The sequence below is a fragment of the Dermacentor andersoni genome, chromosome 10, assembly GCF_023375885.2.
Source record: "Dermacentor andersoni chromosome 10, qqDerAnde1_hic_scaffold, whole genome shotgun sequence".
Taxonomy (NCBI): Eukaryota; Metazoa; Arthropoda; class Arachnida; order Ixodida; family Ixodidae; genus Dermacentor; species Dermacentor andersoni.
The window spans coordinates 105,444,032-105,506,046 of NC_092823.1; the positions used below are offsets into that span (position 1 = coordinate 105,444,032).

At 43.6% G+C, this 62,015-nt stretch overlaps 2 protein-coding genes across 6 annotated transcripts; both read right to left on the reverse strand.

The window, feature by feature from the left end:
- Positions 1–2,617: 2,617 nt before the first annotated feature.
- LOC126544578 (uncharacterized) lies at positions 2,618–29,877 on the reverse strand. 3 transcript variants are annotated; one of them, XM_055077744.2, is made up of 9 exons: positions 29,773–29,839; positions 27,461–27,621; positions 23,811–24,024; positions 20,040–20,129; positions 17,664–17,729; positions 14,415–14,540; positions 10,299–10,435; positions 4,959–5,034; positions 2,618–3,042 (listed from the first exon to the last, which is right to left on the reverse strand). In XM_055077744.2, exons 2-9 carry the CDS (start codon positions 27,466–27,468, stop codon positions 2,953–2,955), a joined length of 807 nt encoding a protein of 268 aa, XP_054933719.1. In that variant the 5' UTR covers positions 27,469–27,621; positions 29,773–29,839; the 3' UTR covers positions 2,618–2,952. The 3 variants fall into 3 exon arrangements, with proteins under 3 accessions (XP_054933719.1, XP_054933718.1, XP_054933720.1); XM_055077743.1 differs by lacking the exon at positions 27,461–27,621 and having other exon boundaries at positions 29,773–29,877; XM_055077745.1 differs by lacking the exons at positions 17,664–17,729; positions 20,040–20,129; positions 27,461–27,621 and having other exon boundaries at positions 29,773–29,877.
- A 6,918-nt stretch (positions 29,878–36,795) lies between these two features.
- Positions 36,796–59,093, reverse strand: LOC129387930 (uncharacterized). 3 transcript variants are annotated; one of them, XM_055077740.2, is made up of 9 exons: positions 59,047–59,086; positions 56,186–56,399; positions 53,943–54,032; positions 49,753–49,818; positions 46,163–46,297; positions 44,880–44,996; positions 41,802–41,935; positions 39,980–40,058; positions 36,796–37,161 (listed from the first exon to the last, which is right to left on the reverse strand). In XM_055077740.2, the coding sequence occupies exons 1-9, from the start codon at positions 59,064–59,066 to the stop codon at positions 37,087–37,089; spliced, it is 930 nt and encodes a 309-aa protein (XP_054933715.1). In that variant the 5' UTR covers positions 59,067–59,086; the 3' UTR covers positions 36,796–37,086. The 3 variants fall into 3 exon arrangements, with proteins under 3 accessions (XP_054933715.1, XP_054933717.1, XP_054933716.1); XM_055077742.2 differs by lacking the exon at positions 59,047–59,086 and adding an exon at positions 58,923–58,987; XM_055077741.2 differs by lacking the exon at positions 39,980–40,058 and having other exon boundaries at positions 59,047–59,093.
- Between the last annotated feature and the right edge of the window lie 2,922 nt (positions 59,094–62,015).

Below are 62,015 nucleotides of genomic sequence, written 5' to 3' on the forward strand. Positions count from 1 at the left end.
TTGTGGCCAAGTACTGCACCAGGGTGGCCAATTCTGCTCTGGTTAGGGAGTGTGCTATCGGTTCTGGTCACCGGGATCAAGTCACACACCAGGCCTGTTTATGCAATTCATCATCACAAGGATATTTCTTTAATCCGGTGGAAAATTGCGTGGCACCGGGATTCGAACCACGGTTCTCTTGCACGCGAGGCGGATGATCTACCTCTACGCCACCGCTGCACCCCTGACATCGGTAGTAAAGGATGACAAATAGCTGAGGCTTGGCACGGCAAGGCTAGAGGTGCTTGGTGCTAAGCGTGCGTGAAGTCGCGGCTAGACAGGCCGAACTGCGGCCGTGATAAGGTATTGCCCATTTCGCTCTGAAAGTTTTGCCCATTTCGCCGCGTAACATCCTCCTTCGTGACAAATGCGGCATGCGGTTCCTGCTCGTTTCTGGCACTGTATTTCGTTTGTATACTTAGACGCGTCCGATGTAGAGACTCACGAATTATCTTGGAAATGATGCGCCAGTCAAAATAATCGGCCGAGAATATCGCCATTGAATACAACTTACCTTCGGTTTCCGTGCGCCATCGCGGCGTGTAGTCAGCCAGAGAAAGGGTTTGTCAAGCAGATCTTGATGGGTAAGTGTGCTGTTGACGCGCAGCTTGTGCAGCATTGTGTGTGCAGCACTGTGTAGCAGTTTAAATATTTTGTGCGCATTTGGCTGGTTCGCGTCGCACTTTCCTGTTGCGCCGTGGTGCGCCCTCTGCCTCTGAAAGCTGGAACAGGAAACATGCGTTCGACCTTGGTCGTGTCAGCGTTGTGCGCTGCACAGCTATCGCTCGTGTTGGAGCACGTATTCGAGCCCCCCATGGCCACACAACGCATCGGCGTTTTTACAACAGCTCAAACCATGAGCACAACAGGGAAAACGCACCCCGACAGAGACGTCAGTACATTCGCAAATGATGAGTGAGCTTTGCACCTGGCTTCCTACGCGCAGCGGGGCGCAAATTGGACATCAACAGTCGCGTACGGTACTTCAATAATCGCCATTTCCGCATCGCTGCCGTTTTGTTGCCAGGTGCACGCATCGTCATCATTGGCGCTATTTAATAGCTGCTAATAACAAAATTAGGCAAATACCAGCCCTGCGACTTTGCCAAGGTTACTCTGAGAGTATATGCCAGGCGTTTATAGAAAATTTCGCCCAAGTGAAATTTCGTTGCTGTTGGCCTTTAAAAGGGGTGTAAGATTTCTCTTCGTGGTGCAGGAGAAAGCGGCAGCCAAGAATGCTTCTTCGACCGAGGCTAGATTCTCGAAGTTGTGGGATGTGTGGATGGAACTCTCATCGCAATCGTGCGCCCTAAAGAGCTAAGTCGTGGCTAAACGAAATCCTATTACAGCTTCGGCCTAAAGGCTGAGAACCGCTTCCATTGCTTAACTTATGGCGCACAAGCGATATGAAAATGTAAAACAGCGCCGATAAAATTAAACCACTAGCTCTCCCCGCCGGAAGCTCATGGTTATGACTGGACATTAAATGTGAGTGTGTTTTATACAAGCGAATATTTCTTTTTACTAAACTAGCAGCACCTTTCACTTACGTTGTCGTTCCTAAAGTACAAACAAAAATCCTGACGTGCCCTTACGGCTGAACGCCACTCGTTCATTGGTCTCCCCCGCGCCACGACGTTCCACTATTTCTCCCAGTGACGTAACCCAGACGTAACAGCCAGGCGGAACCGGTTCCAAGGCACACCGTTACAGAATACGACCCCTGATCGTAATTGTTGTGCTTCCGCCGTAGTCCTATCATATCCTCTGCAAACCACAACAGTGGTTGTTCTCACACCATATTTACTATCGTCGTCGTCGTGGCTGCCGTACAATCGTCATCACGCTACACCATTGTTTGTGTCGTCTTGCCGGCATAGTCATCCCATGGTTGCTGTCAAGCCCCAATCATTCTTATTGTAGTCGTAAACACCGTGTGTCGTAGCGTTAAGCGTCTGGCACTGCACACGATTGCCTTTTTTACCGTGTTTCGAAATCTGCGTGCACAGGCCGTTGCAGAATGCGCTACTGCTTTAGCGCCACAACTGTTCGCACTTACCTGCAAAGGACCACACTAACCAGCCAACATCACTGGACCTGGCGAAGCCAAGTACATGGTGTTAGATGCATAGCCCAGAAAAAATGCTTGTATCGCAACTCCCTGTGTGTCTTGGTAATTAGGTTTCTGGTAACGAGCGACCAACGCCACAACCTCGTACCAACAGCAGCGTCGTAACGCAGCCTAGCCAGCGGAGGAGGCCGTTTTTAGTGGGACGTGTTGCCATTTGGCAATGGCAAGTTGACGTCATCTTGAAGTACTTGTTTCCGGCTTCTAAGTTCGGCACTGCCGTGTTAAACATGGGAGCGCCTGCATTTTTCGTAACATGCTTGGCCATTCAATTTGGCTCAACGCTTCCGTTTGCAATTGGTGAAGACATGCCATTTTCATAGCATCTTTGCGGGATAAATGAGGAAAAATGCTATTCGAGAGGAAACGTAGCCTTTCATTTACTCTTGGATTATTGGAAAACAGTTGGCCATAAAAAGCCCATCAGAAATAAAACAAAAAGAAAAAAAATTTGTCAAAGAAATGTTTATTTACCTGTAGCGAAAAACAAAATACAATTGAATAATTCCCAGCAAGCTCTCTTTCTCGTTTCCCCAAACTGAACGACGGCCTTGTCTACATTCTTTGCATCCCAACATCTGCATACAGTCGCTGTTTTCAGGCATAGAGCCCTCGACGTCGTGTTCCGTTCCAGAACGCCAGATGCTGCTGAACTACCACAACGCGCAACGGATAGAAATCCTTCTGCACGTTTGTATTCTTTGCCTGAAGGCTACAACATGTGTAAAATATTAAAATATGCGCGACCACCTTCCTACGAAGTTAACAGAAACTTCAACCACCAATTACTGGTTCCGTTTCATTGCCTCTTCTTGCAATCGTTGCAGGACCCTTTTCAATGGCATTTCAAGTTTCCTGATTCTTTCTTCTAATTTCTGAAAAAAAAAGGTTTACATTAGTTATGGCTTTCGCACAAATCAATATTTGTTTGATCCTATAACCACCGCATACGTTTACATGCCTAGCCTCAGACATATATTATGCTGTCTTTAATTGTGAGGCATCGCCGTACTGACATTAGGTACAAACATTTACTTATTCAAAGGCAATTAAGGCATGCGAAACTATAACCTATTTTGTAGCTTTTGAATGTTCTCTTTCGGATTGGAAAATATGCAATAAATGCATGCGCAACTTCGCAAACCTTCACGTCAAAACACAAATACATCAAGAAATTGCTTGGAATATTGAGCAACAGTTTTCAGTCTGTCGCTTTCTGAAAGCTACGGCAATGTAGATCTGTCACTGATGCAAATGGTCCATTTTTCACTACGTGCTAAATATATAATGTTTCTAAAAGAAGAAGATTAGTTCACGCGACGATAATTGATTGCGCACTATACACACCGAACTATTACGTAGGTCCATCGCGCATTTGAAATTTGGCGAAGATTTAGGGAAGCCGTTGGTTAGGCAGTATAAAACTAAATGCCGTGCTTACAATTGTGTTTATTTTTATTTTACGCCAAATGTAATCCCGTGCAATGCCTTGGTTCATGCTCCGAACCAGCCACAATTTTGATCTGATGCAATTCATGCACTACACAACGCACGAGCAACGCTGAAACGCAAGCACCAAATCAGGCGCACGAGCTGTTTGCGCCACGCACCACGTCTTCGATACAGCGATGTCCAGAAGATGAGCGCGATGTGTAATGCTCGCCGTGCGCTTGATTCTCATATGATATGTGTGCGCACAGATATATGGCACATATGTGAATAGAGTTTAGCATTGATACCCCTTGTGTCATAGTGGCAGGTAACTTATTCGGAGTACTGGGGTACAGCCAGTCACAGCTACGTAGTGGCATCTATCCAGTCGCTTAAGAATCAGGTGGACCAAGCGTAAGAACTTCTTGGAAATCTAATAAGCGATTCAATAGCCTGCGCTATTCGATTAGGAGGTCTGTGGAATGTGGAGGCACCTACAGGCTGACAATATATTGCAGCTAAGTCTCATGTTGCAACTTATTAGTTTATTAGGATAACAAGAGGTGCGCTCGCTGTCGCTAATTTGTCAGATAACTCCCCCTGCGCTATGTGCATAATTATGTACGCGAGGATAGTGCATCAAAAACAAAAACATCGATTGTAATTGCATTATTTAAGATACATTGCGAACATCTTGAAACACTTCTAATTCAACCTGTGCAGCAAGTTTGGTCAATACGTGTTAAGTGCTTTATTAAATCCACTTGGAAGACAGACGGCTGCACATTTATCCCTCGGCGTCAATTTGGATCGATGTAGCATGCTCACTTCTGTTATTGTTCCAACAACGTTTTCACGTCACGCTTATCTTTCAAGTTACTGGATAGGTGTTTTCCATGTATGCTAGAAATGAAATGGGTATTGCCCTATATCACGATCCTATAGGGAGTTCTCGCACGAAGGCCACATTCTGTAAACATGACAAAACGCACTGAATATATGAAAATTACTCATTCCTTCTCAAGCTCTAACGGTTTCAATATTCGGAAAGCACCAGTAACTGCATTTCAAATGGAAATAATTATTCGGTGCTCAAAGGGTTAAGATTACTTGCTACGTGCACAACTTACTCGGGAAGTTTTGCTACGTGCTATGTAAGTGGTGCTATGTGCACTGCTTACCAACGAACCAAACATGTGAAAAGAGACACAAGTTTGCTCTAAATGTGCACCATCACCTGTGTTGCAGAGCCCCTATTTGGACGATGTAATTAGGTTATGGCATGTTGCTAATAATCGACCTGTAGCGGACTCACATGCGCAAATTCACAGCAGATTTGAGGTCGACAAGTGGCACTCACATTTATGGCTTCCTTGAGTTCGTTAACTTCTTCTCTTTTCTGGCGTATTTCACTGCCGTCATAAACTCTCTGGGAACTTTTCAAAAAAAAATAAAAAAATACACAAGTCACACACTTTTACTCAGATGAGCTGCCTAGAGGAAAGTGACAAAAAAAACCTCAAAAACTATAAAGCTCTCAACCGACGAGCACGAGTGCTCGCCTGCATGCTTCAAAAATAGCCTCATTTACTCAGCTCCTAGGAGTTCAGTAAAGTCAGGTAGAAGCAGCTGCCTGATATCTTAAAATTTCATTGACTGCACTGAACATCAACGTGCTGGGAGAGCTGAATAATGAATAGAACAAAACAATTATGAATTCCGCCTAAAATACCAGACACTTGAAATCGTGAACATCTTACACACTTATCAGACCAATATGCGTCTGTGGGTTATATAATTTCAATTAAATCTTTGACTTGGTGTTTTATATATTATTGAAGTTTTGGCAACTATGACGTATAAAAGGCTCACGAACACTGTAAAGTGCCTTGAACGCGTGCTAACTTATACCACATTAAGATCATAAAATCCCCATTACTTGTGATACGTGAAAATTCATAGCCCCAGGAATAACACTGTTACATCTTAATAGGAAACATTGGTTGCGCTTTCTAGGCAATCACATGTAAGAAGACAGGACAGGCGATGATGCGCCTGCGCTGGTATGGTCTGATATATAAGTGTTTTTTCTGGAATAAAATTCAGTTAGTTTGCGCCTGTCCTGTCTTCTTACATATGATTGTCTAGAAAGCGCACCCAATGTTTCCTATTAGAATGAACCAACTTGCCCAACAACGCATCCTGCTAAACAGTTACATTTTTGATGTGCATACATGTAATAATCCCAGCGTCTGTATTTCCAGTTTTCCCCCTCTTACCTGGCATCAAGAAACGATGTACAATTTGCTGCGGCATCCCCGTGCTTATGTGAATTTGTCTTTCCCTTTACAAGCGCTACGATGCGCAAGTACTTGTTAACGTGTAAACCTTTAATTCACATTTAAGGCAGCATTAGCTGGTCTCTTTAATAAAGACATCTGACATATTTATCCTCCAGAGTATTTTCCTTAGATCCTGTATTACCACGCACCACCTCCTTTGCCAATGTTCAGCAGTGGAGATCCTGTAAAGCATGACGGATGATTTTTATCCCTGTGCCCGCCCAGTATCCCTGATAGAAATGAAAACAATCGAAAGTTGACTGAAAACGAAAAGCTCCCACAGTCAGCGTCTTGTTGGGACCTCTGTCGTAGTTAATGTTGAACTGGACATCTATAGAGCAGCAATAGAAACAAGTGAAGCAACCTTACTGTTGCATAAGTAAGCGAGTTGAAGAAAGATCATCGTAAACAATTTCGGTGCAGAATTGCACGACAGAGAAAAGAAAGAAGTACATACTTATAACTGAAAGTCACTATCAATACACGCACCCACATTCACAGAGATAAATCGAGCATGAACTGCAAACGCTTCACTAAATGTAGTCACATGCGTTGCATATAAAGAAACTTCATATCCTTGAAAAATCACGAGCAGCTATCATGAGTAAAAACACGGTAAAGAAGAGTACTCACAGAATCCACTAAGCATCAGTTTAAAATAAAGATATCATGCAGCAATACCACAATAATCATGCCTGTGTAAAAATACAAACCACGTCGAACACTGAAGCCCATTTTCACAAACCAACCATTTAGTGAACTTTTGCCCTCCTTTCCTGTTCGATGCCTTAAAGCGTTTAATAAACAACCCTTATACTTCAACTTTGAGTAGAATTCTGGGTCATGCGAAAGCCACAATTTGATTATTAGGCACGCCATTGTGGGGAACTCCGGATTAATTTTGACCACAGCGCATATTTAACGTGCCCCCATTGCACGGGGCACGGGCGTTTGTGCATTTCGCTCAGCTCGAAATGCGGCCGCGGCGGCTGGGATTCGGTCCTGCGACCTCGTGCTTAGCAGTGCAACATCATATCCGCTAAGCCACCGCGGCGGGGCTCAGTTCAACGTTTCCTTAACCTTATCGTCTCAAAAAGGAAACGCTTTTTTTTTTTTTGAGGTAGACCGTGAGATACGTTAAGGTGCCACGTATCCTGTGCAAGAAGGCTGACCATGGCAGAGCGCGTCGATTTTCGGCACCAAAATGCAAAAACCCGGCGTTCGCGAAGCGCACCGCTACCTGAAAGTCATGCGGTCTGCTCTCAGGAACCGTCAGTATCCCACAGAGGTAAACAACGATGGGAAAGTTTCTCGGCAGATTCAGCTTCTTTTTTTTTTTTGAAATCGAGCTGTCCCCCCTCTTCTCCCCAAGTGGCCACTCACTCCGAGCCCATACGATTGCGATTCTCTCGTGCTGCTACTTATGGTTGCCTCAGAACAAGGCTCGCACCCACGAGGGGGATCGACCACACCGGACGCTGCTTTTTCAGCTCCTTGCCCAGAAGGCAAAGGGAGGGCCTAACTGTCAGCAACAGAGAGGAGAAACGACACGTCTGCATTTCTTACAAGGGGAGTACGGGGTGGAGGGGGAGGCATGAGCTAGACACTCCTATGAGTACTGCTGAAAGAGAGTATATTCCAAGTATCATACAAACTTTTCGCGATGCTTGGGTATCTCCTCCCCAGACAAAAACACCGACGGCTTTTTGGGAAGTCGCAAGGCGTAATAAACTGTCAAACGGCAAGAAAAGCAGGCAGCTCACAGAGGACCCGGCGCACAACACGATTACCTGGCAATGAACCATGCCACGGTTCACATTCAAAGCACCACGAACGCACAAACAGTCACAAAAAGAAAAAAAAATAGAAAAACAGACGACGACAAATGTTGCGCCGTGAGGGACGCACGAAACCGCGAACTCGCAGTATATACACTGCTTTTGGACTGCGCGTAGTAATGTGCTTCTAACTTCTTATTTTTATTGGCTGTAGCTACTTCAAAGCCATTTCATTTAAATAAACCATCGATTGCGGCCAAACAAGAAGCTCACAGCCTCGCTCACATGTTCGCCCCTTGTGACAACAAGGTCACCGAGCAAAAGGCTGCCTTTCTGATCTAATAAGGCTAGTTTTCCAAACACACCTTGTCTTTTTATGCAACTTATTTTTCCCTACTCTTATAAAAGGGCGTCTTATGGCGTTAAGGTTTGTTCGGGAAAACGGACTAAGGAGCTCCTCCAAAGTAATACGAGAAGCGCAGCCTTAGTGTTTGTGTTTACTATAGACCAGACTTGCACTGCTTCGAGGGGGCAGCCACCTTCTGACAGGGAATGCGGGGATTTGTGGAAAGAATGAAACAACAGCCGTGGTAATTTTCAGCCTTTTCTTGTTGCATAGTTCTCGCCAGCGCTCGCTCGGCATGGCATTATCGTCAGCAGATCAAACCCGCAGCTCTGCGAAGACTGCGCCAACAAGAGTTGGTGACCAGATTAGACCACAGAGAAACATACCTACGCAAAGAGCGGACACTCGAGCCGTTTCGCGGCCGAACAAGTGAGGGTCTTACCACCCACCAGGTGGAGTAGCGATGTGCGCTTCCACTTTACCTCAAAGGTAGACAGCTTATCATACGTCTACGAGGTTACCTCCATGCACGCATCCCGTTTCCAGAGAGACGTTAGAGACATTTAGCGTGTCCGATATTCCGGCAAGCGCGGGCGGTTTGCTGGTTTAGCGGGGGCGTAAACGTGAGCGGCCAGATTGGTGGCGCCAGCTGGCGGCGCAAAGCCCAACCACAAAAACACAAATCTAATTGCTATATTCTGCTTAGCTGCTGGTGTAAATTTTCGACAGTGGCGTAATCGTGTTCACAATTACGCCGCTGCCGAAATTCGCACGAGTAGCGAAGCAGGATATAGTGGGTTACTGCAGCTCTGTGTTTGTATGCTTGAACTCTACGCTACCAGGCGGCTGCACCGCTCTGGCCGCTCACGTTTACGCCCCCACAAATCCGGCAATCCGCCCAAACCACTCCCGTTTACCGGAATAGCGGACAAGCTAAAAGTCTCTGTTTATGCTGCGCCGGTCATGCGCCGCTGGTTACGCCCAGCCCACCACGCTTTTCCACGCGTTGCCTCGTTCGTGCGGCAAGGTGCTTCCTTTCCTCTGTAGAGATGGTTTTGCTGACTCTTGCGTTAAGGAAATTGCTACCAAAACGTTTCTTATGCTCGGTGAGCGTATTTTCGACGTCTAGCATAGAATCTGAGCTGTGGCACTCATTCACCTCGCAGCCAATTGATTGTTTTTGCACCCATGTTTTCAGGAAGAGCTTTGCATTCCTTCCAACGCGTAGTTTTCCAAAAGTCACTCGTAAGGCCTTTGGTTTAAAGCACAGGGCTCGTTATATGTGACTCACCCGTACGAGCACACAAGCGTTTCATTTACCGCGGTTCCAGCAGTGTAATGGACATTTGGGATCGTTAGTGAAGGATGTTTACCTCCCTGTACGCTGCATGCACCTGGCCTGGTTCGCAAGTGTCACTTTAAGCTCAAGCGTTGCTTGTCATGGCTGAAACAATCTTCTTGTAGTCTGTGGCTCTATGAAGTGTGTGATCCAATATTTTTCCTGTCCACTTACCCATGTAAAAAAGCAAAAAAAAAAGCTTTTTTTTTCATGGAACCCTAGTTCCTTTTGCGTGCAACTGAGAAAAGGGGCCCAGAAACGGCAAAAGAATTGCAACAAGGCGATCACTGATCTCATTACTTTTCCAATATACATGAGCTGAATCAGCCTTGCTGGTTCTTCGAGATGCTTGGCCGCTTTTCCAGTGAAATGTTTGCGATCAGCGAGTCTATTACGTGCATTTGTACGACATGCTTAAAAATGAAATATTAAAGCTGTTCTGCTCCGCTACAGGCGACGTATTGACGATTTTGCAGCCGAAAGTAAACCGGAATCGCAAGTATTGCTATCAAAACCGACACCAAAACAGAGCTAAACTACGCCTCTAAAGTCTCGGAGGACAAAACGGTCTGACAAGCAGCCCGGAAAGACGCCCGAATGAGAAGCAGCCCGGGATGCAGTAACTCGGCCGCAGGGCCCGACGAGATTGTGTGCCCTTAACCAACATATTTCTCTATGATTATTCATTAAAGTGCGCTTGCTCTAAACGGGCGCGTTAGAGAGATGTCTTGTGCACGCATATACGCAATGCTTCTTGTTCGTAAGGAATCGTTACCACTGGCCGTCCGCATTCGCTAATGAGATGTCAAGCATCACGTGTCAAGCTCACGTGCACCCTTGCCTATACAGTCAGCTTATTTCTTTCCCCGACTGCCGGGGAAAATGTTTTACTCACCTTGCAGACCCGCCTGCCTTCTTTTCTTCCTCCTTTTTGTAGCACTGTTTTATGTGTTCTTCGTAATCGGATTTTTTCATTTCTTCGACGCACTCTGGGCACTCTGTGATCTGTTGCGAGCAGTCATCCACGTGTTCCTGCGACACCAGTACAAATGCATGATATAGGGCCTCTCAGCACTGCTCCTCTGCCGTGGTTCTCCACTGCACTTTCACCTAACGGCGGCTATGTAGCTCTGAACTGTAAGCGAGATTTCTTGGAAGGTCCGCCAATACAGCTTTCTTGCAACTTCAGCAACTTTGCGTTGTAGTTGTTGATAAAAGGGGGTACAAGCACAAAAGTTTTAACCACTTTGTTTCATGATCAGAAACCCTTTTTACTTAGTACCAAACACAATGATACGCGCACGTGCAAGAGAAAATGAGTGTAACGCACCTATACACTGCCATAGGGCCAGGTATATTCTGTCACTATACCGCATTATCGGTAAAACATCGGTAAGCCGACGTTGTTGCAACCACGACTGTGATACTGCTCAAGTAGGCTATCACCTGCACGATTTTCACAGTTCTGGTGCTCTCTGCGGACAAAAAAAAAATACGTCTATTTGATTTTTAACTAGCTTCCCGCATAAGCGGAGGCCGCGGAGTGCCATAGGAACAACGAAAATGGTTACAATAGGTTTACAGACAGGTCACCAATTATCCCGCATCGATATAGGTATTGAAGTGTCCTCTTCCGACATGTCAACGAGGAGCGCAGAAATAGCACACCACATGCAAGATACAGAAGGGAATAAATGGGTACGGTTCGTGGCGTGCGCTCGAGCACAACAGGGCTAACCGATAGGTTTGGGATAACAAACAAATTCGTCGTCTTTCCGTGGGGTAGCCTTCCAAGAGTGAGGACTCCGGAGGCAGACATAACCTCCAACTTTCCACTGATAGACATGGGGAAAACGGCCCATTTCGCGGCATCTTCACAACAGACGCGTAGCTGATTTCGACGACAAACACTGCCTGGAACCACCGTGCCAGTTGGCGCAGAAACGCGAAAAGTGCCACCGACGGACCACATCATCTGAACCTTCAGACGCCATTCTTGAGCGACATCGCGTGTGTTTCAGTGAGCTATAAAAATAGCTCTCTTTCGAAGGCGAATGCGCCTTGCAAGTCGGCCGGGTGGCAGCAAGTGTCCTAAGCGATGAAAATCAGAGTCCGAAAACGGCGAAAGCACCAAGGAAACCAATGCGGTTCGTTAAAGGAATAACCCGCTTGACGGCGAGTACTTGATACGGTGACAATTTTCACGTAGCCTACGTTGTTTTGTCGCTTAAATACCTAGAGAACAGGGCTAGTGACGATTTACTTGTACTGGTACTGCAGATGGCTATACACACGACTATACGACGCGGTGTATGTGTGTGATCGTGTGATCAAATAGTTTCTGTGCAATAGTAGTCTGTTGAACACCTTGAACAAAACCGCTTCTGAGATAAAAATAAGTGGTAGAGACAAAAGTAGTATGAGTGTTCCACTTTTTAAACAGAAATCATCTGCTACCACCGCGCATAAACACCGTTGTTCATTCAGCTTTCACACTTTTTGTCATCCACCGTTGTGCAGTACCAATGATGCGTGTTCGAGCACAAGGAAGGTTTGTCGTCGCGCTACAAAATATATCATGATTATCATTCGACATAAGTGGCGCCACGGAAGTTTTGTGGTCACCTAGCAGTCACAGAAGTGTGCACAGTATGATGGGCAGTAGTGCTACTGTGATCACGGGAGTACCTAAATAGCAACGAAAGGCTTCGTAATGTGCTATCGAAAAGCGAATCGCAAGCGCAGCTGCTCGTGGTGTTGGCTTTTCTGAAGGTGTTGATAATTACCGTTGTGCATAAGTGGAAAACCCTCGCTATGTAATGAACGAGAAGAAAGGAAACTGGGCGGTCGGATTTTCTCAAATCCGACAACTTTGATGCCTTCAGGTAGCATGTCTGGGTTTATTGACCAGTTGCTTTGAACCAAAAAGTCCCCACATTAAGTGACGCCTGCGGCAGATAAGACGTTCTACATCCACTGCCTTGACCGTAAGTGGTGGCGCTGGCTAACACTGCCAGCGTTAGTTCTTGTAGATGGACTTGAGTGCCCGAGAAAGTTGGCGGGAACACATTGCCGCAGTGGCTCACTTAGCAAGTAAGAGCGCCGCACACGTAATGCGATGACGCGGGTTCATATCCCACCTACGCCCAGTTGTTTTATCATCCACTTTCATTTCCATTTATTTATCATCGCTTTAACTTGATTATGAACAACTAATTGCCCCTAAGTTGTCATTCGTGTCATTGTTTCTTGGCTTCCTGTGATTTTACTAATGGAAATCGAGCCCCTCAGTTACCTTTCAACTTGTTCACATATAGTCATTTACTTCAGGGTACGCACCTGCGGTCAAGCCAGCGTTTCCTCCGTGGTGGTTGAGCCGTCCACAAGTACATATAATCATTCCAGGACTACAGAAGAAGACAGATCTACCGGCCCCTGCTCTAAAACAGCTGAGCTTACTTCTTTTGCATGAAAAGTACAGCAACCACGTGCACATCTATACCAATGGATCGACTACGTCGTGCAGTTCTGGTGGTGCGGTGGTTATACGGTTCAAGACATCGCATGTCACAACCTCAACGACGGCACAACTAACGGGCCGGCGTCGAGCACTGGAATTCATTGACTCTGAAAGATCTAGAAAATGGGCTGTGTTCTGTGATTCAAAACCTGCATTACAGTGCACGCAGTCAGTTCTCCGACATGGATGTCATGACCAATTGACATACGAAATCGTGAAACTTTACCATCACGTCCAACAAAAAGGCCACGAGGTCGTTTTTAATGGGTACCTGCCATTGCGCAATCAGTGGCAATGATTCCTTCGATAACGCTGCTCGCACAGCATATGAAGAAGAGCACAGCGTTCCAATTCCGCCTTCCAGGACAGACGCCGCAAGGCAGCTTCGACACCTAGCACGCAGTCTCTCACTCACCGAGTGGAATTCGCAAAACTTACGACTTACATGACTGCATCGACTACACCCATCCCTGTAACTCCGACCTCCACTCGGACTTCCTCGGCGTGAAGCTACGCTTCTCTGTCGCCTTTGGTTAGCAGTTGCTTTCACAAAGGCATACTCTACATTAAGTGGAGTGACTAACAGTGCAGCATGCGAGGTCTGCGGCACCGAAGAAAACATCGACCACCTGCTGTTCCACTGTCCACAATATGCCCCAGAGAGACAAGAACTTGCAAAAGCTTTCCAAAAAGTGGACAATCGGCCACTTTCCGTGCAGGTGCTGCTGGAACACCGCCCTCGTCGCCCATCGGCCCATAAAGCGGGGAAGGCGATTTTGTGCTTCCTAATGACGACGGGCTTGTGCGACCATCTGTGACTGTCAAAGCAATTTCTGTAAGACCGCACGCGTGAGCGAACTCATCGCAATTTCCTTCTTTCCTTCCCTCCTCTCTCTCCCTGTGATCTTTGTTTTCCCCTTTCCCATTCCCCTGATGTAGGGTAGCCAACCGGACGTTATTCCTGTTAACCTATCTGCCTTCTGCTTTTCGCTTTCATCCTGTTCATATATATGTATATATATGTATATATATATATATATATATATATATATGTGTGTTGGGGGGGGGGGATTGGGTGTGGGTGTGTTGGTGTGGGTGGGTGGGTGGGTGGTACGACTGACGTTTATCTGCTCCGAAGCATTGTCACTTATACTTCGCTTCTCGAAATCTCACCATGTGTGTCGAGCGAGCTCCTGAAAAACATTTTGCAATGCGGTGATCGCTGTTTTAATTGTGGATCCGGAACCTCGAAGTGGTGCGATGTAGTTCTAACGCATTCCTCTCTAACTTACCGCTAATTCGCCACCGTAATGTATTGCCCTGCTTTTCACCTTGGGAAATATGTAATCCTTATGCGAGTTACCCATGAAGCAATTATTTATAACAGATGGTACGTCGTTGAATAACTTAATCTTAAAGGGTTTTATTAGGCGTAAGCTCTTCCTTGGCAATAGATCAAAATTTTAAATAAGAAAACAAATTTCTCCTTACTTGAATCTCTTGTTTTTCCCATGGTTTCAAACAGTAAGGACAGGTCTCGAATCCGGGAACAGTGTCGTTTTGCCGATCACCGCCACCTTCGCCCACTGAAGCCAAGGGCGTGCTGTCGTCACAATCCTAGAAGTTAAATTAAATTTTAGATGATTATCGAACGTATAAAAAATGTATCTATGCCGTATGTATCAATCGTGTTATGGTTAAGCTACCAGCCGTTTTTCGTACTGAAAGTTCAAACCCGTGCTGTGACTCACATGTACAGGGTTCTAAGCTAACAGCAGCGAACTACTACTACACACAATTGCAGGGAAGTGCGACGTGTAACATCGCTCCATAAATAATTTTTTGAGCGTGCAGTATTACCAAGTGCGCGTCTTGCAGTCTGAATTATGCCACTGCTGTAAGTGCAGAAAAGAAAACGTATTCAGGTAAATTCGAAGTTGCTCACGTTTCAGCTTTTGAGCACTGTACTTCAGCTGTAGCAAGCGCAAGCTATGTTGGGATAGAAAAAGCAAAAAGATGTTTAAAGGGGCGATGCGATAGCTGTAAGAAAGATAGGCAGCCAGACAATGATGGGATATGTTGCAATTAAGCTTATTTGGTGGGGTCTAGGTGGTTTTGACAGACTCGTTTTGAATATTTGAGACTACTAGAATAGACATCGAAGGAACAATACAGTTCCAACAATGCTTGCCGCTCAGAGAAAGCCCAATGACAGACACGAAAGGCGAAGAAAGGGTGCTTGCTGTAGAAAGACCCCCCGTGGTTGCTCAGTGGCTATGGTGTTAGGCTGCTGAGCACGAGGTCGCGGGATTGAATCCCGGCCACGGCGGCCGCATTTCGATGGGGCGAAATGCGTGAACACCCGTGTACTTAGATTTAGGTACACATTAAAGAACCCCAGGTGGTCGAAATTTCCAGAGTCCTCCACTACGGCGTGCCTCATAATCAGAAAGTGGTTTTGGCACGTAAAACCCAATAATTTTTTGCTATAGAAAGCAACGGTTAGCTGAACGCTGGGCGAGTACGTTAACGGATTAAGCATCAGACCACTCTCAACGATTCGTCGTTTTAACAAGACGACTCGTGCTCGTTCCATTTGCCTGCCTTAATTTTGCGACATCTGATTTCCTCAGATGAATTAATTCATCAGCAAATATGCTTTCACTTTCATGTCAGCATTATTTCGCTACCACTTCTTTAAAGATCATTAGCCTGTTGGTAGAACGGTATACTACTTGCTTGCCGACGCACCACCTCTTCCTCTACACCGCATGCATTTCTATATGAGAGATCTTGTCATTTATATCACAGAACAGCACACAGTGCTCCGTCGTCAAGATCAGCGACAGCAGCTGCACGGAGTGGCTTTTCAGTTTGAACAATTTTGCCACAAACTTCACCCTTTTCGTGTCCTAAATAATTGCGATGCTGGGTTGGATGCTTTCCTTCCTTGAAGAAGAAATATGAGAAATCACAGAAATTACACGAGCAGTATACGTCGATTATCCGTCCCCAACTGTAGGGCAGTGAATTAGATTTAAGCTTGGCTATCCTCTATCATTTGGCTTCTCTGTCTCACACCCTTTCATTCTATATATCTTTGATTTGATGTGGGACTCAATACTACTAATAGGTGGCCTCTATATCCAAGCCAAAGGAAGGCAAACTACGACTACCATCGCCCTCATACTCCCCATGCTGTTTAGCAAAAGTAGTCGCGAACAATCAAAACAATACTGCTGATAAATCTCATCATCATCATCACCAACAGCAGCCTTTTTTATGTCCACTGCAGGATCTCCAATTACCCCTGTCCTGCGCCAACCGATTCCAACTAGCGCCGGCAAATTTACCAATTTCATCACACCACTTAGTCTTGTGCCGTCCTCGACTGCGTTTCCCTTCTCTTGGTACCCATTCTCTAACTCTAATGGTCCGACGGTTACCTAACCGGCACATTACATGACCTGCCCAGCTCCATTTTTTCTCTTGATGTCAATGAGAATATCCTCTATATCCATTTGCTCCCTCATCCAAGCCGCTCTCTTTCTGTCTCTTAACGTTATGCCTAGCAATCTTCGTTCCATCGCTCTATGCGCGGTCCTTAACTTGTTCTCAAGCTTCTTTGACAGTCTCTAAGTCTCTGCTCCATATTTCAGCACTGGTAAAATGCACTGATTGTGCACCTTCCTTTTTAATGATAATGGTAAACTTCCAGTCAGGAGCTGACAATGTTTGCCGTATGCGATACAACCCATTTTTATTCTTCTATTAATTTCCTTCTCATGATCAGGGTTCCCTGTGATTAATTGATCAAGGTAAACGGACTCCATCACAGACTCTAGAGGCTGACTGGTGATCTTGAATTCTTGTTCCCTGGCCCGACTATTCACCATTATCTTTGTCTTCTGTATATTAATATTCAACCCCGCCCTTACACTCTTTCTGTTAAGGTCCTCAATCATTTGTTGTAACTTTTCTGCATTGCTGCCGAATCGAACAATATCATCGGCAAACCGAAGGTTGCTGAGATATTCACCGTCAATCCTTACTTCTAAGCCTTCCCAGTTTAACAGCTTGAATACTTCTTCAAGCACGCAGTGAATAGCAGTGGAGAGATTGTGACTCCCTGTCTGACCCCTTCCTTTATAGGTATCTTCCTGATTTTCTTGTGCAGTATTAAGTAGCTGTGGAATCTCTGTAGATAGTTTCCAGGATATTTGGGTAAGTGGTCTGTACTCCTTGATTACGTAAAGCCCCTATGACAGCTGGTATCTCTACTGAATGAAATACCTTTTCGTAATCTATGAAAGCCATATATAGCAGCTGATTGTACTCTGCATATTTCTCAATTACCTGATTCATGACATGGATGTGATCCATTGTAAGGTATCCCTTTTTGAAACCTGCCTGTTCCCGTGGTTGACTAAAGTCCAGTGTTGCGCTTATTTTATTGGAGATTATTTTGGTAAATATATTATATAATACTGGGAGTAAGCTAATGGGTCAATAATATTTCAATTCTGTAACGGCTCCCTTTTTGTGGATTAGTATAATGTTTGCATTCTTCCAGTTTTCTGGGACCGTTGCATTCGGCAGCTGATAAATATAACCTGCGATTATGCAACTTGTCTGGCCGATCCAGTGTTCTCATTCATTATGTTTCGGCGCGACTGTGTAAAGTCCATTGTCTGAGTCTTACAATAATACTTGAAGACAGCAGCCTATGTGACTACTCACCGAGTTCTCGCTTTGGGGCCATTGCACTTCCATCGGAGGATTGCTGTGCTTTTCCTCGAGGTGCTTCTGAATACACAAACGCACATGTAAATGAACAATGTATGGTCGACTTTATCTGCACCATAATTTCGTTGTTATGGACGTTGTTATGGACGTTGTTATAGCTGTTGTTGTCATTGTTATAATCTTTTTATTCGTACAGCCTCAGTTGAACGTTGAAGGCGTTCAAAAAAATATAAACGTGTGGCTAAATTAACTAAGCATTACGCCTTGTCATGCTAAGCTTACAAGAAGCCGAGAGAGTTTATTTCATTCTGATAGATAGAAACACAAAATAATCAAAACAAAACGCAAGGGCATTCTTATCGAGGCCGTTCGTGAGTTCCCGTCATAAAAGTGTAACCAAATCCCTGTCACCGTCATGCATGGCCTGCGTTTGGCTCGGACAGAAACAGGCATCAGGAAAACGTGAACACAACTGAGTATGCGCTGGCTTCACCTTGAAGCTATGTCACGCTTCAGTTAGTGCTGTCCACTTTGGTATCCATCGCTCAGAAATCCTCAGGTATTCTTGGCTAAACTGCGTATGACTGTGTTTCAGCAGCTGTAGAGGTGCTCATTCCCGCCCTCAAGAAGTGTGCACAGGACGTCCGTGAGTGAAAGAATAATCTCACGTCGCAACAAGCACCTAGAATGTCCGGCAAGAGCGCGAGAACACGTAAATGTAGAGCTCACAGTTCTTTTTTTTTTCTTTTTTGCATTCCTAATCATGCAACAGCATAGCAACGCCACTTTTTCCTCGAAGCAATTCTAAGAAATATCCTAGTTCCTCAGGCCCCTCGGCCAGAAGGTGGTACTACAATGGACTGCACCAAGTTTTCATAGGCAAAGCCTCACGCACGTCTCTGTCTGCGCTGACCACAGCCTAGCCACCGTGCTACACGTGCAACTGTGCCCTCAAATCACCTGACCCACTTTCCTCAATCTTAACCCAAACACAGATGAGGACCAGACAACACGAATAGTCTAGACCCTTAGGTGCATGCCTGACTTTCGTGGGTACTTTCCCGACGCGGGGCATCTTTCCGGTATTATCTGTGGTTAGGAGTTGCCTTCACCGAAGGCTTACACTAAATTAATTGCAATGACCTACATGTCTCCTGCTGCGAGTTCTCATGTCTACATGTCTACATGTCTCCTGTCTACATGTCTTCAGACCTACATGTCTCCTGCTCCAATGATCAATGTCTACTGCTGTGAAGAGTACGTCGAACACTTTTTCGTGCTCCCTCTGTGCATTTGAATGACTAAAACAATCACTCTCCAACGTATTACGCTGACGGAACTATAGGCCATTGCCCATGCGGGTGCTGCTCATATACTTTCCCAACGGCTCGTAGTCCCACATTGCAGTAAAGGATCCTTTCTGTCTCTAGAAGGTGACCGTTCTGTATGGATACCTTTTACTGCCGGGCGCCGTCCCCACTAGTACACGCATTCACCACGTCTTTGCTTCTCTCTGTAATGCTTGTACTCCATTAGTTTATTCACTCCCATAGCTTAGTGTAGCCGATTAAACGATTTTCTGGTTCATACTTCTGCCTTCTCTCTTATTCTTCGGCGCCTCGAAATGTAATGTGTCCTCTATTACGTGCATCCGAAACTTGGGAACGATCCCTAATTTTTCGTAATGTCCATAAAGTAGGATTCTGCATACTATTTTACAAATCATGCATCAAGTTTTTTCAAAACATAAACTGTGCACGCGAAAATATTTGAAAGCTACGTTATTATGTAGAGGCACAGCATTGCGATATGTTAATAATAATAATAATAATAATAATAATAATAAAAGTAATAATAATACCACATGGCGAAAAGAAATTGGGATTATACTTCGTCGGCCCTGTTGTGGCCACGAAGAACGCCATAAGGAGGTCGCTTGCTCAGAACAAGCTTTCTAGATGTTTCTCGAACTGCCCGAACCTGTACAAAGTAGGACGCTGAAAAAGCGACTTGGATCTGAAAACGAATCTGTTACCTGTCAAGCAGCGTTGTGCCAAAGTTGCGGCTTGCGCGCGGCGCCTACAATTAGGTAACCGCCAATCGAGTGCGTGCCTATCCCACGAGAGTTTTGTGTTCAGGGCTGGTTTAAAAAAACCAATGGGCGCTAGCTATTCTTTCTCTCCCTCGTCTCGCATTTTTTAAACCAATTTTATAGTTCAGATGTTGGCAGATATGCATTGGGTCAGCGCAATAATGCCTACCATGCTCTTGGACAAACTATTTAGCGATAAAGGACCAAGTATTTAGGCTTTGAGACAACTCCGCGGCAACGCGATCCTACATTCAATGAGTGTAGCAAATTTTTCATACCTTCATCGCGGAGTAGATTTTGTGCACGCCGCATCTGGGACACGTAAGGATAGCGCCATCTAAATCTGTGTTGTAACGTCGTTCCGAAACCTGAAAGGTACGAAAAATCACCATTACCACCACCGTCATTGTTATCATTATCATCAGGCTACTTTATGTCCCCTGGAGGAAGAAGGCGTTTTCTACCGACCTGCAGGTATATTTACCTTGCGTAGTATTCCGATGCCTGCAACTTCGCTAGCCTCACCACACCACCTGATGCTCTCTCGCCTTCTACTGTGTTTCTTTTCAATTGGCAAACCCCCTTGTTGTTTTAACAAAGACCAGGCTATTTCGTCTACGCATTATTTGAACTAACCAAAGCCGATTTCAGCCTCACCTTGGCAGAACCTACTTGACTACATAGGAAGGAATAAACCTCTAGGCTCGTTTCAGCTGAACCGACATTATTGAGGTTAAATTGTAGTAACGGTAGCAACCACATTTTCATTGGGCCAGTGCTAGGGCTTCTAATCAGGCGGAAAGCCGTTGTGTTGTCGTCCGTGCGCTGCGGGATCATGAAGAGCCAACCGGAGCGCCGCGTGGTGTAGAGCAGGAGAGTAGTAGGTACGTCACACGTTAGGAGAGTAACCACGTGCAGCCAATAACACAGTACCGCGTCGCATGGCTCCACCAATCACAGCGCGCACGCAACGACTGCTGCAGCCAACGAGAAGCCGCGCTCGGCGACTGTTGCGACTGGTGGGAGGAAGCGGCTGGCGTTGTTCTCCTTTTGCAGATAGTTTAGCAGCGTGTCAGTGCAAGTACCATCGCAGTTCATCGGAGGTTGGCCATGGACGAGGCTGCGAGTCTGTCTAATTCGTCAATGCGGAACTATGGCTGAAACGACAATGGGAACGTGCGTGGCTGATGCTGACATTCATCAAGTACTCAAACAGATGGCTCACGGCATTTTTCTTCAACATCACGTACTTCATTAGCCCATTGCGTTGTGCTGCAGCTGACGACATTGCGCACTCGTGCAAGAGTCGTAAAAGCGAGCTTGTTGTAAACTGCGTTTGCTGGATTGCTAAAGTGTATGCGACGTGTGTATCAACTGAGAATGTTGCTGTACATGTGGTGCTCTGCCCAGAAGCTGAGAATAAATGACTCTTGCAAAACGCATGTCGTTGAGGGAACGCCACCGCTTTTGGTAGCATGCCTGACATTACTATTCATTAACTAATGTTACGTTAGTTGCGTAGGGTGCGCCCGTAGAAACGGCGTCGCCTTAAGAGAGGCTGCTCTTTCATGTAGCACTGACATTGTAGCTGAATGAGGGAAGAAGCGCTAAGCAGACAGACTGCGTAAATTTTGTGAACGTGCAAATGAAACTCCTGCACAGAAGGAGCCCTTTCTCGACGTTGATGCAGAGTGTATGAGACAAAACTCCCGAACGGCGACAATGCCACCTATGTTCCAACGTTCAGGCTGTGGGGATCGACTCGGCGGGCGAAGGAGACTGCCGAAGGGTGTGCCTCGCGCTTGGTCAATTACGCCCATTGAAGAGCGGCACACACCTATACTGGCACATACCCAATAACCCAAGTTGGCATCAAAGATGTTCATCGGAGACAAACACAAACCGAGTGCCACGTACCCAGTTCTCCAAGTAGGCGTCATAGAGTTTCTTCGAACAGCGGTGCCAATCCAGTCCCGCGTCCACAGTGACCCATGTCGGCAAGATAGAGGTTCATTTTCCCACATACTCAATGGCCCAAGTTGGTCGAATAATGGGTTTAGCACCCTGTTGCCCCAGCAAAGCAGCCCCATGCTCTAACCAATTGATCACTGACCTCCCAGGGACCCAGGTATAGGCGGAGAAACGGCTAAATACAAACATAGAGACATGCATAGATAGAAAAATAGCTATACATCCCCGCTGAACGTGCGTGAAGCAGCGTAAGAATTCCAACGTATCAAAGAATAAACTCTAAGTACCCCCATTTCGATTCTGTATCTCATTATCAAATAAGCACCCAAAATTCTGTAAACACCTATGAGGACATTTGAAGCGTACAAAGTTGATAGATTGTACACCCCTCTGAAGTAAACCACTAACCGCTGCCGTCTTACGCTACCATTTTCCTTACATAAGATGCAAAGCAATATATCAAATTTTTCCGTTTGCTTTGGCGCAACAAATGGCAGTTACGTAACTGTGATTTTTTTTTCAGCGACCAGGCTTTCTTTATCAACCATCCTGTGGCTCGGTCTGGATCAGTCGGCGCTCTGTCGGTCGGTCGCTGCTCGACTTTTTCCCGAGTAGATTCAACCCCACTCTAATATAAAAGCGCGTCCGCCGACCAAACTCGAGCCTTGGCCCAGGCAGCGCTGCAGGCATGCTCTGACCATTGGGCCACAAATGCACGTGCACTTTTCTCGTGCAAACACCAACTAGCTCTTTCAGATTTCCGCCACATTTTGATCATGAAGAATATTTACCATGCTATGAGCACCTGCTCACAACGGGAGACTGATGAAGGAGCGGGCGGTACATATCGTGCCACCAACTACCCCTTCCAGATGATCGCCGCCTGCTGATGATTATAATAGTTTCCATGATATGGAACATACCCAGAACGCAATACCGGCTAAGATTGGTGTCGGGGTGTTGATTACTCAGATTATTTCCCTACTATGCACGTACCCACAATGGGGGATTGAGCGCGAAGCACATCAGCCTGTTGAGGATGATGATGATCGTTTCCGCAGAATGACCCATGCCTACAACTGGCGATTCGCCACAACGTGACCGGTGCGCTTAAAATACAAAACGGAAGATTGTATGAAAAATGTAAGCCAATATAGGGTTCGCGCGGGCGCTCGAGACCACCTGCGCGCGCCAGTTTCCTTTACTCCGAAGACGAAGCAACAAAATTGCATAATTTATAGCATTTTATTACCCGTTTCATGAAAGCTTCGCGGTTTACATAGATTGCAACGTGTGCGTTCGATCTGCGTAGTTCGTCTTTTTGCTTTTTCTTTTTTGCATTGCAGTTTATACAACATTTTAAAGTGAATTATTCAGTTGTTTTCAAGTAATTATACACAACTCCTTTTTCAATGGTAAAGTCCTCTAAATCAAAGTTCTGCTTCCAGGAGCAGCTAGAATTTAACCTATTCTCTCAGTTGCAACACATTTTATTCGAATCTGGCCAGTGGTTTTGTCATTAAAGCAATTACGCGTTTCACATTAAATATAATAGGGAAAGGAGACATCACTTCTGGCAAAAGGTTCCTAATCTCAACTAAGAAATAAGCTGTATACAGCTGCGGGCTCTCCAATCTGCATGGCAGTCTTCCTGTCTCTTAAGGTTACGCGTATCATGTTTCATTTCATCGCTCGTTATGTAATCCTTAGCTTCTACCTCATCAATCGCGCATTTCAAAAACGCCCAAAACAGTGTTAACATGAACATGAAAAAAGTTCTCGAAAGATTTGACGGTCGTATAGACAGCGATTCAGAACATGGAATGCCATCGGCGTCGCTCTTCTGCCCACCTTATGTACACTCTTTTTCTTTGTCGACTTAAATATGTAAAAATAATTTCTTCTTGTACTGATTTCATCTTTCCCACCAAAGTTATAAAATAATTATTTGATAAACAACAATAGCATTTGAAAAAATTATAATTTTTTGCGTGTCAGAAGTTATTTTTCTTTTATTACCTTATCTCTATTCTACACACCACGGTTTTCACATTGAAAGGCGGGAAACATTCACATACCTTCTCTTTACGTGTACCAGTGCAGTCAAGTTGACAAGTGTACGACGTGATGGTTTCATAGCAATGTTCGCACAACTCGTGCTCGCATTCCAGTTTCCGCAGCATCTCGGGGACAAAGTTGCAATTCACACAACGTCGTATACCATTGGCGGGGATGTTACGTATCCCACATGACTCGATAATATTGTCCTTGATTTTAACTCCCAGATACCACCTGTAAATGAAAACACACAGTTTTCTCTCCACCCTAGACACGTACGAAGAGCAACAGTTACATACTTCTTACTTGATAAATACCAAGTGGTGTTTATTTTAGTGGAAGCTGACTCATTAAAACTCGCCTGTTGCGAATGGCACAATTCTGTTGCATCAGCCAGCTGACTTGAAAATGTTGTCACTTCTCAAACGATTATTCGCAATATCACGTTAAGTAATCGAGAATGAACGAGGAACTTAAGGGTTTCAGAAGCGCTATATTTCCGGTTAGTCACAATCATACAAAGCGGCTGGCAATGAATCTAGAAATATACTTCAGAAGGACGGTCTGTTGGGCTAGTTGGTGTAACATTTTAAATTCCCAAAACAGCGCCAAAAATGCACCTGCAAAGCACACGGCTCGAGTGGCTTTAGAAGCATTCCATATCCACAAAAATTCATCTATCTGTCTGAGCGAGCCATCTTTGCTTTTTCAGGGCGCCAAACGGTACTTCTCAAATTCTGCTATCTAAAGCAGGCAGTAGTTTTGTTCACCTTTTTTAGTTTTTACTTATGTTTATCACCTTCGCATGCGAAAAGGGGGTAAGACATTTGTGCCTGACTCACTTTATAACAGAGGAGCGTGTGTCGATTGGAATAAATAGCTGGTAGGAGCGCTTATCCACGTCTTTCATGTCTTCATGTGTGTGTGTATCTTTTGCGCTTTTTTTGGAATTTACAATGAATCTAGCAAAAGCACACAGGCAACTTGAATTGTTAATTTAACAGGGTCATAGATTGAGCATGTTGGGGATGCATAATCGTAAATGTGCAGCGCGAAGGTTAAGCGTTGCCAGGAATTGCTCAGCTTGATATGAATGTTGAAATAATCCGCGGAAGAAAAAAATGAAGGTGGTAGACGAAGACATTTGCCGCCAAGGGGGCCTAACCCACACCCTTCGCGTCAAGCAAGCCATCCTTTACCAATTAGGCTACCATGGTGGCCATCTTCTCGCCCACTTTCTTCGACCTTGTGTGCAAGTTTACCCCTGGGAGTTTGAGCCAGTGCCACTTATGGTCAAGGTGGTCGATGTGGAACATCCTTTTAACCGCAGGTGTCCCTTGGTACTTACATCTTTATTTACCTGATTATTTCTGTACTGTGCGGCGCTCGCTAAAGATTTGGCGGATCCCATGTACACGTGCGCATCGGCTACAAGCGAAGCTTTCTTTACCTCCATACCGTATTAACATGACGTAATATTTCAGCGGAAACCCGCAAGGTGTAGAGCAGTAATTAATAAAGGGAAAATCAGACATCCACCCGTTCGTAGCGATTGCTACAAAGGAAACCCATACGGGTATTAACGTATTAACCATATGTGTATTAACTTATGTGCATCTCAACACTCTTCGCTGAATGACCGCTGTGGTCCCCTTTTGATCGGTCAACTTATATCTCCACACACGGCTGCTTCTGTCGCTGACTACTTCACTTCTTGCGTTTTGTTCTGCTTTCTATATTTATGGGATTCCTAGTGGCACATACTATTTTTGGGGGATCAGTCAAAAACCTTCATATGCCTAACCATATGCCTAACATATGAGTGGGGTCGAGATTGTTTACGCTTTGACGCTGGCTGCCGGTGCGGTGAAACATGGGATAACATCGCAGAGGTTTCCGTGAGAGCAGTATAGGGACCATGGAAGAGGGCGGTCCGCATATATTGAAAATGTAGAAGGCAGAGCGCCTTTGAAACTGTGGTTGAACGCGAGTGGCTGAAAGGCCGCCGATGACGCTCGACGCCCCTGCAACCGCTATGAGAACCCGCCGCGTTCCGCTAGCGCGTTTGACGCTAGCCTAACCTAACATTAATTTAACGTAACGAGGCCAGGGCAGAAAGACAACAATGCTCACGACGTAACCATTGTGAGCATACGCCGCGCCACCTTAACGCCTTTTACGCCAACCTAGCCTGACCTAACGTCAACCTAATCTAATTTAACCCAACCTAAGCTAACGTTAACCTAACCTAACTTGACGTGGCCGACACGCAAATATAATAATCCGCACGGCGTAACCGCTGTGAGAATACGATGTGCCACCGTAACACCTTTTTACGCAAACCTAACGTAACGTAACCTAACCTAAACCTAAACTAAACCTAAGCTAACCTAACCTACCTAACGCGGACGAGACGCAAAGCCAATAATGCTCACGGCGTGAGATCAGGCAATCGTTCTCCACCGCGGTTGCTAAGGCGCTATGCCTTTATTTAACTCAAAGGGGACCACTCAAATATTCTCCTGCAAGTTGGCGGACGCCCGCATACGAAAAGCCTCCCAAGAGCGACGATACTTCTCCAGGAGTGCAGGCTGGGCCTCTACTAAGGCCCCTATTGCTCCCCGAGAAAATCAGTGATGTTTGTTTTTAAGGTAGAGTGTCGTAAGCCGCGAAAAAAGTTATAATCCGGCATGACTGACTCCGCACCAGCTCCGCAGGGGCAACAAAGTCTGCCCAGCGTACCTAAATTTAGACACATCGATGACCAAATCAGTGCCCGCTGCTTGGTCTGTTTCGCCGCGCCAGCAGCCAGCGTCCGAAAATAAACAAACTCGACCTCACTCCGTAATGCCACCACGCCTATAGGGACAAACGCACAGAATACGCGCAAAAAACTTCTCCGTAGAGCCTAGGCAGAGTGAGATATTGAAGGAGCAAAATCCCCGATTTTCTCTCTCACACCCGCTCTTACCTGCGCCTGCGCAGAAACGTCGAGCACCTCAAGAAATGCCACGCGCCGCTGTACTTAATAGCAATTGTAAAAACCCTACCGGGATACTCGGGGGTGGCAGGGAACCAAGATGCGGACAGGATGGCTCGAGAGTACACTAATTACCAAGCGTCCAGCGTCGACAGCCTCGAGGAGCCCGCGCCTCTACCCGAAGAGTACTCGGCCATTTTAGACAGTTACAGAGACAGCAGGGCGCAATACTCCCCAGAGCACAAATCCCTTAGCAGGGAAGAAGCTGTCGCATGGAGAAAAATACAAACAGGATCGTACTATAACCTTAACGTGCTACGTAAAATGCACCCCACACTATATAAGGACAAACGTCCATGGTGCAATCAGAAACCTACATTATGCCACATAATCTGGGCATGTCAACAAATTGACGTAGTCCCAATCATATCACGCCCAAGTGCGGAGCAATGGCAGGAACTGCTGTCCAGCAATCGCTGCGAAAACCAGCTAGGTCTAGTACGGCGTGCACGATGGACAGCAGAAGCCAGCGGAGCCCTGGACTGAGGGCAGCCGACCATTGCGATAGAGGACGGACGAAGCAGCGGGTGAAGACCTCCGGGAAAGACACAAGAAGGAAGACTCCCCTCCAGAACCCGCTTAAGCCGCAGAAGAATACAATCACTAGAGCTCAATAAAGTTTTCACTCACTCACTCATTCTCAGGGATATTCAGTCGCACATACCCGGTGCACCCTATGTAGTTGTATTATCGGTAAGACAGCATTCAGCAGTTGTCAAAAGCCGCAGCAGCAACAGCAGCAGCCGCAGCAGAAGTGGGAAATTCGAAGAAGGAGGTAAGGAGAGCGTCACCTAAAAAACAGTATGAGGTTTTACTTTCCCAAAACTGCCATCTGATTATGGCGCGTGCCGTAGTGGGGGGGGGGGGGGCGTTCTTTCACGTGCACCTAAATCTACGTACAAATGTCTTTCAGCGAGCATATTTACATCGAGCTCTCATTGAAATGTTCCGCCGCAGCCGCGATCAAAGCCGGGATCTCAAACTCAGCAGTGCTGTGCCATAGCCATAAAGCTACCGTGGCTGGCACGGTTTTGACTAATGAATAATGTTCGAATAAATAGCTTCTTAAGCATTCTCTGTAGGGCACACATCGCCAGTGCTAAATAGTAGCAGAGTGGTAAGGAAGTCGTATTCATATAGTAGCAGAAATCTTGTGCTTTAGAGAAAGATTTAATTCGGGGTTCCTATCCAAATACAAGGAAAGAAGAACTCGTTTTTCCTCGGCAACCAGTTCAGTAAATTCAATGAGGCTTGTTGCATTTAAAAGCAACAGCTAAAATCCAGTGTCTTTTCGTAGAAACTTTTCGATAAAAGTCATCATTTCTTTTTGATAAGAATTTTTGAATATTGATAATCTTCAGAAAACGAAACTATTTAGTTTACAACTATGTAGCTTTGCAATGCGCAACGATATCAATTTTCTGTAAATGTAAATTTCATCCGTTGGTGCATTTAAAGTGATCAAAATTTATGTAATGTAGTATTACACATGGCTGTCAAATAGACCATTAGTTTAAGGAAACTTTTGGGCCCTTGGCCAACAACGGCCTTGCAGAAGAGCGCTTTAAAAGCACTTAAGACTTTTCTTGAGGACAGCGGCATCGCTGGACGTTACTAGTGCTTTCATTGTTTTGTTCATTTCAATGTCACTCTATATATGCATCTGTTTGGGAATTATGTAATGTTGACTGTTCTCTTGTGACTGTATGTGCTAATATATTTAAACGATGTATATACCACCCGCTGACTAGACAATGTGTTATTAGGCGACATTATCGTTTGTACTTTTGAGACTTTCGACTTCATAAGTGTGGAGACATTTGCCATGTATATTGTATGTACCCGCTGACCCGCTGACTAGAAAATGTGTTATTAGGCGACAGTACCGTTTGTACTTTTGAGACTTTCGACTACATAAGTGTGGAGACATTTGCCATGTATATTGTATGTACCATGTGTTCCTTACGTCATAGTCTTCCTGTGGAAGCGTTGCTTTATAAGTCCTGGTGCTTGTGTGAAAAGATTATTTGATATGTAACCGTGAACCCTGAATGATGTATGACGGAACCACCCAAGAGATAAGGAGTAGCCGGCGCCTTAAATTGCGCGCCAACATCTCCTTATATCATATCAATAAAAAAAAAAAAGTATGTGAGTAGGACTTTTGCAAAACCCTTGCAAAAAACGTAACAAATTCACGCAAGCTATACATTATATATCAAGTCTGTCCGCTTTTTACGTTCTAACTGGGGCTGTTTTCAGACCTGCGATATATGTTTTTGGTGAAGAGTGCGTATTTGTAGACATTGTGCCTCCTTATTTTTAAGCGTAACAATATTTGAAAATTCCTTTTAAAATATCAAGACATTAAATCGAATTAAGCATCCGATAGTCACTAGGATTTAACATTATCTCTCAAATGCAACAAACTTACTTTAAAATTGAGCAATTGCTTATTTTTAAAAAGCGTTTCTGCATTTTGCATGTATTGGAACAGGTAGAATCGGAGCGTGTGTCAAACTGAAGCTTCCTCTTCAGAGCAGTGACGAGAATTAGGCCTACGCCCAGGTATACAGTATGAAAACATAATATTAAAGTTGTCATTCAATTGCACCAACAATTAATTTTCACCACAAACTTTCGGAAGTATTTCTTGAAACTACTGCAGAAACAAACATTGCTGCCATGTAAAATTCTTTCACGGTAACCAGTGAATCGCACAGCTTCCTGCACAACAATAGAATAAACAATGGCTATGCCTACCCTGCACAATGACATATTTAAAAAATGCAGAAGGCAAGATAATTCACTAGCCTAGTCAGTGATTATGAACAACCGTCCATAGAGGCACCAAAGAAAGCACCTTGCCGTCGATATGACCGAACTCAATTACAGTTTTACTGACAAGTAAAAACTACACAAGAAGTAATGAATGAACGAACCCGTCGTCTTTTTTGACGAGCGCCATCGCCATGTTGCTGCAGCCCGAAGCAGACGTACGTAGGCGCACTATCGTGTTAGAAGGAACCTCCGACCCGGTGCCGTGTGCATAACGCCGATAGCAGCGTTATGTTATTTTTCTTCCTGTTATCGCTCTTTCCTTCTGTCTTTTTTCTGGAGCCGACGTCTCGCCCCTTCGCGGGATATATTGTGACTCACAGAGGGGGGTCAAATACACTTCTTGCATGAACTGGAGATATTGTGCGGCGCGAAGCAAACCTCCAACAAGCTTCCTATCTCGGAGGTGCAGTACCGGCTCAGTGATGTCGTCCTCTACTATCAGAGGGCGCCACAACACAATCTGTATTGACGTGGTTTCGATGCAACAGGAAGCCATACCCATATTCAAGTAATATAACTTCTTTTTGTCTGTTTACTTAAACAAGGGAAAGATACGCAAAAATATTCACGAAGATAATCAAGAATAAAGCGCAAGCTGAATGCAGAAGTAATTCCATACAGAGCACAATTGGGGCTGCAATAAGTATGAGACGGTGCGATGAAACGGGAAAAGAAATTAATGGTGACAGCGCTAATGTTTACAGATGGCCAGTCTGTGCTTAAAATCAGACATCATGTCGGTGTTGCAATTTAACCACAGGTCGGTTGGCCTTGAGGCACCAGGGTAATATTACAAATGAGGCATTGCAGGATTAAGTGGGTTAATTAGCCTCTGTTAAAATCAGAGAAAAGCAGAGCAAAATTAGTTTTGAAGAAACGCTCAGAAACATCGGTGAAGATAAATGGGCGGCTTAAGTCCTCGGATATATTTATCCCAAAAGCGTCGGCAGAGAAAAGAGACAGAAGTCAAGAAAGTCGGTGACCAGGTACAGGGTATTCGATAATATGTCTAGACAGCCAGCAGTCAATAGAAAAAAAGTCAGAGAAACAGACAGCAAATTCAAAGCAAAAATGGAAACAAAACAGACCATGGAGATCAAAAATAATTGGGAGCAAGAAATTAGCTAGAAATATTTTTACCATAACACAACATGCAGTGTCTTGCTATTTGAGGCTCGACGTGGTTGGCTTACAACATACCGGAGCAAATATTCCCCACTGAATGAGACAGTGCGTGCAGCAGCAAAATCCGGAAATAACTTAGCACACCTTTATGAAATGCGAATGCATTCACCCAGCGAGAGCGTTAGAAAACGTGCACCTTCCAGATGCACTGGGATTTAAAGCGGGTGGAAGGCTTGACCTTTCCGCAATCAATATACACGAGAGACTTTTGGAATATTGGTACAAAACAACAGTGACGAAATTGACAGGAGCGGACCCGTTACAGGTATAGATAACTATATACAAGGCAGATATAGAGGTTTTAAGAAAGAGAGAAAAGATTAAGAAGACAGAGAAAATGCTAGACTTTTTAATGCCTATAGATTACTTGATTAACTCATGCACGCTAGGTTACTTTTGGTCGCTGTCCAGCTTCTAAAAGAATCATAATAAATCATTATCATCATCATCATTATGTTCTGCCGAAAAGTTCAGTGCAGGTATGGTCTAGAATACGTGGCTTAATCGCTCAAGTGAGGAACTGGCATTTACTTGTCAGGAGCAGTGACTCTAAGCAGCAATTTTTCTTCCTTCTTCTCTAATATCAACCAATATTCCAGCTAAAAAATTTCGCACTGTTCAAAATTTTATAATCTTTCTCTTTCTAAGATTTCTAAGATTGCTTCGTCCATTTTTCTAAGTTTGCGAACGAAAATCGCCAGAACTGCTCCAGAGAACGAACTTACTGAAATCGCGCGTCATTTACTTCGCGACTTTACATCAAAGAGAAATCAGTCTAACAGATGAACTTCCGGACGGTCAGAGTGCATGCGCATCTGCGTCTGGGCATCAGGTGTGACGCGTCTGCACGTACATGCCAGGCTTCAGAGAGCGGCTACACTGACGCCAAACTACCTTAAAAAGCGGGCACTAGAACTATCATCTGAGAAGTGCTCCCTGATTGCCTTCACGTGCTAGGCAGGACCCGAAGAACAAACGTACGCGTCCTCCAGTCGGTTCAACTTCAAGAACTGAGAATGTGCCTTGGCCTTCTGAGTTGTGCATCTTCAGCAGCGGTTATGGTAATCGCGTCATCACCCAATCACAACAGATATCGGCGTCGATGCCTTAGACATGTGCACCAGGCATTTCGCCCGGATTCCACCACACCCCATCGCCTCACTTCCTGTTTCTAGGGCGCACTATGCATTAAGCGATATTACTGCTTCGCCTCGTGCAACGCTTCCCTCGAACTTCACGCCTGCAGAAAGACCACTGTTACCATTGTGGTGATAGTGGCTGAGCCTGAGAGTGGCTGATAGTGGCTGATAGTGGCTGAGAGAAAAGTGGCTGAGGCCAACGGCAACAGAACAACCCTGAAGTATTCGCGTTTCATCCTGACAACAAGAACGCTAGAATGTACACGTGGCACGTACACAAAGAGACTTCTGAACACGCCTTATTCAGGAGAATCACGAGATCATGCACAGGGGTGGTTCCGGTGTTCAGTTGAATGAGTGGATGCCACGATGCTTGCAAGTTGGAGGAAGACGCAAAGAAAGCTTCGCTTTAAAATTTCATACCATCAATGACATCGACTTCAACTTCTGCGCTCTTTTGCTTACATTTTGACAACATGTCGGCGAGGTCCCGCCTAATCTTCATGATCCACTGCAGCTTTCTTTTGGGCTCTGTCGGAAAACGGTGAAGTTTCCAACAATTCTTGTAATTGTTCATGCACATAGACACCCATCAGCCAGTCATTTCACTGAAAAAGGGAGAGACCAAGCAGCCGCAGCTTCTTCCTCGCTCTTGTCGCCTTGCGAAGTGAGGTCGCAATGGCGGTGGTCGTCAAGAAAAGTCGGTCGAGGCGGCGAGTACCTCTTCAAGGAATGTCCCCACCCTTCACGGAGCGGCGGCGAGGGAGAGACCATTCAGGCATCCTACGATACGGCGGATGCTAGCGCCAACTGGAGCTGCTGCGAGGAACCGGGTGCGCCGCTTTATGGCCTTTGAAATTTGTGAAGTCGGGTTGTGTTTTGAGTTTCCGCTTAACAGAATTATGTTTTCTCGTATATTCATATTTCAGCCCGACGCTATCATGTCTCTAGGTTGTGTGTCAGTCACACTTTATGATTTTTCTGACACATCTTACATTGAGAAATTCAATTAAATCGTTACCTACTTAGCGCTGCATGGAGGTCCTGCATGGTTGGCTACCCGTGGTTCGAAATTATGTTTGCCGAAACAACGGTCGATGCGGGACGCCGGATGCCGACACCAGATTTTCTGTGACACTGGGGCATTAACGCTGTCGCGTTAACAGTCCACTTCCATAGAGTTGAGAGTGCGTGCGCAGCTGCCCTACCGGGGCCCATGATATTCAGTAGCCCCTCTCGGCTTTCCTGCTTTACTTGTACTCATGGTGCTTATAGCGCAATGCTAAGAAATATGCAATTGTAGATTTTTCCTCTAAAAATTGGGCGAAGAGGAGAGGTACGTCTCCTGAACCCAGCCTGTAATGCTGAACATATTGATCCTCACTTTTCTGCCTCCTTTCTCTAGGACTAAGTCAGTCTCTCATGTACAAAAACAAAAGAGTAAAAATGGGGGCAATGCTGCATCTTCTTTACCATGGTCACCCATCAGCCTGCTGAGGCATGTAACTACCGTTAGCCTTTCAAGCTTCTTTTGAGATCCCTCCGGAACTTTCCTGACCATGGCTGCTGATTGGCTACATGCTGCTGCTTTCTGGCCAAGTAGCTCACACACAGCGTTGGACTATCGCACTTACTGACTTCATAGGTATCCAGGCTGATGACCTTGTTTTATATCGAATCAATCTGTGACAAAACAAATGATACGTAAATATCCTAATTGGAATAAGCATACGTGATAAAGAGAACAACTCCTTCTGTGTGCCTACTTTCTTAACCATTCTACATTTTTAACCAGTTGCATCTATAGCCTACTTCTATTATGCCAACGCCAACTTCTTCGAGATTATCGCGGCGTCTGGATGATGATGATGGTGATGATGATGATGATGATTTCCATACTGGCATGCCATTCATGGCTAGGAGTATAGCATATGCCCCCTTTTCTAACGTTGCAATGGCCGGCAGTCCTTAACCTGATATTAGTTCGTGGAAAGAGGATAATTGCGAGCCTTCTCTCTGTGCGTCCTCGTTTCAATGCACAAAAAACATAGCTCCGCACCACGCTCGAGAAACTGTACAGCCATCTCCTTGCAGAAAGCAGAATCCTTGGACCCTAGACCCAGAGGACGCGTCTGCCCACGCGTTCGTGGAAGGAACCGATTTGCATGAGACTCTGTCATTGCTGTGAGGCCCCTCACCACGTGTTCACAGGCATATGGTTTCCACACCTTTGTTTCCTTCCTTCGTAGTTCTCGACCCTCTCCTTCTGTGAAGGGTGTCCCACAGAGGGGTTATTCTGTTTGACCTCTCAGTCTTTCGTAGCCTATCCCTCTTGCTTCTCCGTCACTCTCGCTCCTTACATATATTAATACTGTGAAAGCGCCTCGCAACATAGTGCACATGTCTTATAAATTTTAATCACTAATTAGTCATTCACGAATATCAAAAACTAATTGACAGAATTTGACACTAATGCGAGTGCAGCAGTATGCCAATGTACACGGAGGAAATGGCCGCCTACTATATTCGTTTAAATAGTCTATACTATCGCGCCTACACTAGCGAACAAATCATGTAGTGGGTATGACTTGCTGCTACCATTGTTGAGTCAAACAGTTAACAGGACTCCCAGAAGAAAACACGCTATAACTAGGCTCTACCGTCATCAGGCGCTTGGTTGGCGCTTGCCGGACAAATATTCTGATACGAACTCCACACACCACCCTTGATGTTTTAACAGGAAGCTTTAGGTCGGAAAATCATATTTACCAACACGATAACAGAGAAGTCTATTTTTTTTTTTCAGCTGCTACTGCACCAAATTTTATCAGGCTTCTTCAATTTAAACGAACTCTTAAAGGGTACTGACTCAACAATGCAAACTTACTTTATTTATTTTGGCCGTTTCTTATTTCACAAACATTGTGCAAAATTGCAAATTCGAAAGAAAAAAAACTTCGCACATACCAAGTTCGGAGCTCTGTTACTTAGTATAAGTAACGATATAACAAATCTATAAACTGTATATATGGATACATAAACGGGCAAAGTCTATTTAATAAGCACTACTTTGAAATATGCCAGTAATTGGTGAGTGGGAGTTTTTGCAAAACCTTTGTCAACGTTGTAACGATTTCACTTAGCAACAAATTCATATATCAAATTTTGTCCGCTAATTTGTTTTATTAGATACGTACCTTTCACGCAGAGTTGCGGAATCTTGAACTCCCTGCTTCAAATTTTTTGGAACTTACCACACTCCTGGGATTTTTCTGAAAACTTTCAAATTCCGAAATAATGTTCATTTTGTAATGTAACTACAGTACAGCTGTTTCTCTCAAATCCAACAAATTTCAGTCAATGGGGTCAAGTGATTGTCTCTTCAAAACATTTCTCCGTTTTCCAGGTATTTTAGTAAGAAAATTGGAGTTGGCTTCGAGCTTAAGCGTGTTTCTAACGAGGGGGTCTCACACAATGATGTGCGCAGATGCGCCTGATTACAGATTGTCACATGTGAGCATAAACCGGGCAAGGTGTGGATTCCTGCAAGCTTTAACATGTTGTCGCATTTTGTTAACATGTTGAGCCCTAAATAGATTGATCCCGTGGCGTTCTAGGTACCTTTATATTGAAGCGCTTTTTTTGACGTAAGCGATGATAAATCTCACCATGGTGGATGTTTCGCTGACCCGGTACCATAATTTGTGAGTTTACCCGTGTAACAGAACATGTCGACAAATAGAACCGTCGGAACTACCATGTTTTCAGCGGTGGCGTGACGCCAAGATGATTCTTCATAAAATTATGAACCTCACTCTGGTACGGGTGTCAACTTTCGCCACGACTGGTGGCCACATAACCATTAGTCAGTGGAGACGTAATGCCCCTTCTATATGATTTTAAAAGAACCTTATAAATAGGTGATATGCCCGCGTTTAAAATAGTATACGGTACACTGGCAAGGAGCCAGGCTTAAATCATAACGAACAATATTTATTTTCAGCCGTTCTGGCGGACTCTGGCCGCGTAGACTCGTGAGCCCGGGCTCCCTCGTGGAAGGAGGCGCTTCTTCTTCTTGGATGCGAGACAGTGATGAGCTTAGTACAACACGCGATAACTTCGATGTCCGATGATATCGTGATTGATTGAAACAATTGCATTGTTATTGAGCATAGTGAGGTTACTGAGCGGACCTTCGCCTATAGTTTGTGGGAGTATGTGGGTTTCAGACGGAAACCCAAATGCTCGTACGGAATTTTTGATGTCGTGTTTTTATGTGGTACATAGGTTTGATCGACTGCATATATATTGTGCTGCCCCTTGCATTCGATTTCGAAAAAAGCCCTGATAAACAAACCCATATATCCCCATATTTTTCCCATACAATAATTCCTTCATATTTATGGGGAAACACACGCTCTTATATGGAAAACATGATGTTCATGTGGCATTTTTCGATACGAGGTTTGTGGAGCATATGAGTATTTAAGATATGAAAAGCGCCATTAGTGGGTCTTTTTTTTTCGTGATTACATGGCCACGGTATAATTCGCGCAAGAAGATTAAAAAAACTTGAATAACTACAACAAGACGTATTGACGTTTAACGTTTGCCAACACACGGCAGGATATTTCATTATACATTCATGGAGTGCCGATAGTTTCTATCATTTTTATATGATCAGGGCTTATCGTTGCTCTTCATGAGAGTAATTTGGGAGTACGGCGCTGAAATATTGTCAGCATAGTGATTAATGATACGCTGTTTTGGATGCTTGCAACAAGAAAAAATGCTACAGGATTCTCATTTCCATTGTTGACTTCCTGTGATTGAACGCATGCTGTTGTAGTAAACGCAAATTGGTTGAAGAAAGCTATTGCATCGGCTGCTTTAAAACAGATTACTTTTATTTCCTCAAGAGGTAACGCAGCTTCTTTGAATGCATCAGATACTATCTTCCGAAATATTTAGACAGATTTTTGCAAAATAATCTAGTGTAGTTATTCACGGTGCACTCTTAGCTAGCCGATCGTCCCCAGACGATGAAAACATTTCTGAAAACTAGAAAAGTAATATTTTCCAGGCAAATTGCTATCGTTCTCGGGAAAGCCTTTCGATAATCTTCAGCAGTGGTGGCTCTATTCGATCCATCGTTTCTTCTAGTGCCTGCAATAAATAAAAACGCTTTTGTCAGCAAATAAACAAATGTACGTTACTCTTATTGACTAATATTCTCTCCTCACAAAACTGCTCCTTCCGTAAGAAATAATGCGACAAATCACAAACCCTCAAACCAGATACGTCGTACGCGATACCTCTTAAACCTTGCCGCCGACAACCCTTTGTTTGTCAGTGATTGTAATTGTTGCTTTCACTATACATTTGCTGCCACCGTTTCATAGTACTTGAAGTCTAAGCGGCAAGTACATTAAAATATGTCAATTTAACGAGCTCAAAAACATCCAGCGTTGCCTCTTTTAAAGCTCTTACGACCAAGCATCGGGTTTTACGTGCCAAAACAGCAGTATGATTAAGAGGCACACCGTGGGGCAGGACCCCGTAGTAATGTTTAGCCACCTGTGGTTTTTCAAGGTGCATATGATTATAAGTACACGAAAGTTTGGTTCTTTTTTTTTACAGTCCTCCCTATCTATATGCGGCCACCTCACCCAGGGGGAGGGAGGGGGGGCACGCCAAGCTCAGCAACGGCCTAGCCATTTCACCTAACCACTTTCAAAATAAGAGGCCTAAATCTGTGTTTTCACCGGCATACTTATGACAATAAAATGATTAAGAAACAAAAGATTAAGCCGAAAACACTCAGCCTCGCTCTGCAGAAAATGTTCTGCAATTATGTGGAGGGCACCACACATATGCTATAGGTAAAGGCTAAGGAATGAAAAACTTACTGTGGGCACGCATTTAGCAACAAAATTGGCTCTCTCATTTTTATGAGGTTCATTTATTTATATATTCATTTATTTATCATTTATTTATTTTGCATCAATTCATTTATCTGTTTTGGTTTAGAACAATGGGTTAGAAATCAATCACGAATGCTAAGTGCTGAACCAGTCAGAAGCTAGAAAAGCACACATCTTTGTACACTAAATTTAGGCTTTCTTGCCTTAAGAAGAAGCTTTAGCATGGAGGTTCCTGTCTAAATTCATAGCAAAAGAGAAATCGTTTTTTTTAGGCAACCACTGCACCAAAATTTATGACATTTGTTGCACTTAGAAAAAAATTAAACTATAGTGACTGTTATGAACTAATTTGCGATTGGTGTGATCAATTTTTTATGACACATTGTTGAATATTGCAAATTTCCAGAACACGAAACTATAAAATTCAGAACTGTGTTATTCAACAATGAAAACGATCTTACGCTTCTGTAAACTGCATGTAATAATACATCTAATTCAGAGAAAGTTTATTCATGTATTATTATTCATGACTCTCAAGTACACCAATAATATATGAGTAGGACGTTTTCAAAACCGTCGTAAACAATTTAACAAATTCACGTAAGATATATATTGACAAATCGAATTTGTCCGCTTTTGGTGGTCTTAAGGATGGAGTTTGTAGAACTGCGATATATCTTCTTGGTGCACAGCTACGAATCTGTGAACTTCGTGTGTCCTTTCTTCAAACATCTAACAGTCGCTATCATCTAATTTCTCTCTAAAACGCAACAAATGTTATTAAAATCGGTCCGGTGGCCACCTCAGGAAAGTGTTTATCTGTTTTTCGTGTATATGAATAGGTGGCATGGGAGTTAAGCCCCAGCTCAAGATTCCTGCTGAACCTTTGGTTAATAGTTCATGCCTGGCATGAAATGAGGGTGGCACTGTAATGCCGCTGTAATGTAACAAGTGTTGGTGAACTCTAAGCTAAAGCCTAAGATCATGATCATCAAATTAAACTGGTTTCCAATCTTGGGATCATTTGCGAATGCGATTTCAGACACTACTCAATCTGTATCTCCGTAATTGACGAAAACAAATATGTGAAAATGTCCTTCGCTTGCTTCAAGGAAGCCTAAAATAGTCATTGATTATTCGCTCAAGTAAACTGAATGAACTAGTCGGAATCACTAAAGTTAACGTGAGTATACGGACATAGTGTGCCCTACAATATAAATGCCTGTGATCTTTATTTCATTCTTGAGGTGTCACTTACCCACAACTGCTTTGTTAGGCCGCAAAAACATTTTTCAGAGTCCTCAACAAGGAACAAGCGTGACAGAATTGTATAAAGTAAAACCTAAATTAGAAGTTCAAAGGGCGCGATGTCTATTCTTTTTCTTTGCCCGGTACAATTACTGCGATTCTCACTAAAAATATTGGCACTATGGTAAGTCAAGGTTCATCTCAGCACTGTTCCTAAACTTTTTTTGTAACGCGTTAATCGGTCAATAAATTGTTAAAAAAGATGACAGGCTGTTCTACACGACTGATTGTATGGTAGCGCTGGCCAGTGATCTAATTGACACAGTGACCTAATTAGGACACAAGAAAGTGAATCGTTTGAACGCTCGCCTAAAGATATCGTGGTCGTAGAAGCTCGCTCAACATTAACTAAAGGTAAATGTTAGGTTATGTGATTTGTGTTCCTAACAAGGTATTCATATTGCATAGTCGAAATCGCGAGCAGCAATATTGCTTCGCTGAAAGTGAGCCAGGCTTGCGTTTCTTTCTCGATTCCGCTGATTCGTTTGAATCTCCCCTTCGATTGCATGTAATGGATACTGTTGTATACTGATGGCCTCTATGACTGAGGTAATGCTGTTTTGGAAAGAAACACATGACACGCAAATAAATTATGAAACATTGCTCCTAGCCCCCTAACACGAATGCAACAGCTGGCAGAAACTGGCCTGGCAACACTACAAGACCATAATAAATCGCGCCTAATTGAAATTCCGAGTTTTTTAATAAAAAAATTGTTATTCGTAGTGCGAACAGCGTCATGTTAAACTTACATGGATTCTTTCTTTCAGTTCGTTGACGTCAGCCATCAATATCTTCTTTTCTGTGCTGTCATCACTTTTTCTCTGTATTCTAGGGAAATATTAGAAGAGCAGAGATGTTATTATGATTTTTATCGCCATTATTGCTTATTTATTGTTGCTTTTTGGACCCCTCCCTCTCAAACTTCCCTTTCGAAGGAATACACAGAACAAGACAACTACAACAAATATGTCCCTGAATTGATAAATCGGTGTTATCATTGTTGTAATCATTCCCTAAGTATTTGTTTTTGCACGCGCCATTTCATTGCAGGACCTGAGTATCAAGCTAGCTTTCTTGAAAAACTCAAATGCAGTCTGATTAAATCTATACGCGCTCCCACTTTAAATAACGTTTTTCATGAAACTGTAAAACCAGCGGTCTTTTCTGCACTGGGCGACTAGCCCTGCATGATACGGATGCGCTTACTGCCAACCGTATTAATTGCTTCTATAGCTGGTTTCCAAAGCATGGCCGCCATGACTTGTTTCCAGCTCCCGAAATCGCTTCCGGTTCATGCAATCAGCAAAATTGAAGCCCTTGATATCCGTCTCAGTCACTCAAATCCACCCATCCCTGGCGCGTCTATTTGGACACCCCAAGAAGGCCCATGGGAGCAGTGCCAATGGACAGGTAATCGGACGCACCGACCTTGGTTTCGGAGATCACGTGTGCGCATGCTCAGATGATGACAGCGATGAGCATGTGATTTACGACAGGCTGTACGTGAGGCAAAACCTTTTGCCTGTTAGCATGGATCGAGGTTATTTACACCGCAAATTACCCAGAGCACGCCAACATTTTTCAGTATGCGTCATAGCCCTGAAAACTGTGATACCTATTTTGGTATTGCGGTTATCGCTAGTGCATTAGAATTTTCTGTGCTTCGCCTGCTACCAAAGTAAACAGTGGGGGTCTCACGCGGACCCGTTTTTTTTCATCATGTATTCAAAAGTTGTGATAGAAGTGTCTTTTTGCTTGTGTCTAACATATTTTGGTATTTTCCCGTGCTATGTGCATTAAACTTCTGCAGCTTGTGAAAACGAAAGTAACCAAATGGTGGGCAAAGCTAACATCTTCATTGCTAGGTAGTCTGCTGCAAGGTGGGCCCATGCATACCGCTTATTTTAAGAAGACAATGCCGAAACAGCGCTAAATGAATGTCATTGGTTCAAAACTATAGATGTGCGTGGAATAGAGGGGCGTGGCGCGTGCGACAAACACAAGAAGGTGCCTAGTAGAGGCGCACAATAAAGATGCGATTCCTATTTCAAAGAAAGGATGGGATCCTTTTTTTTAAGTTTCAACAATCTGATCGAGAGAAAGACAAAATTTACACGCGTTAACTTCTCCGGTTGAACGCGAACAATAAGTGTAGTTGCCTGTATAGCTTTACAAATATTCATGTGTCTTCTGAAGAACTATTAGAAGGTACCTATCCTAACATATAATTATTCTTTTTCTGTGCATCTGACATGCACACGTAATACTGTACTACTTCAGATCCTAGACTCATTGCTATCAGCCCAAGTGGACTAGTGGGAACGTGTTCCGTAGATGCCTAATGAAGTTTTTGATTGACAGATTTATTTATTTATTTATTTATTTATTTATTTATTTATTTATTCTGCATTAGAAACTGATCGACAAATACTGTCACATTTTGGCCGCTTTAGCTCTCATTACATATAGACACATCCAGCTTTGTGTTGCCACGCGAAAAACACATTAATTGCTTATGAGATAAGGAAGTTCTATAATGCATGATTTTGCTTAAGAAAACAGGTCGCTCACCTGAGCTTGTCTGTTGTCTTTTTTTCTTTTGCGGGGCACAGCGTCTTCGTGTGAACATCCAAATTTTTAGCTGGCATTTTTTCTTTACAATTCGGGCAAGTCATAATACGGTCCAGGCACTTTGCCTCGTGCTCCTGTAATTTCAAGGGACATCAGTACAAACCAGTCACCGCTGTTCTATTTCTTACTCACTTAGATAATATTGCTACATCCGCGTTATCTATATCCGGTGTAGCTAACGATGTAGCAACTTATTTGAGCTGCTGGTCAAATAAGTTGCTACTCCTATCAGCAGACACAACACAATATCGAATGTTGTTCCTCTGCTCTTGAAAGTGCACCAAAGTGTGCCAGGTAACAATAAAGACAGGTGCCTTTAATCATTATCTCGTAATTGTGAACATTAACCTCAATGAATGGTTGTTTGAAAAAGTGACCACCAATTTTCACATGTTAAGGGCAAGTTTAAATTTAGAAGTTAAATAGTGTCACCATTGCCGAAGTAAAAAAAAAAAGATATTCAGCTCACTGGGCGAAACTAATATACAAAATGTCGCAACGCATTTCTACCGAACACGCTGTCAAGAGGAGGAGGAGACAAAGGGGAGGAAAGACTGGGAGTTTAGCCAGTGTAAGTACCGGCTGGCTACACTGTGCTGGGGAAAGGGTTAAAGGGAATAAAATGAGAAAGAAGAAGAACAGGAACAGGAAACAGGAACAGGAACAGGAAAAATGGAAACCAGAAAATTCACACAGTAACGCGATACTACGCGCGACAACATTCAAAGGCGGTCGCACAATTCGCATGTCCTTAAACACTTCAGCAAAGCCCTTAACGCCTTGAGTGCCGAAGCCCGTCTGGACCAGTGTCCTAGAGCTTTTTCCTCTGTAAAGGGGTGATTGTCCAGTTTTTCGAGCGTGGTCACGAGCACTTTTCTTGGCACTTTGTAACGGGGACAGTCACGAAGGAGGTGCTCAATCGTCTCCTCGCAGCTGCAGGTGTCACAAGTAGGGCTGTCGGCCATTCCAATGCGGAATGAATAGGAGTTCGTGAACACGCTGTCAAGGTATTGCATCAGAGGGATGCATAAAACAATAGCATGCGAACCGCATCGCAGCATTGATACAAACAACGAAAACGACAGAAAAACAGCACGAACACAAGATTCGATAAATAGAAAGCAGGAGTAAACGCATGAGTACGAACGCAAACCAACAGAGTAGATCGCTTATATAGCTAATACCTGCGAAAAGGCGTCGTGTAAGGACGTCCTGATTCGACATTATTGTTGAACTATTTATAAGCTCAAACATTGTAGGATTTCATGCTCCAACTATCATCGTTTATGCGTATTAAACTATCGCAAACAATAAATAAAAAATACATCTCAGTAAAGAGAACAAAAATCATAAATGCACATATGGAACAAACAATGCAGTAGAAAGGCCGGTACATAGATTGCAGCCCATCAGAGGTAGCTGATCTTATCAAATAAACGTTGAGAACTGCTTCAAAATTGTCAGAAAGAAGGTTATTCATTTCAGCGTAATTATTTAAATGATTTAAGCTTTACTACCGGCGCATTTTAGGGTTGGTCTATCAAGGCTCATGCTTGTTTGTGGACGAAAAAGAACGAAAGAAATTTAGAAAACTTATGTAGCATCCACATATGACGTATGAATGATGTGTTCATGCCCTGAATTTGAAGAGCGGCACCGGGCTCATCAACCACCGGTCTTTTGGGTTTCTCGTATAGTGTCTGTCGTGTCCCTTTTTCGAATGTTAGGTCTGTCGCATTTTGTCAATTCACATTGCGCACTACGACTTCTTACGTTATTTTGATAGCTATATATGAACCTTCCAGGGGAAAGTTGGCCTACGTCAAAACCGTTGGCGTCGACGTGTGGTTATGCAGAAAGCCTATAAGTGCGACAAGGTATTGCCTCGTGAGCCGTTCGCTGAGGGCATGAGCGAAGTGGGCCAGGGTGAACCGAGAGGGATGGTGCCTTGATGAGCGCCCTCCTTTCCAGTGCCCAATGTCGGAGGCCACGTCATTAAACGTGCCTCAGAGTAGGGGGACGGGTCTATTGGCCGCGGAGGCGGTGCTGGTGAGCGCGTTTCCTCTTTGATCGCGGTTGTGGCGGAGCGTGGCTGTCCACGCGGCTGAACGCATACGCGGGTCACGTGCCGTATCTTGGTGGTGCAAAGTTTGGGCGAGCTCGGATGGCTGGTCTAGTCACATGCGCTGTCTTTCCGCACGCGTAGCGTTGTAGGTCGCGTAATCTCCAATGTGGCACATGCGTTGAAGTGAAAGGCAGCTAAGGCAATCGCTGTCCGTGGCCAGCGTTGACCCCCCAGTGATGCGAAAGCCAGTGTTCGCGGTCTTCGAGGGTGACCTGTGAATGTTTGCCTGTGCGCGCGAAGCACCACACTTGTGTGTTTTGTTGGTCCTTTCCGTAAACACATTGTGAGTTGTGCATGCAATAAAATATGTGAGTACTACAGACCGCAATATTTTAGTATCGACAAAGGAAATCAAGAGGAACCATTGAACACGATTTCCAATGTAAGCATTAATCCCTGAGTCTACTGAATTACCTGTGAAAGTTGTTGGCGCACCATTTTTTCTCCTTCCTCGGTGGTCATGGCGTCTGCATGCTATTTCTGAACCTCGTGTTACTGCGGCAATGTACCTTTTCGTCGCGTGGTGGTCACGGCGGCCTTCCGTTGACGCCAAGACTCGCGTCGTATTTCCTATTTATGTTCCTTTCCTCTCGCACACGCCAAATCAGCATGCTAGAAAGCCGCTTTATCGACGCACAACGATCTCCGACCTCTGACGTAATGTCAGCGCCTCTGCGACGAACCAGTGAGGTGCGGATACCGAGGCACCATTCCCTCTACTCGGGTGTCCTAATTTCCGTACGTTGACTCCGCCTCCGCAGCAGCCCTCTCATCCTCCCTACGGCGCCACCCCCTCTTTGTTCCATCGGCAAAAGAATTTAGGCCACCGCCCGCGAAGGAAGGGAAAGAGTCAAAGGAAGTCATTCCCTTTGAAATCCAAGATTTTTTCTTACTTCGATCTCTTCCTTTTCCAGTGGTGTGTTGCAGTGTTTACAGGTCCCGATCTCGTGGTCTAGCTTTGCCTTATCAGGAGCTCCTGGAAGGGAGTCTGACGAGTCGTCGTCGGTCATCTGCAACAAAAGTTAGCTACAAACACCTGAAGTGTCCCAGAAAGAACATCAAACTATGCGAGTTAGCCTTATCTATGATTAGATATTGAAGCAAAGAAAACAATTATGCAGATCTAACGCAAATTTGGGAACATATGCGAAGGGAAATTTTTGTGGTGCGTACAGTTCTCTTTTTTCATCTCATGCCATGTGTAGCCTCACGCAATGTTTATGTTTGCGCATCCAGCAGGTCACAACTTTATTCTCATACAATAGTTATGCTTGTATGCTCCACTGTTCCCAAGCTAAGCCAAAATACAAACACCAGTTGCAGTTACACACTGGGAGACGTCCATGCAGGGATGTCACGTACGCGAGGGCGATGTTCGATGTTTCCTGAGGGAAGAACGGTAAGGAGACAGTTGTACGTAGAGAGAAAAGAGAGAAATTTAAATGTTATATGGTTACGTTAGCCGATCGACAGGCCTTGTATGCTGTTTCAGGAACTACTATAGGGAGATACAGTTATAAGAGATGCATGCACATGCTATACTCCAAGGAGATATGATTAGTACAGATCTACGCACAGATACGTTTGACGCATATCTGAATAAATTTAGGCATTCGGTACCCCTTGTTTGCATGAAAACATATGCGTCACTATAAAATTATTCTCTAGGGTAGCGTTTGGATCGTTACAGGAAACCCATTACCTACATGTAAACCATTGCAGATGACTCGGTGTTTTCACTGACCACGTAACGGAGTCTTCAATTTAAGATCGCGGAATTTTCGCAGAGGAGCATAAATAAAAATAAATGTTAATAGCCGCATTCAGAATCAAGCACCGCGGGATGGTACGGAAAAAAACAGTCCACCGAGGAGATTCGAACCCACAGTCGATGTTTAGTGAGGGCGTTTCCGTATGAGTGACCTGCCGCTGCAGCCTACACAGTGGATAGTCAAGTGAGAACAGTGTTGTGTTTTTACCCCCCTGGTAATTATCCCAGCTAATGAAATCTCTAAGGGAGCATAAATATTTACCAATTTCTTTTGAAGAAATTATTAAACTTTACCTCGCCTGCCGTAAGGCGACTATTTCTTGTGGTAAAAATACCTCTAGAATCGTCACCCTGCTGCTGTTTGTGGCGGCGCCTCCGATTTTATAAATTCAAGATTGCTCTTACCATTGCATTGTCACATTGTGCATCTCTGCACGCATGTCTTGCTGATGGCACTATGTCTTGCATACGTTCGACACCGCGTTGTCTTGCGTTTCCATCGTCCTTGCAGGGATTATTCCTGCCGTCGTTCCCTTCTCCCTGAGTGTATGAAAGCAGCGACAAAGCATAAATAAAATAATGAATAGGTTGCCAATTTTTCTCAATAATTAGGTTTCCCAAATATCCGGAAATGTCATCTTCAACATCACATTTCACTACGCCTGCATTAAATGATCTCGTTTGTGACTTCATAAATTAAGCCACTTTAAGGAAACTGCGTGCGGCATGCTTTCTCTAATGCTACATCTACCTTGATAACAATGACAAAACCAACTGTAAGCCTAACATTCTGTGAACTATGCGATGTAAATATTTTGGCCCTCGCAACACTGTACTCCTGGCATGAGGCTACCTATATTAAAAAATGGTGCCTGCACATTCTGCAAGCCTGTTGATAACAGGCTTTTACACTATGCCTTCGTCAAGTATTTTTCTGAATTTAGACTGAGTGCTTACTTGAAAAGCCAGTTTTCTGAACACTGAACTCGCCTTTCAGGATAAGTTGCCTTACTGTTATTGCGTGATTGTATATGAACGAATAAAATTGGGTAACACAAACTCACTGAACTTGAAGTGGATTGCAACGAGGTTTACCTTTCCGTAATCTTCGTGAGTTTTCAGTTTGTGTGTTGGTCCCACCTCTCTTTTTATTGTCGGCAAGAATTCAATTTCTTGTTCAGGGTTTTATCCAAATTTCACTTCTGGTAATGTTCTTTTATTTGTCCTAGTTCATTACTGCTGTGAAATATAGGTAGCCTCTTATAATCTTGAGAAGGGTAGAAATTCAGTATTGTTGAGACGACGTACTGCAACTGAAGCACAAAAATTAGGACAGAGGCACGGTGCTAGGTGGATCACCTTCGTCGCTCCTTGTATTTCGCCCTTCACTTGCAGTCTCTCTTATAGTTACTACTTGAAAAAAATTTAGGTTATACTCGTGACAACAGGTACACTGTTTCTATAACCCAAAGTGTTTCTAGTATTCCGGTCACTGATGGCATTTCCCTTTTCATTCGGTCTTTCCAGTTTCATGTAACATACTTATACTTTCTTTTCTTTTTCTTTTTTTTGCGTGCGTGCAAGCATCCACCAGAGCGTATGGTGTTTATTGGACACATTCCCTTCCCTATGACCAGATAGCAATGCGTACGTGGGTCTGGCTAACCTCCCTGCATTTCATCTCTTCTATTTCTCATTCTGTTTCTGTTTTTCCCCTCTCTCACTGCGCAGTGGCCAACTGGACAGTCTCTGTGGCTATACTTTCGATTTTTTTCACTCGCACAACTTTAGGAGGGATACTGCTGCTGTTGTGTCACAGGGACTGTCATTCTCTATTTACTGGGGCGTCTATAAAATTATGTACACTTCAGAATCACACCTTTATCAGCTGTCTCCTTTTCTACAGACAACCTTCAGCAAAGTGTGTAAGCAGGTCAACTGTGATCCCCCAAAGAAAAAATACTTCTTAACCCGGTTCGTCCATACGAAATCTGTGCAATCAATACATAAACATTGGCACGTCTACACTCATAGGAAAAAACCCATAAAATTCGTCCGTGCTTATTTTGTACGAAAACAGTAATCATCAGCTATCTCGTGTGAACTTCCTGTCTTTCTGCGCAGCATGCCCGACACTCTCTGGTCAGGTGATTCTTCCCTCACAAATATGCGCGAATCATTCGTCAGCTGAAAATAGCTTATTGTAGCCATCTAGCATGCTTGACACGTTACCGTGCCACGTAAAACTTTACTCCCCCCGGGCATGCGCCACCTCTCCGCGGAACTGCATTAGATATGTGGAGAGGCCTGTGTTTTAGCATAACGTCATGGCTTACCGCGGTGGACCATAAAATCAAATTATAGATGCTGTGAGGAATTACAACTGAAATTTCCCCATCGCCAGCGCCTCACCAGCGCCAATGATAAGGCACCATCTGCTCGTTGCAAACTAAAGCCTTTGATGCCATCGCTTTAAGTCTAGAAGCTTCTAAACGTAAATGTTATCTCAGTAATAAAAACAAAACATCCCTAATGCTTTGTACTCAGCGGCAGATTAGAGTTAACGATGGTTGATTTTACCAGTTATTTATTTGGGTCACGCCTGAGAGCAAGTAGATTTCTTTATCTACTTGCTATTCTGATGAAGGAGGGTGGTCGAAACTCCTCTGGGCGCTGCCATGTTGTTATGCAATCGCGGTAAACTGCCGCAGTAGTCGGTGGATATAAAGCGCGCATGCGTGGTGGCTCTAATGGATCACGTGTCATGCGAAGCTAAAGCACTCCAATAATGGGAACGCATCGTTAAAGAAAGGAAATACGCGCAACACAAGATTACGAATGCTGTTTGTGGAAAACGGGAGCCCGGGAAAGTATGTTTTTTTTTTTTTACACAGCACGACACAGTCGCATGTTAGGAGGAAGCTTTGATTTGGAGGCTCCTATACAATTGCACGCGAACAAAGAGATCATTTTCAAATCGTTCTTCTCTGGAACCAATGAAAAAAAACTTGGTTAGCTGTGTTGCAATTAAAAGTAAATGTTAAGTTCTAGCAACTGTCGCAAGCTGAATTGTGATTTATAAAGGTAATGATTTTATCGAAAATGCTGAAAATTGCCATATGTCAAAAACGACAGTATCGCATTTTCAGCTCTTTAACGCAGCAATGGAAAATGACATGACAATTCCGAACAATGAACCTGCTAATACCTCTAAAGTAGACAAAATGCATGTATAATACACCGCCTTAGAATATAATTGAACTAATGTTAGTGAAATATTGGCAGTATTCCGTAAAGTTTCTTACGATTTCCTGTAAGCCGAAAATTCAGAAACTAATTGCTCCGCTTTCGATGCTCTGACGCATGCAGCCTACAAAACGTCGATATCAGATTTTAAGTGCACAATTATGATTTTCTAAAACTCGCCTTTCTCTTTTTACCGAAGTTTCCTGTTTTTGGCTCATCTTTTTTTAAAAGATGTAGGAGATAAGTCAAATTCTGCTTCCCACAGCCCTGAAAATTAACTTTTGATCTCAAATGCCACCAATTTTATTCAGATCGCACCATGATAGGTCTCATGAAAGAATTTCTGTGTTTTACATGTATTTGTATAGGCGACATCGCATTCAGCCCCTAGCTAAACCATTCTCCTAAAGGAAAAACTCTAATGTGTGGCTCCCACGTTGGTTGTGCTTCAGCTGCAATTGACGCCTGAATCAGTGTCGATGCACTGGGCAAGTTTCCTCAATGCTGTTAGCGCCATTAACCGATTCATTTTCTGCAATATTGGTGTTCACATGCAAGAGGGAAAATGTGCACGGGCTCTGCACTCATGTGCTCCTTTTGGCAGTGCATCGAACTGTACAAGAATGCGAAACAATGTATCGCGAGTGTAGAGAAAATTTATACAGATTGATTAACTTTCTATAGAATCACACCCATAAGGAGCTATATTAAGGAAATTGTTGGGGTCATTATTGGGAGCAAACACTCACTTGATATTGTTTGAGCTGTTCGTCAGCGTTTTCAAGCAATTCCGGGTGCTCAGACCAGATATGCTCCTGCAATCAGTGGGTAATAAACATAGAGTGAAGTTAACTACTCGGAACACTGTATTAAGCAATGCTTACTCGAAAGGTAGACGAAAAGAAGATTAGGTTGAGCTGTACGTTTCAGCAAATTATCGTTCCACGCAACGACAGGGCCACTTTCACCGTGAGAATACGCTTGATAAGCAAGAAAAAAACGCTTCATTACATCTGAAATACGCTTTATACGCTTGTTACGGCTATTGCCGCCGACTCACTTCGACGGACATGCAGATAGAAATCGTCGTCATCAATACTAAAAAAAAAAAAAGTCGGGTAACACCACCACCTTGATGTTCCTGCAACAGCTCGACGTGATGTCATGTTTATTAGCGGTGGCTACTTGAGCCCAGGTTTACTCTACATGGAGCCCGAAGGAATTCAGAGCTGTGCGTCGGTTTTCCGCGCGACGATCATATGCCACTGGCCGAGCGCAGCCATGCACGCCCGCCAAATTTTGCAGAGAAGCCGACCCTACGGGGTGTGCGCAACGCCGTCCTTTCATCTCGTCTCGCCGATGCGCTACTGCCATCACTGCAGCACAGTTGGAGCCCTTCATTTGGGCTGCATCGATTGGCACCTACGCAGCTTTCGTGCGAATTGCATTCGGTGTTTTGCTGAGTCATCTAGCGTCCTCCTGTGCTGAGCCTGTACTTGAGTTCCCAGTATGACATACTGCAACGCACCCTACTACGCTAATGATAGCGAAAGCGGCCATGCACTTTACTAACGTCAATGTGAATAGGTCGCGAAGCTTAAGGCAGAAAGCTGTTCAGAAGAAATTGTCACCGACAACGGCAAGAGTGGTTATGCGAGCAGCGATCGAAGCGCCACTATGTGAGGAGGGAACGAACAGTGGGAAATATAGCAGCGGGATTACTGAAAACGACACACAGTTTGATTCATTCAATGAAAATAACATTTCTAATCAATTTTATGTACGCGTGGCGACTAAACAACACACAGGTGTAAGTTACTTTATTGTTATTAACAGCTTTCTTCAGCGCCCACCATAAGAGAGGGCGGAGCGTTGACGCTGACGCATTTCAATGCAGCTGTTGAAGTGTTCATAAATGCGCGCTTGTAAAATTCACCTCTCGAATGCGCCCCACACAGGTTGTGCTGTTTCGCTTCTCGACGTGTGTCCAAATTTGATGGTGCGTGTAATTTAATCGTTTCTTAACGTTTTCGCACAAAAGTAAGGAGTTACGACCTCCACATAATTGTGTACTTGAGCTATTTTCGTGTGGCTGCACCTGCCGATGGGCTTGGCGTCCGACGATGGGACCAGCACTCTACACCTAAAGCTTTCGTCGTTCTCCAAAGAAGATATGTTCTGTGCAAAGGTGCGATAGCGGCGCCCTTACGGCTGGCTTTGCGCTGCGTCACTTTCCGCACTGCAAGTTCGAAACGCCAATCAGCTCGAATGGCGGTGCATTTGAATACACAGCTGTAATGGCAGGCCACCAAAACAAATTTCGATCTTTCGGGAACCATATTACTCCTCTTCTATTTTTAACGAATATTGCGTCACATTATTTTTAGTCCGCCCAAAGTGGTTCCTCATCACACTCATGGCGCTAAGCTCCATGAACAGCCACTGAACCGCCATGTTTTAAATGTACGAGCTTCCACGGAAGCGTCCCTGGCTGGTAATATATTCCCCTTGAATTTTACTACATACCAGTCAGCCCGGTCTGCCGTACAACGTAAACTGCGATGGCTTTGGCGTATTGACCGCGAACACTCAGCTCTAACAATTGCAAGAATATGAGGGGTGAGCTAACTACTAAACAATGGAAAGTTAGTTCCTGGTTGGTAGGATGCGCCATTAGCTTGTATGTTTCAAAGCTTCAGGCACAAAACCCATAACAAAAGAACCAGCCATGGTAGTGACCTTCTTGAAATTATTCTCATGCTGCAATGACAGTTATGTTATGCCACTTGTGTGGCTGTGGGAAGTGAAAGTACGAGAAGAAATGTTTGACTTCATGGCAAGCCGCTAAACAAGTTTTAACTTCTGCTAGTGCTCTCCTGTTTTCATTTTACTGCATTTAGATTGCTCAGTATATTCCAATATATTTCCTAAGCTAGGCTGTCAAGGCCAGTGTTGATTTCGCATTGTGGTGACATTCTGTTTTTGTGGAGCAATATAGAAAAGTTGTTTTGCATTACCAGTGTACCCTGTGGAATAAGATATGAACGGAAATAGTGCACACCGCGAAACCTGCCTTCAGATCGAGGAGTAACGCAAGAACTTTCGTGTACCGCGATTTCGGTCTACAGCTCTGAGGCTTCTTCAAGGACGCCGGATGCTCAAAACAATTTTCAGCCTTCAGCGGTGTAAAACACCACAATTTCACTTTATTGCAAAACGGACGCGACTAACCACACAACTTCACTGCTTGCATGCATTTGGAAGATACGTTTATCAGCATTTTATGAAGCTAAAGTGTGCAGTGCTGCATTCTAAACTGCACTAGCAAATTCTCCCCGGTCACAGCTAGTAATTGTGGAAGGAAGCGCTTGCAATTAGCCCTAGCTTTACAACCAAGCTGCTAACTATGCATTTTGGAGTAGAATAGGTGGTGTGGCTCGAATCACGTGAAATAACTAGTATCATAATGTTCTTAACACCTCCTCAAAGATACACTTGAAGCACATGTCGGATATGTACGATAGCGGAAATATCCCGCTGAATGAAACGCCAGATAACCTGATTAAACAAAAAGGCGTCTAAATGTGCCCTATATACGGATCATGGTTTTCGTCCATAAAATCACTCAATTAAAACAAGCAAGCGGTCCTGCGCGGCTAATCTTGGCCACAGGACAGTCAAAGTTAAGAACTGTTTTACGTGTGCGTAAATGTATATTACGAACGATTACGATAGCCGAACGTAGCAATCTCAAGCGATAAGTAAGTCGGAAGGTGACGGACCTTCGCACAACACTGTTACACGTGGTAGCATATACAAAAACTCGACCTGGGCTTAACTAATGAGAAATGCACTACATCCTATTCTAAAAGTGAGAAAGGCTCAATCTAGCAAGTTTTATTGCGTCACAATGGCGCAAGTACAAAGAAGAAAGCACTGAAATGTGTGACGTGATCCTGCCATACCGCCTTTGACGTTCTGGTGCGAAATTAAAAAATTAGAAATTTAGCTACTTATTTTCTCTTCTATTAAACAACCTGTCCCTGTGAAATGGACGAATACGATGTTTGTGGAGTACTTCATCAGTTGAAGCTAATTTAGTGCATTTCATAGGTGTTCCGTTAAGAAGAAGTGCACATAACATCAGGATTTTATTAGAACACGGCGCAACATAAAGGTCTCACGCATATGACCTGAATCTACAGCACACTAACGGGAACATTTCGCCTTCCACAAACAGATTCTTAGAGTATCTTCTACAAGAATGCGCGTGCTCATGATAAACTTCAGCATTAAATAATGATCCACAAGAGATGTCTCACATCTCCACAAGAGATGTCTGAAGTTGGTCATTATGAAGTTTTACGGTCGAAATGTTCTGTAAATTAATGTGCATTTCATAAAGCTACAAAGGGTAGTTCAGACTGTTTGAGTGTATAGCTTACCAACGTCTCCTTTAAAGCTGTGATGCGCTTACCGAAAATTTTGGCCCATCATTATTCTGCGGCTTTGTACGTTAGGTGGCACGTGTCTACCAATGTACATTGCAAACGAGACTGCTTCAACAAATCCACGAAGTGCAGTTTCCGAAAGTGACATCTTTGTAGAATATTATGACTGAAATAAAGGTCCCAGTGCAACCGAATACACGGCAAATATCAAGTGAAATTAGGGGAAATCGCCCACTGCGTTTTCCAATAGCCAAATTTTGCAGAATGTCTTGATCTGACTTTCTTGAAGTTTGAATAACATCTAGGTGGTTTATTGCACACGTTCGTATTTCTCCGCCTTGTCTGATATATTACAAGCTAAGTCATTGTTATGGAGTCACCCCGCTGATAGCAAAGCCTCCGTCACAGCACACTTTGCTTCTTCCTCAGGTCGTTTTATGGTACAAGGATTTGTTACATACGTTAAGGTACGACGGAAAGTTTCTTACGACCATATACTTGAACGACATTGGGTTTGGACATCTTGGACAGTAAAGTACCACATCCTGTATTTCGCAAGTGGAACTCCCTCTTCTTGCCTGAAAAGTAAGTTGGAACGTTATATTTCAGAATGTTATCCTCAAAACTTACAAAACAATGCACTAACTCAATGTCACTTGATATTGAGATAAAGTATACATCTAAGTTTCAAACCATGGACCCTTTTATTATTTCTAGTTTTTTGTCAGGCAGTCTGCTAAGGTAGGAGCAGCATTGAAAGTTGTTCGGCCAGCGTTTACGTGTTTGGTTTGTGCATAATGGGAAGTGGAAACAACAGATGTCGTGTTCGTATCAAACACGTACAACAGAACAACACTGTGCCATTCTCACGTAGTCCTCATTCAAACAATAATTGCTTCACCTTTGAGTTGAGCTGTCCATAAAAGTGCTCTCCCAATCAGGGCGAATTTCTGTATGCATACGTTATCCCTCTAATGTCCACGCAAGGTTTAACATTAAGGAAAATTGAAACAAATTCTTGACATATATTTCTGCCCATGCAGAGTACATTACTAGAAAAAAAATTTTTTTTCAGTTACGGCTTTATTACTGTACTAATCAAATATCAAATGGTTTGTTACACTGTCTGCGGCTGAAAATTTACTCCAGCACATTAGAAATTCAATTATGGGCTTTTTGCTAGTTTTCCCTAACTTTAATCAGCATATTGAGGCAGCAAACTCGGCGTAGCATATATGATACATTGGCCATAACAGGGCTCATTTGCGGCGCTTCCTGTAACGTCACCGTCACAAATAGTATAGGAAGGACAAGCAAATATCCTGTTTCATCGGTTACGCGTGACAATAAAATATTATGTCATTATTGTGTTTTCCCTATGCTTTATGTGACGTCACAGTTATAAGGTGAAAGAAAAATTTGTCCTCCACCGGACGGAGCCTTTTCCCAATAAAGGAAACCCGTACGAGTTTCTCAAAGAAGAAAAAGCTTCGCAGATATTGAAAAATGAATAACTAGGCGAAATATTATTTATCATACGCTACGCATGCTATCTGATTATTCTGTGGTTGTTGCAATGTCCTGGCACTTTGTGACACATACAGCACAGATACGATAAGAGTATCTAGGCACTCTTTTATGTATCATATAGGCTATGCATGATTTAGGATGTTCCAATATTATGGGCTTTTTCCTACGTCCTGGCTCTTGGTGGGACGTCGCAGAGCACGATAAAACATTTTCAACGAAAACGCCGTGCACAGTATCATTCGGAGGATGTTGGCAGTTCCCCATTTGCCGGTCATCACATTATGTTTCCGAGCCTTGTCGGCACGCTTCTCGATGACTTTCCATCACATTCTGTATGCCAGTTATCTGTCATTCCACCTCATCGAATACAAATTACAGTGATTACAGCGTCAACAACCTCAATACTGATGCTTCAGTCTTAAGCAAATAGAACAAAGTGTACAAAAGTAATTTGGAATTCAGAATCGGCCTCACTTTGGAAGCCTGAGGATCAAATCGAGATTCCTCAAAAAAAAAAATGAACTCGCCAGACGATGATGAACATAGTGTTTTGTGGCGCCAGGACCAAGTATGACCAAAGAGCGCCAGGGAAAACTCGCCAGAGTTCATTGTTCGTACATATCTTTGCATCGTGTGGAATCAGCTTACCTAAAGAACGACTATATAACCTATTTACGCGATGATATCTATGTCTTCATAAAGTATGGAATCAAATTTACCTTCACGTAAATAAGAAATTTTTTTGCAATATTCTAACAACAAATACATTGACACATGCATGAATTAAATGACCAAAGGCAGGTTCATAAATTACTGTATGACTCAAAAAACACAATCTCATGGACGTTATATGTGCATTGCTAAGAAGTAGTGCAGCTTCTCACTCATAAAAAGACGCTAAATTCAACCATATGATGCTGACATATACCCTCACAAAATATTTCTGGCATAAATATGAACTGACGCAAACTGCAGTATATCTTAGGTACGGCTAGAATTTAATGCTCTGATATAGTGTTAAACTTATTGAAATTCGAAAAGATGAGTCACCAACCATAAAATAATATTATTGCTGATCAGCCTAGGACCACTGCATTTATCGTCCGTTGCATGATGCCAGCTAACCTTAGAATACGCAAAATGAGAGCAGATATTTGCTTCCGAGTGCTGCGGGAAGATAGAAAAATTTTACGTGCAGTACCTGGTCTTTGGTTGTCCTGTAATGGTCCTTTTTGCAGATGTAATCGATGCACGGGTTGAAGCATTCTTCACAAAGCTTGTGATCGCATATTAGACTAGCCCATGTTTGCGTATAGAACCCACAGTTTTCACAGAGCGGAAGATTCCTCTTGTCTTTTTGAAAGATTTCGCATGGAATACGTTTTCCTTCTGATATTGCTATCATCATGAAATTCCTGTAAAATACAAAAATTACGCTTTGATTTTGGCATTTACTAAATTGGCGCAAATCGGCTTTCATGAAAGCAAGCAAAATTTTTCGACAGTACTTGTCTCTGAAAGCTTAAGTGATACTTATGACAATATCTTGAACTCAAGCACCATTCAAAAAGCACGGAGTCTTTCGCCTTTTATTCAAGTTAACGGAAGGCAGCTTGCCAGGGCTGAGTGTGGCAGGTGTGCCTTGAATGTCATTGGCCATTCCTGCTTGAAAGAGAAAAGCACGCTTTACGAAAGAGCGAGCATTAGTCTAACATAGCCAGCTTCCCTGTCTTACTTCAAGCAAGAAAGACACAAATGAGGGATCAAGGCTTTATGTGCGGAAGTCCGAAACCTCTTCTAACTCGTTTTGATCACACCACTTCTTTTGATGGTCTGTCGTTCTCTTGTCGGGAAGAAAACTTCATTCGTTGTGGAAGTGACAATCGCAGATGGTTAAATATATAAAAGCATGGCCTATTTCTTCTTCCTCTTTTCTATCATCGCTGGCTTCGTTTCCGATATTTTCCCTCGGTGATGGTTTAGAGCTAACCTGTAGAATGTAGCGTCAGCCAGTCACAGCACCTACAGCGGAGCGGCTTGACGACTCAATGCGGGCACAGTGCTTTTTCTTTTTTTCTTCCAGCGCCCGCTTAGCGAGAGCGCGCCTTTGCACACATAAAACTACTAAAAGTTTCTTGTAGTGGTTTCGCTCCTAAAAAAATTTCGTGCCTAAGAGAGTGTCAATAACACGAAACACACGGTGATTCTATGTAGTTTTCAGACCACTGATGTATGATGTGTTGGCTAGTGTCTGGGCAGTTCTCGTAGATAATGTTACACTAGATACAGTAAATGCAATGCAAGAAAAAAAAAAAGAAATAGCGGACGGTTTGAGAAGTAAAACCTCAGACTTCAGCTCTGCAGGACATGGGTTAGAACCCACTCGGAGTGCTGTGAATTTTTTTAAAATCTATTTAATCAACTGACAAAGCACTTGATATTTCTGTGGCAGACACCAGCATACACCGGGAGTGAGCAATTGTCAAGTACGCTGTAAAAAAACCTGTGCTTTAATTTTCTTTTTACAAAATTTGTGATCTGGCATGGCTTTGTGTGCAAATTTTGTGTTGTCCCGCATAATTTGCTAAATGACACTTTTTGTGAACTATGCTTTACCACGTTCTGACTATCTTTATGTTCTCTTTTAATATTCTGTATCGTTTACTTGATTTTTCCTTTTTAGTCAGCCTATCTTTCATTTAAACTGTTTGACTAAACAAAAAAAAAATAGCGGTTATCACCCATGATCCCATTGGGCCAACTTCTCATGCACATACATTTAACCCTTTACCAACCAGATACAAAACACTTGGCCTAGACCTATTTATTGCTTTGTTTATTCTTCATATTGCCTAAATACGTGCCAAATGAAATATGAAAATGTTTCCCCAACTAAGCGAGATATAATTGACCAACAATAATGCTGACTTGCCGGTTGATGGTCAAAGACGGTTGCCTGGTACATGCATTGACAAAGCCAATGTCTCTTCTTGAGTAGCACCTCTATGGCGAAAAAATAAGAGCTTGCCTAAACAAAGTAGATAATTTCCGCATCGGTGGGAATCTGACCACCACGTGCTCTAAGACAGCGACGAAGCGTCCGGGTTTTGTTACTAAGGCATCTGCTGCTGATCACAGTTGACAATTTTGTGAATATCATTGCTGAGCAGGTAGCTAAATAAAGATAAGCTTAAGAGGCCAGACTAATAGTCGCATTTGTCCTGTTTTTGTTGGCGCTCTTGTTAGGTCAGTAACTCCTGTTAATTCAATGTACAACGTCATACAGCGTTACACAAAACTTCCACCTAAATGTATGTTAAAGTACAACGATCGTGCCGTATAAGTGATTTCTGCCTTCACTTTACCGACACCTCAACATGATTCCTTTCAGAATGAGGGAATTATTGTGGAGGATGGAAATAAAGCTAAATCAAAATCCATTGCATTCCATTTTGACGTTTATCGCAGACCACGTTAGTAAATATCTCACTTTTTAAAAACAAGGTAGCTAGACCCAACACACAAAATTTATTTTCATGCACACCGCCGATTTCTGCGCTTGCAAATTAAAGTTACTGACCATGTTCGTATTTTAACATATATAACAAAAAGGTTATTAAGCGAGTTTCTATTGCACCACAACACACAGTAACAACATAGTGTATACTATTGTGGTACTTTAGCCTTTCTGCTATTACGATATTTCGCTTTGCTCTTTACGTTCACGATCTGCTGATTTCATAGAATATTGAACGTATATATAGCAATGACAAGCATTTGTGTGCCTGCAGGACGCATTTTAAATAACCCATAGAGCGGCCGCCATTAAATGCTTCAATAGTTTCGGAACCTACGCAATCCGTAAGAGAGGCAACAGGACTAATTACCAAACACAGCGGTAAACAAATTTAGCGAAGTTTTTTGTCGCTGAAACATACCAGACGATTTGGTTAAGCGGTGCATGTAAAATGAACTCGTGCTATTTCATAATCCGTGCCAGCTATGCCCTCATAATAAACACAACTTTTGTCAACGAAAGACATTTTAGATCATGGAACGAACCTTTCGGTGCTTTCAGCCATCTTGCTGCAAGCTGAGTGAGCAACTGCGCCGATAACGGAAGGTACGATAGCGCGGGGTGTGACGCTTGGCGCCGTGCGCAATATCACCATATCGCGAGCAGCGTTCTTTCGTTTTGTTTTCTGAAGCCCGGCTTCCATTGTCGCGACAAACGGTGACTCAAAACTGAAGACCATAGCCGTTGTTCGAGTTCAACCGGCGCTTCTTGGTGCTGTAAAGAGTTTTCTTTCTTTTTTTTTCAGAAAGCGATTATGCTCACTTTTAATGAAGCGACAGCGGAAACTCAGTGATAGTTGGCGAAATATATCAAAATATTCTTATGTCAGAAAGCTCGAACTTGCTGGCAGAGTGTGCGAAAAACCATCATCGACATCATCTTAATGTAAGCGAATGGCACGGTACTCAAAATACCAGTCACTTCACTACCTTCCTTATACCGCAGCTTGGAGGCAGCGGGGGTAAGTTAATGATGCTGAACCAAAGGAATGTCAGAAATGCCACATAGTGCTAAATCGTTCTGCGCATTATTTATTCTTATTTATTTTGTCAGTTACTGCCGGCTGCCCATTAGAAGGCAAGGCAGGAGTGGGTGCAAGTCGAAGGTAGAGGAAAAGCAAGTATACACTACTAGGCGATAGCATGAAATTACAAAATGAATACTGTCCATGACACAGAGCACATACAGCTCGCAGAAATTAAGCGCCACTTGAGAATTAACCAGTGAGGATCGTGAAGAGTTCTCCCAGAACAAGTAGGAACAATGCGGTCAATCTGTTTTTAGGGAATATATTTCTTCTTGCTTTCCATTTTTTTTCATTCTTTCTTGTATCAGCCCGTAAATACTTACTTTCCCCTACATGATAATGTGCGGCCTCCGCGGTATTGTCGGCGCTAAGAGAAAAATCTCGGAGGCAATGTAAGGTGACCTTATAACTGGCGCCGTGGTGACGTTGCGTGCATGAGCATTGACTCCCGTATTCTTACATTGCTTGCTCAGTCGGTCCGCAGTGCATGGGGGCCAGCTGTCGACTTAGGCGGTACCACGTTCCCAGAACCTCTATATAATCGTTTTTCTTAGAGCATGGACAACTTTCGCCGGGCGCTTACTGCCACTCGGTGTCCGCTTTCTTGCTTCCACATGAGGTTCGTTGATAGTACGTTGCTGTGAACCTAACATTCTTCCATGAACTGACTAATAGCTCGCGAAATCCGTATTTCTGTTTTGTTAAGGGCGCAGATACGTGGGAGATACGCCATATTATCCTGACCCTTTTGCACAAGTTTGAGTGGCGTAAAAAAATTGTGGGGACTGTGCCGATGTAGTAGGGAGAAAGACACGCTGAGTTCCGTTTGTCCCTAGCCGAGTACACCAGACCAAGCTCTCCCTCCGGTCGATAATATTTCAAGCATATCGGAAACATATATTCGAATGGTGCGTTTGTTAAAAGCTCAGAAGATTTTATCACGGAATTTCAGAAAATATTATGGAACACTGTTCAACTCTAGTAACGCGAGAAATTTTGATCTTTTGAAACATTTCGCCTCCATAGTGCATTGTCTGTCAGAGGACGATTCTTTACTTTTAGTGGACCATTTGCCCAGCAAGAAATCTAACTTGTCATTCATCAGTTACGACTTTCTAAAACACCGGACCCTGATAGCATATCAGGAGAATTTTATAAAGCCTTTAAATCGGTATTGCGCACTCTCTTAAAAATCTTCCCACTAGTATGTATGAAGACTGCCTAGCACGATCGTTGGCCAAAACGTGTTATCTTGATCCCTATAAGTAGAGAAAAAGAAAAGTTACGATCTGTAGAAGGCTATAGGTTCATTACACTGCGAATTGTAGACTACAAAATTTATAGGAAGGTCTTGTCTGATCGACTCCTGTGTGCAATGTCGTTACTTATTGGAGCTCTCCAGACGCGTGGATTGAAAGACCCTTTCACACAAACCAAATTAAACCAAATCCGGACACCTATTCAGCATTGCTTATCCCCCTGTAAGCCCTTTGCACTGCTTCATGTAGATTTAGCAAAATCATTTATTAACGTGAACCGCAAATCGCTTTTCGAGCTTTTCGAATACGTTATTCTGGGATCCATTGTTTACAAAAGTGGTCGCGTGGGCTAAACTATCTGTTCTACCGGTATCATTGTTAAGGGTAATGTTTAGAGGCAGCGTGTATTATTTCCGTTATTACCACTTATATTTACACTTTATTGATAGTCATTGTATATAACGATTGTAAAATGCTCTAACATTCATGAATTAACTATTCTGGGCATCGAACACAAACTTTGGCCTACGCAGGTGATCTTGCCTTTTTCTGCTCAGACAAACCAACCATTTACAACGTTCTATCGCTGACATAAAAAGCTGTGTGGCTTCTGGTGCCCAGATAAATTGGTCAAAACACTCAGGTCCTTGATTTTGCTTATTCTGAGGTACGGAATTATCTAGCGTACGAATTCAATGTCTTCGTGTTCCTTTTGATGCATACAAGTTTAGTGCACGTTTCTGGCGAGAACGTGTACGCGTACTGTAACGCCATGCGGATACTCCTCAACGCCTCTCTGTATTTGGTTGTGCAGTGGCTGATAACTGGGTCCTAGCTACCAAAATATGTTACGTACTGCAGATTATTTATTGTGACAAGATTTGTATTCAACCTTTTCACAGAATATTCGCTACTTTTGTGTGGTCTTGTAGATATGACACGTCATAGATTGTAGACATTGTCAATTTGAGCACCACAATTCCTATAAGGTTCAAAAGTGACGCCTAGATTTTTAAAAGAGTTCATTTTACCTCAAATTTGTATTATCCAGACTTGCTCGAAAATTGTAGTAATCTGCTACTTAGTTCTTAGAATGCCAGATGTCGTACTTTGTTTTCTTTTTATTCGTAGTAAGCTGATTACAGGTAAACGATCTCTGAAAATCAGT

Bases quoted from the DNA above. Each gene is read 5' to 3' on its own strand.
- LOC126544578 (XM_055077743.1), bottom strand. From the start codon at position 29,804: ATGGCGATGGCGCTCGTCAAAAAAGACGACGG. The intron at 14,541-17,663 runs GTGAGTAGTCAC...TTTAACTTCTAG, and splicing joins GGCCCCAAAGCGAGAACTCG to GATTGTGACGACAGCACGCC. The intron at 5,035-10,298 runs GTGAGTAAAACA...TTTTTTGAAAAG, and splicing joins AAGGCAGGCGGGTCTGCAAG to TTCCCAGAGAGTTTATGACG.
- LOC129387930 (XM_055077740.2), bottom strand. From the start codon at position 59,066: ATGGCTGAAAGCACCGAAAG. The intron at 56,400-59,046 runs GTTCGTTCCATG...TGTATTTTACAG, and splicing joins ATGGCTGAAAGCACCGAAAG to GAATTTCATGATGATAGCAA. The intron at 49,819-53,942 runs GTAAGAAACTTT...CACTGATTGCAG, and splicing joins TGTCGTTCAAGTATATGGTC to GAGCATATCTGGTCTGAGCA.